A 72,089-nucleotide genomic window follows, 5' to 3' on the forward strand; every position below is an offset into this window, starting at 1 on the left:
ATGTTCAAAACAGGGGACTGATGGATTCTGGGATCTAACTCCTAAAACTTGAAATAGGGTTAATTATCAGGTATCATATTCAGTAGTATGGTCTAGAGAAGGTCTACACCAGAAGTTAATGGTTATCTGTATGAGGAATGTTTATGGTAGAGGCAATTAAACTTTGAATGTACTGAGTGAAGGAAAGACGATCACATCTTGGCAGGCACTGATATGGGTGGAGAGGAAGGGGGCCGAGTTCAGCTCAGGTCACGTTAAGGGAGAAGGAACAGTTTATTGCCCACACCACTCAATTTCCTGCCTAGCAACAGAGATGTAGTGTTTGGAGAGAAGGAAGAGATTCCACCCCAAATTGTTGTACAATCACCACCTCTATTGGAATGTGTCTTGGTCGGTTCAGCTGTTGGACCCTCTGGGATGAATAAACTTGGTTTAAGCTTTCATAGTGTCCGTTGAGTTCTTACTGTGATAATTAGAACCTATCAGTGAGAGAAATCAGTCTTGAATATATTATTTCTATGGTACTTTTAAAAATGTTTTATTGAGGAAAGATTTAGGCAATATGACATTCAACTCAGAAACATGAAATGTAAAATTAGTTGAAGATATAATGATGATTTAGAGATTACTTTGAACAAACAGAATGAATGATGAAATAAACCAGGCGTCATAATAAAATCAGAAGTTAAGCTACAACAGGGATAAACACAATTCATTGGTATAATCAAGTTCACATCTAAAATAAAATGTTACATACATGACCAATATTTTATCTTGGGTTGCACATTACTTCATGGCACTGTTTCCACTGGTATTGGCCTCTGGTCAAATAAATTGTGACAAACTTTTCCACATAACATGATTGTATTATATACCAAATATTTAAAATAATGCATAAATCAATTAACAAGCATACATACCACTCAACCTGTTTGTCCCTCTGTTGTCCTCAGTTATTATGCATTTACATGTTTTAACTTGCATCAGATAAATAAAAAAATTGTGTTGTCCCTTTCCCCTCACACATACAGTAAGAACACTAAAGATGGGTTTGATAAAAACAAAACACACAAAACATTCTGAGGAAAACAAAGTACCAGGCTATAGCAGATTGCAAGAGCACAGATTTCAGTTTGCCACAAACATAAAGCCACAACAACAAAAGAGGATGATAGAGCTAGTTGGTTATATCCCCCAACACCCATAGGGGCATTAGGAGGATAGTAACTCCGCTGCAGTTCCACAGCCGGTGAGACTGCTTGCTGCCCTTTGTCCAGCACTTGAAGCCCAAGCCAGTTCTGTCATCAGGGGAAATGTTCTGTTGCCTCTGGGAGAGGAATGGGAAAATATCTGTTCTGTACATCATATCAAAATGCACAAGAAGACACACAAAGTTTTAGGGTAATCACATGGTGAAAATAGTATCTATTGTTCTTACCCAAGTCCTTGACAAGACTAGGTTCATTAGTTTGGAGAGCTGTGTAGAAGGCTGATTTAATTAGTAGCCCTCCTGAGCGTACAACCTGAAACAGCTTCCTCATTTTTTTCACACTGGTCTTGGCTGCATAGATATTCGAATACGTTTCATCTTGGATCATTTTCTTTCCCAGTAGGTCATCTGCTATAGCCATCACCATTGTGACCCTCTTGATTAGTGCACTCATGTGCTTATCCACAAACTCAGCCTCTGGGATTTCAGGTGAAAGAGACACTTAGTACATTGTTCAGAAGAAAGCAAAAACTCGTATAGTAATGGTTGCGTAAAAAAATGTATTTGAACAAACACAGCCTATATCAAGGATGGCTTTTACCTGCAAGAACATCCTTCACACTTCTCATTTGTTTCTTTATCTTCTCATCATTCCTGTTGTTTCGAAGTGGAACCTGTTGGTGGGAATCACACAGCCTTCCATCAACAAATTGAGACCTGTGTAGTTCTGTTAGTGAATTCTACAACCATTTAAGAGGTGAAACAGAAACAAGATATATCACTAACATCCTTTTATATACACTCTGGAGAAAATGCCAAAGAATTGTGAAAAGTGCAAAAATAACCATCAACCTCATTTTAATCTCACAGTGTCATTTGATTTGAAACTTTTCTTCAATTAATGTACAGGTAACTGCCAAAATGATGGAAACACAAAGTATATTAAAAGCAGGAGCATCCACACAGGCGTGGTTCCTGAGTTAATGAAGCAATGAACATCCCATCATGCTTAGGGTCATGTATAAAATGCTGGGCAGGCCATTATTTTGGCCATTATTTTTGGTTACCATAGCTATGTGTAAGGACAGACGCCAGGGACAAGAAGCAGGTACAGGGAGGGAACATTTAATGAATAACGTACATGAAACAGAACAGGAACAGAATACGGAGGGCATCTGGACAGGGGAAACTACAGCAATGCTGATAAAGGGAACACACCAGGAAGCAGACAGAAATAGGGAAGTCAATCAACAAATGAAAGGAGTCTAGGTGAGTCCAATGATGCGCTGCTGCGCGTGATGGTGACTGGTGATGAAGCGCAGGTGCGCGTAACGATGGTGACAGGTGTGCGTAATGAAGGCAGTCTGGCACCCTCGAACGCCAGAGAGGGAGAGTGGGAGCAGGCGTGACAGCTAGGATGACGATGCACCCATACATAGCGCACTAGTGGTCACTGAATGGTTTGATGAGCATGAAAACGATGTAAACCTAATGCCACGGCCGTTTCAGTCACCAGATCTCAACACAATTGAACACTTATGGGAAATTCTGGAGCAGCGCCTGAGTCACCGTTTTCTACCACCATCAACAAATTGGAATTACTTGTGTGAAAATGGTGTCGGATTCCACCAATAGAATTCCAGACACTTGTAGAATCTATGCCAAGCTGTTCTGGCTCGTGGTCGCCCAACGCCCTACTAAGACACTTTATGTTGGTGTTAACGTTATTCTGGCAGTTACCTGCTCAGATGTCGTTTCCTTCCCCGAGCTGTGTTCTGGAACACTACAATGATAAAAAAAAAGTTATATAAGTCATTTCACTCAGAATAAATACAAAATATAAGACCAGCACAAACAATAGCATTTGTTGATATGTGTCTGTAAGCTAATTGTGAAGGCAAATCATTCAGACTCTTTATAGAGGACATAGAGGACAACCCAGACAAACAAAAAAAGACATAATCAGAATGGTATGAATGCCACTGTCTAGTCACTTCACATCATCACTGAAAAACCAAAACATTATAGTTTACTTGGACCTTTGACAGCTTAGGGCAAAATGCAGTCTGTATTTCGGAAGATCCGTGTTATAGCGCGATTTAAAAGTAAAGACAATTTCACAAAACTAGCTTTAAAACTGCAACATTTTCTTTCATCCTCATGGCAAACTTTGTAGAATAGCAGGGAATTAGTTCAGGGATTCTTCAAAGTCGGGACAATACGTTTTGGTGGGGCCTCCCGAGTGGCGTCACTACAGACTCAGGTTCAATCCCGGGCTGTATCACAACCGTCCGTGATCGGGAGTCCAATAGGGCAGCGCACAATTGGCCCATCGTAGTCCGGGTTTGGCTGGGGGACTTTACTTGGCTCATCTCACTCTTGTGGTGGACCGGGCGCCTGCAGGCTGACCTCGGTCGTCAGTTGAACAGTGTTTCCTCCGACACATTGGTGTGGCTGGCTTCCAAGTAAAGCGGACGGGTGTTAAGAAGCACGGTTTCGCGGGTCATGTTTTAGAGGACGCATGACTCGACCTTCGCCTTCTGAGCATTTGGGGAGTTGCAGCGATGAGACAAGATCAAAACTGGGGGTTACAAATTACAATAAAAAATAATTTAAAAAAATCTCGTTTTGGGCCATTTTATAAAGACAATATTTGTTTTGGGAATTTTTTTAATACTTTAAATATGATTCATTTCTGTATCATCTCAATGCCTGCAAATTCCCTTTACCAGAGCAAAGTATTCCCATTTCAAACTCCAAAAAAAGTTTTTTTATTTAAAAAAAAAACTGTCAATAATGGACATTAGCTCAAAATGATTGTCATTTTGTGCAATAGCACTCTATGACTAAATAATATTTATCTCAAAACTTTGAATCCTAAATGATGTGTCCGTCAAATTTGTCTAAAATCCTAAATTAATCTGGAATGAGCAGGGTAAACTATACAATAAGGACCCCTTATTCATGTCCTCATTTCATGTAGTACAACAATACCATTCATGGTCCGTAAAGTTCTCTACTTTTGATAGATTTAAACAAACAATATTGGAATCACCACGGTCAAATCCATAAACTGTCAACTCCATATTCCTGATAAATTCATATTCTATTTTAATCTTGGTTTGAAAATTTTACATTTACTACGATTTTACAGTCATAAAGCAACATAGGAAAAACAACGTGTAAATTGTTGCTATGTTTACCACATGAATGAAAAAGAAAAAAGCAATTTTTTCCAAATCCGTGAAACATCATCTCCATCAGATTTTTGCCTAACGTTAACACCGTCAGAGTGCTGAAAGATCTGATAGAATGGTACATTTCAAACGAATCCTTTTCCATATTTCACAATTGTTTGTATTGAACTTTTATTTTTAGAGGAAAAAAATATGTTTTGGGTACATGTTGTGAACTCTGTCAGTGATTGCTAACCCCCTTCAGATCAGACTTTTTGTAGATTTTGAAAACATATTGTAATCACTGTTCAGCAACATTTAAGCTATTTAAGTATTTGCTGTTCTAAACCTAAGGGTTAATGTTTGCTTTATAAATGCTGTTTTATGTTCTCAATCTAGAAAAACAAATTAGCCCTGGAGCTACAAAACCAAACAAAAAGAAGTTTGGAGATTTGTATTACATATTTTAATAATTTAATGTTGGAATTTAAACAATCAACAGCCTTTAAACACTTGTTGGATGATAATTGGGGCGGCAGGGTAGCCTAGTGGTTACAGTGTTGGACTAGTAACCGAAAGGTTGCAAGTTCAAACCCCCGAGCTGAAGAGGTACAAATCTGTCGTTCTGCCCCTGAACAGGCAGTTAACACACTGTTCCTAGGCTGTCATTGAAAATAAGAATTTGTTCTTAACTAACTTGCCTGGTTAAATAAAGGTAAAAATGAAATGCCATTTATGGTGTCTAACATGGAGGCCGCACAGCCCTCCATGTGCTCGCCAGAGGTAGCCCGACTGCCATTAGGTACCGAGATGAGATCCTCAGACCCCTTGTGAGACCATATGCTGGTGCGGTTGGCCCTAATACAAGACAACGCTAGACCTCATGTCTAGAGTGTGTCAGCAGTTCTTGCAAGAGGAAGGCATTGATGCTATGGACTGGCCCGCCCGTTCAACAGACCTGTATCCAATTGAGCACATCTTGGACATCATGTCTCGCTCCATCTACCAACGCCACGTTGCACCACAGACTGTCCAGGAGTTGGCGGATGCTTTAGTCCAGGTCTGGGAGGAGATCCCTCAGGAGACCATCCGCCACCTCATCAGGAGCATGCCCAGGAGTTGTAGGGAGGTCATACAGGCACGTGGAGACCACACACACTACTGAGCCTCATTTTGACTTGTTTTAAGGATATTACATCAAAGTTGGATCAGCCTGTAGTTTGGTTTTCCACTTTAATTTTGAGTGTGACTACAAATCAAGACCTCCATGGGTTGAAAAATTTGATTTCCATTGATCATTTTTGTGTGATTTTGTTGTCAGCACATTCAACTATGTAAAGAAAAAAGTATTTAATAAGAATATTTCATTCATTCAGATCTTTGAACTAGTGAACTTGTTTCACAAGTGAGATGTGTTATTTTAGTGTTCCCTTTATTTTTTTGAGCAGTGTATTTTGTACATTCTTAAAAAGAAAGAACGCACTGGTGAGCTCATGAACACCAAAAGTCCCGGAAGACCACGGAAAACAACTATGGTGGATGAAGAAAAACCCCTTCACAACAATTGGCCAGTTCAAGAACACCCTCCAGAAGGTAGGCGTATCTGTGTCAAAGTCAACATTCAAGACAATTTACCTTAGTAAATACAGACGGGTTATCACAAGATGTAAACCTTTGGTAAACCTCAAAAACAGGAAGACCAGATTAGAGTTTGCCAAACATCTAAAAATGCCTGTACAGTTATGGAACAACATCCTATGGACAGAAGAGACAAAGATCAACTTGTATCAGAATGATGGGAAGAGAAAAGCATGGAGAAGGGAAGGAACTGCTCATAATCCGAAGCATACCACCTCATCTATGAAGCATGGTGGAGGTAGTGTTATGGCGTGGGCATGTATTGCTACCAATGGAACTGGTTCCCTTGTATTTATTGATGATCTGACTGCTGACAAAAGCAGCAGGATGAATTCTGAAGGGTTTAGGTCTATATTATCTGCTCAGAATTAGTCAAATGCTTAAACTCATTGGAGGGCGCTTCACAATGCAGATGGACAATGGCCCGAAGCATACTGCGAAAGCAACCCAATACTTTTTAAGGCAAAGTAATGCAGTGTTCTGCAATGGCCAAGTCAATCACCTGACCGGAATCCAATTGAGCATACATTTCACTTGCTGAAGACAAAATGCCCCAAGAACAAGCAGGAACTGAAGACAGCTGCAGTAAAGGCCTGGCAGAGCATCACCAGGGAAGAAACCCAGCATCTGGTGATGTCTATGGGTTCCAGACTTCAGGCAGTCATTGACTGCAAAGGATTTGCAACCAAGTATTAATACTCACAATTGAATTTATGATTATGTTAGTTTGTCCAATTACTTTTGAGCTCCTAAAATTGTGGTGACCACATATAAAAAGTGCTGTAATTCCTACACCGTTCACCCGATTTGGATGTAAATACCCTCAAAGCTGAAAGTCTGCACTTTCAGCTCATCTTGATTGTTTCTTTTCAAATTCATTGTGGTGGCAAACATTTTTCTTTTTATCTTTCTTATCTCTCAGATATAGGACAGACACTTCAAAACAAACTATCTGAATGATTTGATGCCATTCCTTTCTCTCCGTTTCAGCCATCATCATGAGCCGTCCTCCCAGCAGCCTCCACTGGTATGAATATGTTATTACATGTAAGTCCAAATTCAAGGTTTCATACTTACAGGGATCCTAACATTCCAAATCAATTAGCTAAATGATCCTTGGTATGACCTTCTTAAAACTATTCCATATGTTAGCTTAGTAAAAACCCAGCCCCGGACCCTTAGATCTTAGGGGTTTTTAACTTCTTTGGGATAGGGGGCGGTATTTTGACGTCCAGATGAAAAGCGTGCCCAAAGTAAACTGCCTGCTACTCAGGCCCAGAAGCTAGGATATGCATATAATTGGTAGATTTTGATAGAAAACACTGTAAGGTTTCTAAAACTGTTAAAATAATGTCTGAGTATAACAGAACTGAAATGGCAGGCAAAACCCCGAGGACAAACCCCCCCCAAAAAATGTTTGTCCCACTGATTTCAATGGCTGGCACTTTTATAATAGGGCGAAATCGTGCCCGATTGAGTACCTAGGGCTTCCACTAGATGTCAACAGTCTTTAGAAAGAGTTTCAGGCTTTTTTTTGAAAAATTAGGGAGAAGAAGTTGTTTTTCTAAGGGCTCCCATTTTGGCTGTAGTGTTTCCATGCCGAGATAAACAAAAAGAACGCGCTATCTCCAGTAAAGACAATAACGATTCTCCATCTTAAATGTAATTGTTTATTTGGGTATTAGGGTACCTAAGGCTTGATTATAAACGTTGATTGATTTGTTTGGATAAGTTTATTGGTAACGTTTGGGATTCATTTTGCATACATTTTGACCGATGGAAACCGAGTTGATTATTGACTTTTTTTTTATGGAAATAAAAAATTAATTTACAGAAGGACCATTTGTAATGTAACTGAGACCATTTGGAGTGCCAACAGAAGAAGCTCTTCAAAGGTAAGGCATGAATTATATCTTTATTTCTGACTTTTGTGTCGCCACCTGCCTGATTGATTGCTATGAATTTGTGTGCTGGGCGCTGTCCTCAGATAATCGGATGGTTTCCTTTCGCCATAAAGCCTTTTTTAAATCTGACACCGCGGCTGGATTAACAAGAAGTTAAGCTTTATTTTGACATATTGCATGTGTATTTTCAAGATTGTTAAATATTTACAATTCTGTAGTTTGAATTTGGCTCCCTGCACTTTCACTGGATGTTTTAAGAGAAGTTTTAAAGCGCGGCTCATCAGTGCTACGGATTGAACCTACTTTCAAATGTATGGTTTTATGTGGAGCAGTGAGTCTTTACCATTTCTCATCTTCAACATCTGTGATAGGTTTACCCGTCATTTTTTCATGGGCGCTCTTCACTATCTCATAGTGCTCAGATATATCTGTAACAAAGACAATACATTACTTTTGGGGGATTTGTGTTGTTTTAGTTTTTCTAACCTTACCCTAACACTTACTTTAACCACTCACTAACATGATTTCCCTTCCTTTACTACTACTGGTATGGCATTGACATTTGGCATTGTAATTTACATGTTCAGCTGGAAATTGTACATGTATAACGTGGAATATTGCAGTATATATGTATTTGAACCATACAGACAGCATCCAATCCAAAATGTGATGGAAACAAGTGTATTTGATTTACCTGGGAGAGGTAGCTCATTGTGGAGTGACTGCTTCATAGCTTCCTTTAGTTTAGACCTTATTTCCTGCACAATGTATTCCTAATGGAAGTAAAAAGGAGATGTAATGAACATTTTCAGTTTTTTTAAAGAAGATCAGAATTCCAAGGACCTTTTTTATTTTATAATTTTGACAGTACTGTGGTCCTGCCACAAACATCTTTTATATTCTTATGACATTGTGTGTACATTTTCATTAAACATGTAATTTAACCGCTGATCACATACACCTACACACTTGCTAAACCAAACCATGTAACAAATTCCATTAGTAGTGTGTTTTCATTCAAATAATTGTGTTTTCTCTGAGACAATCCCTATTTTGGCATGTTCTACGTCATGTTTGTCTGACATCTAGGAAGATTTTAAGGGAGGGTTCACCCAAATGACAAAATGACATATTGATCTCCTTACCTTGTAAGCAGTCTATGGACAAGGTATGACAGCAATCCATGCATTTGTTTAAATTACCACTCGCCACTGTTTCAATGCTAAAGTATTTTGCATTTGTGGCACGATGTTAGTCAATTGTACCAATATTAGCGTTTTCGGTCTTCCTGTCCAAATCATCCTAAAGTAACTAACAATTGATTGTGTAACTTAATGAAGTTACTTATAGATGATTCAGACTTCAAGTGTGCAAATTTACATTCGTCCCTCAGTTTTAAAGGGAAACTGTATGCAAAAACTATAGAAAACGGCCTATGTGAAACATTTATTACAGTGCCAAAATTGATTAAAAAGTGTACGTAGGATATAAAGTCAGTACATTCCAATACAGAGTTTTGTGAGATTTGTGTAACTGAGGTCATCACAATTTTCACGACTTCTGCCGATGTCGGCTCCTCTCTTTGTTCGGGCGGCGATGGACGTCACCGGCTTTCTAGCCATCGCCGCTCCATTTTTCATATGTCCATTTGTCTTGTCTTGTTCCATACACACCTGGTTTTCATTTCCCCAATCAATCTACTTAAAATAAAAGTGTGCCTGTTTACATTACCCTGCTCTTATGCACCTGACTTCTCCTCTAGTACACCCCTTGACAGAATTACACAACTCTATGGAGTCAGCAGGAGCATGTACCCCGGTTAGAGGAGTCGAGGAGCGCGTCCAGGAACATTCGGCCATGTTACAACATCTTGGTGCCATGATGGATCGCGTTGTCCAGACCAGGGATGATGGCAGGGATGCCACCATTTCCTTTGACCAACTGGTGGATTTGTCCATCCGGTTGGATAACCTGCTGGTCACCTGTGGATGTCCAGAGGGGGCTCTGTCAGTTCCATCTTCCAGCACCCCTGCTCCGGTGCCCATGGAGTTAGGAGGGGCTGCTCATAGGGAGACTGGAGGAGGAGCCATCACGTGCACCATCTGTGGCCGCAGAGGACACACTGCCGGTCGGTGCCGTATTGGTTCCTCTGGGAGTCAAGGCAACAGGGTGACTCTGGCGTCACCCCAGGTGAGTTTGCACCGCACTCATCCAGAGTCCTCTGTTGATCAACTGTTTGTGCCTGTTTGTTTCCCTGAGGTTTTCCCACATTACCAGCATAAGGCGCCCGTCGATTCAGGCGCAGCTGGGAATTTTATCGACAGAGCATTAGCCATTAGGTTAGGGATCCCCATTTTTCCTATTGTTAGACCCTTCCCGGGACATGCTCTAGATAGTCGACCATTAGGGTCCGGGCTAATCAGGGAGGCCACCATCTCCTTGGCCATGGTTATGCAGAGGGATCATGAGGAGAGAATCAGTCTCTTCCTCATTGACTCTCCTGAGTTTCCTGTGGTACTAGGTCTTCCCTGGTTGACTCTGCATAACCCCACTATTTTCTGGCAACAGAGGGCTCTCACGGAGACGGTGGCTATGGATACATATGTCTCTGAATCCCTGCGTCAGGTACATTCGGCCCTCTACTTCACCCGCCTCCTTGAGTTCATTTTTTGTGAAGAAGAAGGATGGAGGTTTACACCCGTGCATTGACTGTAGAGTTCTCAATCAAATCACGGTGAGGTACAGTTACCCGCTACCTCTTATCGCCACGAAGATTGAGTCAATGCACGGGGTGCGCTTCTTCACAAAACTGGATCTCAGGAATGCGTATAACCTGGTGCATATCTGGGAGGGAGACAAGTGGAAGACAGCGTTCAGTACCACCATAGGGCGTTATGAGTACCTCGTCATGCCGTACGGGTTGATGAATGCTCCATCAGTTTTCCAATCCTTTGTAGACAAGATTTTCTGGGACCTGCATGGGCAGGGTGTAGTGGTGTATATCGATGACATTCTGATATACTCCGCTACACGCACCGAGCATGTGTCCTTGGTGCGCAAGGTACTTGGACGACTATTGGAGCATGACCTGTATGTCAAGGCTGAGAAATGCCTGTTCTTTCAGCAGGTCGTCTCCTAGGGTATCGCATTTCCACATCGGGGTGGAGAGTGACCACATTGCAGCCATGCGTAATTGGCCGACTCCCACCACGGTAAAGGATGTGCAGCGATTTTTAGGGTTTTCCAATTACTACTGGAGATTTATCTGGGGTTTTGGCCAGGTTGCTGCGCCCATTACCTCACTGCTGAAGGGGGGTCCTGTAAGGTTGCAGTGGTTGGCTGAGGCGGACAGGGTTTTTGTGCTCCCGTGCTGGCCCATCCGGATCCCTCTTTGGCATTTATAGTGAAGGTGGACACGTCCGAGGCTGTGCTCTCACAGCGCTCGGACACGCCATTGAAACTCCACCACTGTGCTTTCTTCTCTAAGAAGCTCAGCCCAGTGAAGCACAACTATGATGTGGGGGACCGGGAGGTGTTGGCTGTGGTTAAAGCATTGAAGGCGTGGAGACATTGGCTTGAGGGGGATAAACAACCTTTTCTCATCTGGACTGACCACCGCAACCTGGAGTACATCCGGGCAGCGAGAAGACTGAATCCTCGTCAGGCAAGGTGGGCCATGTTCCTTACCCGTTTTTTGTTTACCCTATCCTACAGACCAGGTTACCAGACTCCCATACTCCTGGCCTCCTGCCTGGTAGCGCCGGTCGTGTGGGAGCTGGATGCGGACATTGAGCAGGCGTTGTGTACAGAGCCCGCTCCCCTCCAGTGTCCTGTTGGGCACATGTACGCTCCGTCTGCTGTCCATGACCAGTTGATCTGGTCACACACTTCTCCCTCCTCTGATCATCCGGGGATCAGTCGGACGGTGCTCTGTCTGACTGGGAAGTACTGGTGGCCCACTTTGGCTATGGACGTGAGGGTTTATGTCTCATCCTGCTCGATGTGTGCCCAGTGTAAGGCTCCGAGACACCTGCCCAGAGGTAAGTTACATCCCTTACCCGTTCCACAACGACCGTGGTCACATCTGTCAGTGGATTTCCTAACAGATCTTCCTCTTTCACAGGGAAACACTACAATCCTTGTCATTGTGGATCGTTCTTCTAAGTCTTGTCATCTCATCCTCTGCCTGGTCTTCCTACGGCCCTACAGACTGCGGAAGCCCTATTTACTCACGTCTTCCGGCACTACGGGGTGCCTGAGGATATAGTGTCAGATCGGGGTCCCCAGTTCATGTCGAGAGTTTGGAAGGCGTTCATGGAACGTCTGGGGGTCTCGATCTCAGGTTTTCACCCCGAGAGTAACGGGAGGGTAGAGAGAGTCAACCAGGATGTGGGCAGGTTTCTGCGGTCCTATTGCCAGGACCGGCCAGGGGAGTGGGCAACGTTCGTGCCCTGGGCCGAGATGGAACAGAACTCGCTTCGCCACTCCTCCACTAACCTCTCCCCCTTTCAGTACGTATTGGGGTACCAGCCAGTTCTGGCACCCTGGCATCAGGGTCAGACCGAGACTCCTGCGGTGGACGACAGGTTTAGGCGCACGGAGGAGACATGGGAGGCTGCCCGTGTCCAACTCTAGCGCGCCGTGGGTCGCCAGAAAACCAGCAAGGACCGTCACAGCAGTGAGACCCCGGTGTTCGCACCAGGGGACCGGGTCTGGCTCTCGACCCATAACCTGCCCCTCCGCCTGCCCTGCCGGAAGCTGGGTCCGCGGTTTGTGGGGCCATTTAAAGTCCTGAGGAGGGTGAACGAGGTATGTTACAGATTACAGCTTCCCTCTGATTATCGTATTAACTCCTCGTTCCATGTGTCTCTCCTCAGGCCGGTGGTGTCTGGTCTGCTCCAGGAATCTGAGGTGCGGGAGGTCCCTCCTCCCCCTTTGGACATCGAGGGGGGCCCCGGCGTACATCGTTTGTTCCATCCTGGATTCGAGGCTTCGTGTGGGGGGCCTTCAGTACCTCATGGAGGGGTACGGGCCGGAGGAGATGTGCTGGGTTTCGGTTGCAGATGTTCTGGATCCTGAACTACCGTGTGAGTTTCACCATCACCAGATCGCCCTGTGCCTCATCCTCCGGTTCGTCCTCGAGGCCGGTGTCGGCGCGCAGCTGGAGCCGCGCGTCAAGGGGGGGTACTGTCACGACTTCCACCGAAATTGGCTCCTCTCCTTGTTCGGGCGGCGTTCGGCGATCGACGTCACCGGCTTTCTAGCCATTGCCGCTCCATTTTTCATATGCCCATTTGTCTTGTCTTGTTCATTACACGCCTGGTTTTCATTTCCCCAATCAATCTACGTGTATTTAACCCTCTGTTTCCCATCATGTATTTGTGTGTAATTGTTTCATGTTATTGTGGTGTTTTATTACGCGCTTTACTTTTGTTATGTTCCGTGTTTTGAGCGTGTTTGATTTATGTAGTGCTCTCGTGTTTTTAGAACGAAAATAAAAGTGTGCCTGTTTATATTACTTTACCCCTTGACAACAATTTACATTAGGGTTGGATTTGGATTACAATAATGCCAACCTGATACTCTAACACAGGATTGTAATGCCTAGGGATAATTATCTCTACAAAGAAACAGCTGCGTTGATTCACTCTATCCAATCATAGCAGCAAACCGTGAGAGAGACCTGCCCATTATGCAGCTCCTCGGACTTGTTAACATAAGACAAGACATCGCCAATGTTATGTTGAAAGAACTCTTGGCCCCTAAGTCCTTTATGGAGAGGCCACTTGCTGATGTGTTTGATAGTGATCACTCCAGTCTGCCGCTGTTTTGGACAAAATTAGAATTGAAACGATGCACACTTGCATACCAACTGCCACTTTTCAATATTTTACAATTCTAAACCCATTCGCGAGCACCTTGTGTCCCCCGCGGCTTGTTCTGTAACATGATTCGCTATGAAACTCTTACGTGAACTGAACTCTGTTACATTACCTGTTTTCAAAAGTCAAAACAAATTATAAATGCAGGTGAGCTGGTTCTACTCTTTTTGGGAATTATCTGGTGTTTTGTGGTAAACTGAGTGTGTCAAGCATAAGACCTATGGTGCCCATATTAATACTTCAATAATTGAATTGGAACAGTGACATAAAGTATCCTACACTGAGCTTGGTTAGGAGCGTCAGCATCTTCCCCTTAGCATCGTGGAACATGGTGCTCTTTGATGACTCAATGTGACTCTCGAGAATGTCCTGCATTCTCTTTAGGGATCCTTTCCCATGTACATTTGAAGCCTCTAAAAATCAGAGAAAAAAAGTTTACAAAGTAAGTTATATAAAGTTATGGTTATGAGGTCACTGGGTCACTGCTATCCAATGATTGTTAAAGGCATAGTTCAGCCAATTGACACACAGTATTTAGTGGTTTTTCCTTTGACAGCAGTCTATGGACCTTGTATCTGCAATCCACACTTTTGGTTTTGTTAAACTATCAACGGCCAACAAACTATTTAAGCATTTTTTAGACGTAAAACCAATGTCAACCATTTAGCATGTTTAAAATATCAAATCACAATTTGCTGGCAGTGGCTAGTTGAAAAGAACTAAAGTGTGGATTGCATTCACTCCTTGTGCACAGATTATTTTCAGGGTTAAGGAAAAAAATATCTACAATTTGTGGAACTATTGTTTTATGACTGCTATTGACATGCATATTAAAGGGTAATTATAGTGACAGAATGATACTGACAGTTAGACTGACCTGTATAGGAGGGGAGCATGGAGGTCATGATTGACTTGATGAGCGAAGAGTAAATTTCCTTCTTCCTCTGGATGATCTCATGTTTAAGATCTGCCTTCAATTTGTGTTCCTTTTTGACACCAGAAAAAAAATACTATTATGAATATTAGTCTTCTTAACATTACACTTTACTTGACCGCATTTATTGTAAGGTCATAAATAATTACACTGGTGGCAAGCAGAGCAGGGGGGGGGGGGGGGGAACATGAATGATTCGTGGGGCCCTATCCTGGTAGGGGCCCCTAAATGTTTAGAGAATTATTTGCTTATCATTTTAAAAATGTTAGACAAAAAAAATAGGTGCTGAAAATTAAAAGGTATAACCATAATCAGATCAGGCATCTCTTCTACCCAACCATCCCATTTGTAAGCCCCCCATAATGCACATGGTTTGGTCCATTCTCTAGGAGGAGAAAAAAAATACAGCTGATCTGACAATTGCTCTGGCATGTAGAAAAAATTCAGGGAAAAGTTACTCACTACGATTTTTCCCAGAAAACAAATGAGAAGGATTTGAGTGGTAAGTCAGTGCAGACCACATGCCGAACTGAGCAGCCGAGCTAGCCAATATAGCTAGCTAGATAGCTTGCTAGCTACATGTAGCTGCCTACCGTGGACTCAGTCGGCTTGGTCAGAGCAGTAATTATTAACATGATGATGATGAGCTACCACTACCAGCTATGGCTAGCTAATTAGCTATTATTTAGATATTATAACTGTATTCCCCAATATTTGCGTGATATTTGTTAGCTAGCTAGACTAAAATTAAAACCTAACTTGTAGCCTACCTATCCATACTGTAGATGCTACTAGTACTACTGCTGTAGACACAGATCCCAACGTGTCTACGACATGAAATTGAAACGTCAGACCTTGGAGGTGAGGCAGTTGTTTTGTAGCAGCAGCATAACTAGACCATTTTTTAATTGTACAGTTAGGCACATGATAACTTTGACACACTAAAATATGTATTATATTTGATATGTATACTATTAAAAAATATATATTTCAGTAGTAGATTTTTTGTACGGTAACCTTTGTAGGAGCGAACATTAAACCTAAAATTCCCTTTGTTTACTCACTTCCTAGTGCCTAGAGAGCCCCAGGTAGGCAGAATCTCAGCAGAAAGCTGTCAGACAGACTCTGATGCAGAGGAGAGCAGGGAGGAGGAAGAAGAGTTAAGGAGTAGCAGCAGTGCCAGTGAAGGAGTGACAGAAGAGATTGAACAAGCAGGTAATAAGGGAAAGGAAGAGTATGGACAGATTCAAAGTGAGGAAGATGAGGTTTTAGAAGATCCAGCACTGTGGTCAGAGAAAGTACGAGACCATGAAAGGGAAGCTATTGTTCGCAGACTAGCCAACAGGTGTGGTGAGGAGACAGAACTGTATAAAATCATGCCCCCAGACTCAGAAGGCAAGCCATTCCCCAACTATTTACAGTACAGTAAGTCAGCAAACGGAAGAGAAAAGGTGCAGAGAGACTGGCTTCTTTATAGTAAGAGTGTAAAGGCATTATATTGCATTCCATGTGTTCTTTTTTCTCACCCAGTTTTCTGATTAGTAAGGATGGCTATAATATATCATCAGTGAAATGGCAGAGAAAGTATGACAAACTGCCAGAGCATGAGGATGGTGTGTCTCACAAGAACTGTTACTGGAAATGGAAAAATCTGCAGCATACCGTTACAACAGATACAGGTATAGACAGTCAGCTGCAGAAACAAATCCAGTCAGAAATGTATAAAAACAGAGACTTCTAGAAAGGATTGTGGATGTGACACTGTACTTCGCATCTAGGAATCTGCCATTCTGGGGGAAATCACTCAATCTTGATGATGTACATAATGGACAGGGAAAGTAAAGGGAGTTCAAGCACACATACTGCAAAAAGAATCCACGGGCCACATACTCACCTTGTTCCTCCCATACTCTTAATCTTGTGGGTGTACATGCAGCTCAGTCGTACCCAAAAATATCAACCTTGTTTTGAGTAAATGGTCTTTCCAATCTGTTCAGTGCCAGCCCAGAGCGATGGGCTATTCTCAAGGAGAAGACTGGCTGCTGTCTTAACCGCCTTTCAGACAAGTCATGGAGTGCGCGTAATGCTGTGGTCCGACCAGTGGCAACTCATTTACCGTCTATCATCAAGGCCCTAGACATGCTTCTTGCTACCGGTAGCCTGACAAACAAAGCCAAATATGAGGCAAAAGGTCTGAAAAGCTACTTCATGTCTTTCAAGGCAATCTTCCTGCTCACTTTCTGGGTAAAATCTTTGCAGTGTATTGAGAATAGAAGCCTAATTCTTCAGTCAGGAAATATTTCTCTGGACACTGGAGCAGCTCACATTAAGACACTACAGGAAGAAATACAGGCTCTGTGTAAACAATGGGACGCTCTTCTGGCAGAAGCCTCCATGGTGGCAAATGAAATGGTTGTAACTACTCAGTTTCACAGTGAACAGAGGAGCCGCCAGAAAAAAATAAAACGTTTCCCAGATGAGACTGAAGATGACATAGCAAATGAACAGTAAAATGAGTCCTATATCGAAATAACCTGAAAGGCCACTCAGAAAGGAATAAGCCACTGCTCGAAAACCGCCATTGAAAAAGCCAGACTACAGTTTGCAACTGCACATGGGGACAAATATTGTACTTTTTGGAGAAATGTCCTCTGGTCTGATGAAACAAAAATAGAACTGTTTGGCCATGATGACCATCGTTATGTTTGGAGGAAAAAGGGGGAGGCTTGCAAGCCGAAGAACCCCATCCCAACCGTAAAGCACGGGGGTGGCAGCATCATGTTGTGGGGGTGCTTTGCTGCAGGAGGGACTGGTGCACTTCACAAAATAGATAGCACCATGAGGAATGATAATTATTTGGATATTTTGAAGCAACATCTCTAGACATCAGTCAGAAGTTAAAGCTTGGTCGCAAATGGGTCTTGCAAATTGACAATGATCCCAAGCATTCTTCCAAAGTTGTGGCAAAATGGCTTAAGAACAAAGTCAAGGTATTGGAGTGGCCATCACAAATACCTGACCTCAATCTTATAGAAAATGTGTGGGCAGAACTGAAAAAGCGTGTGCGAGCAAGGAGCCCTACAAACCTGACTCAGTTACACCAGCTCTGTCAGGAGGAATGGGCCAAAATTCACCCAACTTATTGTGGGAAGCCTGTGGAAGGCTACCCGAAATGTTTGACCCAAGTTAAACAATTTAAAGGCAATGCTACCAAATACTAATTGAGTGTATGTACATTTCTGACCCACTGGGAATGTGATGAAAGAAATTAAAGGATAAAGGTGGAAACTAGAATCTGTACAATTGTAGTATAGAGCAGCAGAAGCTTATATTTAGTACATTTAATATCACATATTGTTCAGTATGTTATTTTAATCTGAAACATTCTGATTTCTATGTTAGGGGCCCAATATTATTTTTTTCTTCAATTGGCCCCAAAATTCTGTCAACGCCCCTGGTGAATGAATATTAGACAACTTAACATTACACTTTACTAGACCGCCATAATCGGAAGGTAGAGCATAGCACAGTACCATCTATGATACAGCTTCACAGATAACATCCAACCAAATGTAAATAATACAGTTGTATTTCCACAAACCTCAGTTTTGAGGAATGCCAGCCGAGGAAACATGGTTTCTTCATCATGGCTCTCTAAGAGGATGCTGAAACTATCAATCTTTGCAGATATAGATTTCTGAGATTTCCTAGAAGACATGATGATAACCATGTTACTCAAGTGGTGGATCTTTGTCCCAATAAATGTGTCTGGAAGGCACGTAGAAAATCACTTACTTGAATGTTTTTGAAAACATATTTTTAATGGCATCGCACAGAGAGCTGCTCAGTGAAGCGTTCATGTTCGTTTTTACTCCATTTGTTGACCTGCAGAACCCCTGGCCGTTGCATACAGCTCTCAGGGTCTGGTGGTACCCCCCTCCTCCTTTTCCTTTCTGAAAAAACATAAAACATTATCATGATTTTGTCAGATTGGAGTTTTCCTTATTTCATCTTGTTCTAAGAGCAGCTCTTTCCTCCATGGAAAAAACAAATGTGATTGGCTAAGGTTTGGCAAGAAATGCATTCCAAGTAATTCCAAATAAGTTTAGAGAGTTAGGGGTTGGATACGAACCAGGGACCTTAAGTCAGCTTTCATCCAACCAATCACATTTGTTCAAATCCCCAAAAAATTGGCACTTGCTTCGTAAACAACAGGTGTAGACTAAAAGTGAAATGTTTTCAATACAGAGAGAGATCAAATAAATAATAGAAACATAATAACACAAGGAATAAATACACAACAATTAATGATAACTTTGCTATATACGCAGGGTACCAGAACAAAGTCAATGTGCAGGGGTACAAGGCAATTGAGGTATATATGTACATATAGGTTGGGATAAAGTGACTAGGCAACAGGATAGATAATAAACAGTAACAGCAGCGTATGTTATGAGTCAAAAGAGTTAGAGCAAAAAGGGTCAGTGCAGATAGTCCGGCTAGCTATTGGTTAACTATTTAGCAGACTAACAGTCTAGCACACTATTGACCTTGAGAAAGAGCTGTGTTTATAACAGGGTTTAATAAATTACACTCAGAACAAGATTGAATCAACTGGGCTCAGAACAAGATTGAATAAACAGTGCTCAGATCAGTGGAGACTCCATCATTGAGCACCACACTTTTAGGTAAAAAAGGTTTTTGGAGGCTTGCCTCTTTTGTTTGTTATTTTGGCATTAATACGTGTCACATCTCAGTTTGCAAACAATGTAAAAACATTCAATTGAGTTAATAAAGCCGCATACAAACATGGTCTCTTTTTGCCTTCTGCCTAAATGACTACAGACCCGTAGCACTCACGTTCGTAGCTATGAAGTGCTTTGAAAGGCTGGTAATGGCTCACATCAACACCATTATCCCAGAAACCCTAGACCCACTCCAATTTGCATACCGCTCAAACAGATCCACAGATGATGCAATCTCTATTGCACTCCACACTGCCCTTTCCCACCTGGACAAAAGGAACACCTATGTGATCCTCAACACTGGAGCTCCCCAGGGGTGCGTGCTCAGTCCCCTCCTGTACTCCCTGTTCACCCACGACTGCATGGCCAGGCACGACTCCAACACCATCATTAAGTTTGCTGACGACATAACAGTGGTAGGCCTGATCACCGACAACAACGAGACAGCCTATAGGGAGGAGGTCAGAGACCTGGCCAGGCGGTAAGATATATTTTTTGTGTAGTAGCTTTGCTGGCATGCATCACACTTTTTTTCTTTGTTTGCCCCACCAAGATTGACATGCTAAAATTGCCACTGGCTCAGATTAAGTTTGAAGAAGTAAAACTCCATTGAACCCTGCTAGAACCTTATGGCCCAGCATAAGGTACCATTGACTTACTGGTGCTATCACTTCCTCCTTGGCTCTTGTCACACATGTCTTCTCTGACTCTAGCACTCCGGCTGAAAGGCACTTGTCAAACTCCATGTGAATGTCTGACATGAACTGGTCAATGTTCTGGAGCTCATCTTCCAGCCTTTGTTCTAGAAGATTGTGCAATTTTTCTTTTTCGGTCTCCATCTTAAACACAACAGAGAACAACCAATCCGTAAACGTATTGAGATGGATCAAGGGTACATTCATTTAAAAAAAAGGCTAATGCATTAAAGGCAATACCGATTTGGTGATCTCATGGTTTACCACGTGGACCAGGGAGAGGATCCCATACGCTCCATTCACATAGTCTCTCATCACTTTTTCTGACCGTTGGTCGTTCAAGCTTTTCAGCAGAGCTCTCAGCTCAGGTATCTCTGAAAATGAGATGCATTTTGTCATTTTTCTGTTAATGTACAATAATCTTTAGGTCAACAATCATTGTTTGAGCAAAGCAAGTTGTTGTTAGATTCATATTCAGGTTGAGTATATGACTTTGGAACAATTTATAATAACAGCCCCAACTCCAATAGATTAGGTGCAAAGAGATGGTATTTGTAAATTGTGCTGGGCACTTGTTCTACTTTCGGTCTTGTTTAACTTTTTTTTACCTTTACCAATACCCTGACACTTACCCTAATACACATTCATTATACAATACCTAACCTTTCAAGGTTCTTGTGTCCTAGAAGTCATTTGCATAAGTTTGCCAAAAAAACATTGCATGTAAATGTTTTTTTTAAAAGTTGTATTTCAATGTTTTGCTAAAATGTATGTGAAGTTTTAAAAAATATATATATTTTCAGTTTTTTTTTGCTGTTTGCAACAAACAATCTGTTTGCACGTATTCCTACTGGAGGTTTTGTTGCACAATAACGCAAGTGATCATACCTGTCTCTTCTTGTCTCAGAATGCAGTTGTTATCCTTCTGGAATTCTTGAGAACTAACTGTAAACACCTGCATTTCATCAATAGCCTGAATGTATGTGACAAAAGATGACAAAAGAAAAACAATACATCAATATAATTATCAATCACTCATCAGTCAATCATTGCTGAAGCAGCTAAACTGGTTGTTTTGGAGTTACTTCAGGGACATTTCCAAGTTTTTTAATAATACAAAATTCCATTTACCTATCCAATGAACTTCCGGTCTAAGAACGCTAATGCCATTTTAATGGATGTTATATTCTTCTAATTCAAGGGAACACCTTTGTCTTCTGACAGATAATGTCATTCTAACACAAGTTTCCATGAACTATCAGTTCATTAGCATTTTTCTCATTTCATGTCTAAATCATCTTAAAGTAACTTTATTGAGCTACACAAGCAATTTGAGACGCTTTGGGATGCTTTGGACATAGAACGCAAAACAATGCATTGATTTTTGGACACAAAAGCTAAAAAGTTTGCATGTGGAGACAGTAGCTAGGTAAACAAAATAAAAGCATGGATTGCTGTCTTACCTCGTCCATACACTGCAGGGAAAGAAACTCTTTATAGTTTCTTATTTGGTTAAGAAAATAGAGAATAAAACATCTTACTTCATACGGGTTGCTGTAATTCTCTTGAATTTCCATCTTGGCTTGTTGATTTCGGTGCAATATGCATGCACGTTTCTGCTCCTCTGAATAGTTAGAAGAGTCCTAATTGCATGTGAAATAAGAGGAGACCATGGGAGATATCCATACAGTGACATATTCAATTCTCTATAAACCAACTATTTGTTTATAGTTCTGTAAACAAAGTATTTGTTATATTTTGTGTATCTGTACCTCTATGTGAAGGTCTTCATCGTCCATTTCACTGAAATTGGAATTTGTTCTTTATTAGTGATGTATAAGCAGTGAAAATATATATCTATATCTGGGTAGGTAATTGTAAACTAATATTTGTTCAGTAATCGCAATATATTAAACTGTTAAAGCAGTAACAGAATTTGAGTTTAAAATGTCTCACCCCATATAATTGTCTGGGTTGATGTCGTCCGTCTTAGTACAGATGAAGGTGATGTTCTGACACTGTCCACCAGGACCAATATTACTGATGCTGTTGTCCAGTATATTCCATGCATCACTGTCAGCCGCGGCCCGGTCAATGTCAGCCACGACCCACACAGAGGAGCACTTAGTAATGTACTATAAAAAAAAACATGGTGTTCAGAAATTTTATTTAGAATGTTAAAACAAAAATTGTAACAGGTGAGGTAAAATAAAACATTGGACATAGTGTAAAATATTTGAAGCCATAATCAACATTTCACTCATCATTCAAGCTGATTCTTTTTTTGGTGTAAATGAGGAGTTGAATGGCAGTGGTTCTAATGCTGGAATTCAATCTAATCCGCTGTAGTAATGCTTATTACAGTGCCGTTATTTGGAGAGAAAAAATGTCTGCAACTCACACACACACACTACTTTGAAGTAGGTTTTTATTGCCCTAATGAAAATGTAGTTAATACACTACATTTTACCTACTGAATACCTACTGTATTCATGTTATCTGATGAAATTGCTGTACAATGAAATTGCTGTACAATGCACATTGATGTCATAAATTAACACTGCAGAGCTCTTCGTCTCCTACACCGTGCCTTGATTGTATTAATGTTGATGATATCTGGAAATGTGCATGTACATCCTGGCCCATCTACTGTTGCTAGTCCCAATTCTGCCTTGTGCTCTGATATCTGCTTCACTGATATCTGCTCCCGTAAAAGCCTGGGGTTTCTGCACATTAACACTAGAAGCTTATTACCTTAAAGTGTGGGATCACAGCTCCAATCCAGATGTGTTGGTCATTACTGAGACGTGGTTAAGGAAGAGTGTTTTGAATACTGATGTTAACCTTTCTGGTTATAACCTCTTTCGGCAAGACAGATCTTCCAAAGGTGGGGGAGTGTCAATCTTTACCAAGGATCACCTTCAGTGCTCGGTTGTCTCCACCAAGTCTGTCCCCAAACAATTTGATTTGCTGGTTTTAGGTATTGAACTTTCAAATAGCTCTTTATTGAGTGTTGCTGTGTGCTATCATCCTCCATCAGCACTGGCCTGTACCCTACCTGCCCTAAAGCTCTCTCCTGGCCCCGTACACCAATTCTGAATGTGTCCTGCTAGTTGACCTAAACTGGGACATGCTTAAACCACCTGACCAAGTCCTAAAACAATGGGACTCCCTAAATCTTTCTCAGATTATCACCAATCCCACAAGGTATGACTCCAAGGCTACTCTCCTCGATGTTATCCTCACAAATAATCCTGATGGGTATAAGTCTGGTGTTTTCTGTAATGACCTTAGTGATCACTGTTTTACAGCCTGTGTTCGTAATGGCTGTTCAGTGAAACGACCTGTCCTGATTTGTCATAGACGCTCGCTAAAAAACTTTGAGCAAGCCTTCCTTCATAAACTGGCCTCTGTAAAATGGTATAGAATCAGGTTGATCCCCTGTGTTGAAGACGCTTGGACATCCTTTTTTTATATTTTCAGTGGTATTGTTAACAAACATGCACCCATAAAGAAAATTAGAATAAAAAACAGGTTCAGCCCCTGGTTCGACCGTGATCTTGCAGAGTTACTAAACCTCAACAATTGCATTTGGCGAAAGGCTCAGCACACGCACACGCTGACTGGCTCTCATTCAGGCAAATTAGAAATAAGTGCACTTGGGCTATCCGGAAGGCCAAGGTTAGTTACTTTAAGAAGCAGTTCTCTCTCTGTGGGTCTAACCCCAAGAAGTTCTGGAAACCGGTTAAAGACCTGGAGAATAAACCCTCCTCCTCACAGCTGCCCATGTCCCTTAATGTTGATGATGTGGTTGTTACTGACAAGAAGCACATGGCTGTGCTCTTTAATCACAAATTAATTAAGTCAGGATTCCTATTTGACTCAGCCATGCCTCCTTGCCGTCCAACATTTCCTCATCTCCCACCCCTTCTAATACGACTATCCCTGATGCTTCTCCCTCTTTTTACCCTGCCAAGCTACAAAGTTTCTCCCTGCAGGCAGTCACTGAGTCTGAGGTGCTAGAGGAGCTCCTGAAACTTGACACCAAAAAAACATCTGGGTCAGATGGTTTAGACCCTTTCTTCTTCAAGGTTGTTGCCCCTATCATTGCCAAGCCTATCTCTGACGTTTTTAACCTTTCTGGGTAAGTTCCCATTGCTTGGAAGGCAGCCATGGTTCGTCCTTTATTTATAACTGTTATAGGCCTATTTCTATTTCACCCTGTTTATGAAAAGTGTTGGAAAATTTTGTCAATAATCAACTGACTGTCTTTCTTGATGTCTATAGTATTCTCTCTGGTATGCAATCTGGTTTCCGCTCAGGTTATGCATGTGTCACTGCAACCTTAAAGGTCCTCAATGATGTCACCATTGCCCTTGATTCTAAGCAATGTTGTGCTGCTCTTTTTATTGACTTGGACAAAGCTTTTGATACAGTGGACAATTCCATTCTTGTGGGCCGGCTAAGGAGTATTGGTGTCTCTGAGGGGTCTTTGGCCTGGTTTGGCCACTCTCTCAGAGTGCAGTGTATAATGTCAGAAAATCTGCTGTCTCAGCCACAGCCTGTCACCAAGGGAGTACCCCAAGGCTCAATCCTAGGTCCAACGCTCTTCTCAATTTACATCAACAACATAGCTCAGGCAGTAGGAACCTCTGTCATCCATTTATATGCAGATTATACAGTGTTATACTCAGCTGGCCCCTCCCCGGATTTTGTGTTAAATGCTCTACATCAAAGCTTTCTTAGTGTCCAACAAACTTTCTCTACCCTTAACCTTGTTCTGTACACCTCCAAAACAACGGTAATGTGGTTCAGCAAGAAGAATGCCCTTCTCCCCACAGGTGTGATTACTACCTCTGAGGGGTTAGAGTTTGAGGTAATCACCTCATACAAGTACTTGGGGGTATGGCTAGACAGTACACTGTCCTTCTCTCAGCACATATCAAAGCTGCAGGCTAAAGGTAAATCTAGACTCGGTTTCCTACATCGTAAGCGCTCCTCTTTCACCCCAGCTGCCAAACTAACCCTGATTCAGATGACCATCCTACCCATGCTAGATTATGGAGACATAATTAGATTATAGATTAGCAGGTAAGGGTGCTCTCGAGTGACTAGATGTTCTTTACCATTCGGCCATCAGATTTGCCACCAATGCTCCTTATACAGTGCCTTGCGAAAGTATTCGGCCCCCTTGAACTTTGCGACCTTTTGCCACATTTCAGGCTTCAAACATAAAGATATAAAACTGTATTTTTTGTGAAGAATCAACAACAAGTGGAGCACAATCATGAAGTGGAACGACATTTATTGGATATTTCAAACTTTTTTAACAAATCAAAAACTGAAAAATTGGGCGTGAAAATTATTCAGCCCCTTTACTTTCAGTGCAGCAAACTCTCTCCAGAAGTTCAGTGAGGATCTCTGAATGATCCAATGTTGACCTAAATGACTAATGATGATAAATACAATCCACCTGTGTGTAATCAAGTCTCCGTATAAATGCACCTGCACTGTGATAGTCTCAGAGGTCCGTTAAAAGCGCAGAGAGCATCATGAAGAACAAGGAACACACCAGGCAGGTCCGAGATACTGTTGTGAAGAAGTTTAAAGCCGGATTTGGATACAAAAAGATTTCCCAAGCTTTAAACATCCCAAGGAGCACTGTGCAAGCGATAATATTGAAATGGAAGGAGTATCAGACCACTGCAAATCTACCAAGACCTGGCCGTCCCTCTAAACTTTCAGCTCATACAAGGAGAAGACTGATCAGAGATGCAGCCAAGAGGCCCATGATCACTCTGGATGAACTGCAGAGATCTACAGCTGAGGTGGGAGACTCTGTCCATAGGACAACAATCAGTCGTATATTGCACAAATCTGGCCTTTATGGAAGAGTGGCAAGAAGAGAGCCATTTCTTAAAGATATCCATAAAAAGTGTTGTTTAAAGTTTGCCACAAGCCACCTGGGAGACACACCAAACATGTGGAAGATTGTGCTCTGGTCAGATGAAACCAAAATTTAACTTTTTGGCAACAATGCAAAACGTTATGTTTGGCGTAAAAGCAACACAGCTGAACACACCATCCCCACTGTCAAACATGATGGTGGCAGCATCATGGTTTGGGCCTGCTTTTCTTCAGCAGGGACAGGGAAGATGGTTAAAATTGATGGGGATGGAGCCAAATACAGGACCATTCTGGAAGAAAACCTGATGGAGTCTGCAAAAGACCTGAGACTGGGACGAAGATTTGTCTTCCAACAAGACAATGATCCAAAATATAAAGCAAAATCTACAATGGAATGGTTAAAAAATAAACATATCCAGGTGTTAGAATGGCCAAGTCAAAGTCCAGACCTGAATCCAATCGAGAATCTGTGGAAAGAACTGAAAACTGCTGTTCACAAATGCTCTCCATCCAACCTCACTGAGCTCGAGCTGTTTTGCAAGGAGGAATGGGGAAAAAATTCAGTCTCTCGATGTGCAAAACTGATAGAGACATACCCCAAGCGACTTACAGCTGTAATCGCAGCAAAAGGTGGCGCTACAAAGTATTAACTTAAGGGGGCTGAATAATTTTGCACGCCCAATTTTTCAGTTTTTGATTTGTTAAAAAAGTTTGAAATATCCAATAAATGTCGTTCCACTTCATGATTGTGTCCCGCTTGTTGTTGATTCTTCACAAAAAAATACAGTTTTATGTCTTTATGTTTGAAGCCTGAAATGTGGCAAAAGGTCGCAAAGTTCAAGGGGGCCGAATACTTTCGCAAGGCACTGTAGCACACATCACTACACTCTATACTCCTCTGTCATCTGGTCATCTCTATATACCCATCGCAAGACCCACTGGTTGATGCATATTTATAAAACCCTCTTAGGCCTCACTCCCCCCTATCTGAGATATCTACTGCAGCCCTCATCCTCCACATACAACACCCGTTCTGCCATTCACATTCTGTTAAAGGTCCCTGAAGCACACACATCCCTGGGTCACTCATATTTTCAGTTCGCTGCAGCTAGCGACTGGAACGAGCTGCAACAAACACTCAAACTGGACAGTTTTATCTCAAAGACTCAGTCATGGACAGTCTTACTGACAGTTGTGGCTGCTTTGCGTGATGTATTGTGGTCTCTACCTTCTTGCCCTTTGTGCTGTTGTCTGTGACCAATAATGCTTGAACCATGTTTTGTGCTGCTACCATGTTGTGTTGCTACCATGTTGTTTTCATGTTGTGTTGCTACAATCCTGTGTTGTCGTCTTAAGTCTCTCTTTATGTAGTGTTGTGTTGTCTCTCTTGTCGAGATGTGTGTTTTGTCCTATATTTCTGTGTTATCTTTTTTTTTAAATCCCAGCCCCGTCCCCGCAGGTCTTTTGCCTTTTGGTATAAAAGTACTTAACTGACTTACCTAGTTAAATTAAGGTTAAAAAATATAAAAATTAACAATACACATGTCTTAAATGCATAATTTAGCTTGAATGCAAAAAGTACTAAAATGTATTCTTAAAATAAATAGTTTCTTCTTTTTGCTTTTTGGGGTTCTGCATGAGCAAAAAAGAACTCCATACCTACTGTAAACTCTGGTGGTGGATCTTTGATGTTAAGGTGCTACTTTACTTCAACTGTTCCTGGGGCCCTTGTTAAGGTCAAGGGCATCAGGAACTTCACCTGTTCCTGGGGCCCTTGTTAAGGTCAAGGGCATCAGGAACTTCACCTGTTCCTGGGGCCCTTGTTAAGGTCAAGGGCATCAGGAACTTTACCTGTTCCTGGGGCCCTTGTTAAGGTCAAGGGCATCATGAACTTTACCCGGTACCAGGACAGTTTGCCTCTGCCAGGAGGTTAAAACTTAGATGCAAGTGGATCCCAGCAAGACAATGACCCCAAGCACAAATCAAAATCCACAATGAAATTGTTAATAAAACATTTTTTTGGTGAAAATTAATATTAGTTTTAAATCAACTTTTTGAAGGTACATTTCTTTGCTTTTATTTTGAAAAACATGCCCTGACAATATACAATATAGAATGGACTTTTTGGTAAGGAAGGCTTAACCAAAACCATCCTCTGATTAAACCAAATAAATACCACACACTACAGCGTACCTTCAGGTTCAATTAAATTGAGACTGTAAATGCATTCAGAAATGATCACAAAAGTAAAAGATTACCGATTCCCACATCTCATCTCTGGCCTTGTTGCAGTCTCCAGTTCCTGGAAGATCCACCAGCACAATGTGTTCCAGAAGATCCTTGGAGTTTGGCATCTTGATGGTCACATACTTCACAAGTGGCCAGTAGTGTATCTGAGATGATTTAGATTGTTTCCCATGTATCTTTCTTTTGCTTCGTATGTAGCAGGCGATCTCTGTAGAGAACTTTGTGGCCTGTCAAATGATTTAATATTATTCTCAGGTCACACTCGACCCTTTTACAACTTTCTGGTATATTTAAAATAATTGATGGCTATTATGCATTTCATGTTGTTTGTCATGATGTCCGTGAAGTTCAGGGTTTTCAAATGGGAACATATTGGACCTCAGACAGCAAAAAAAAACTGTATAAAAGAGGCTTAAAATGACTTACTGTGTCAAATGACAGGATTTTCCTAGTTGATGAGAGAAACTCTGGGATGTCGCTGAATGTCTCTGACTCCAGTGACTTCAGTTCATCAAAGCTTTTCCCGACTGCATCTTCTCCGTACAATGCCTGGATTTTACTGTTCGCCATATTCACCATCCTTTTATCTTTCTCCTCACCATCCATTTCTTTAATTTTCAAAAGTGATTCCAGCTCCTTCTCCCATTCCTAAAAAAAGTCAAACATTATTATTTTACTGAATATATTATATATTTATATGATGGATCAAATGTTTCATATTATAATAAATAAATGCTAAATACTTTGTTGAGGGAAATGTACTTGATTCAACTGTGATATGTTGTTGTCTCACCTAACTATCTTAAGATTAATGCACTAATTGTAAGTCGCTCTGTATAATAAAATCAGCTAAATCAGGTTTCCCAAACTCGGTCCTGGGTCCAACCCTGCATGCACGTTTCGTTTTTTGCCGTAGCACTACACAGCTGAATCAAATAACCAGCACATCCTCAAGCAATCATTAATTGAATCAGCTATGTAGTGCTATGGAAACAAACAAAACGTGCATCCAGGCCGGGGGGGGGGGGGGGGGGGGGGGGCTCTGAGCTAAATAACAAACATGTTAATGTGATCATATCAGCATGGTGTCAGGACAAAACATGGTGTCTAAGTGACTTCAACTGGTCTTCAAAATTTCACAAATTATATCTTGAGGTTTATCAACATTGCTAAAATCACCTCTTTAGAAATGAAGTCAATCTCTGCCACGTAGTTGGAGTCAGTCATATTGGCCTCCACCTGGATGATGACTGATGTGCATGCACCAACAGTCCCGGAGGGCAGCAAGGTATTCACCCCCAAAATGGCATTCATCAGTGAGCTCTTACCAGCTCCTGACCTCCCAAATACACCAACAACAACTTTGTCGTCAATAACAGCCTCCAAAGCTGAGATTTTTTCCCTGTTAACAGTGAACCACAGAAAAGCAATGTCACACTAAAAATGCAATTCATTGACTTGAGGTCTATCTATACATAAACAGTAGAAAGCACAGAGGTATACTGCATAGTGGAATAGAGGAGTTAGCAAGCTAACTTTGGTCAACTCTGAATTCAAATTGGGATAACCGTTGACACTGTGGCTCACCTTTTAGCCAGGTATGTTTCTATGACAATGAATCCTAAAGTTCTTACAGTACCTGCTCTGGGGCAGGCTAACTCCAATGTATGCTAAATAAAGGTTCTGAGGATAGAGTTAAATTTTTCACCGGAACAGTCCTGACTTAAATTTGCTTGAAAATCAGAGACATGATTTGAATACTGTTGTCCATCAATGATTCCCAACTGAATTTACTGAGCTTGAGGAATTTTCTATATTTTTTCCTTTCACTTTGAACATAAGAGTAGGTTGTGTAGATCGGTAGGAAAACAAATCACATGTAATCACCTTTTAGATTTCATTTTAAGGTAGCAAAATGCGAAAACTTTGAGGTGTGTAGACTTACACTAGGCACTGTATGTATTTTCTTGAAGAATGAATGGCAATATAATTCATTTAAATGGCAAAAATTGATGTACCAACCTTTTGAAGAATACAAGTACACTTACCTTAAATAACCAATGAAATCCGTGTTTGCATATGGAGGTGACACCTTGTCTAGCCCGCTAAGGACTTTTCCAATGCCCTCTTTGGCCACTTTGATGACATCCATCTCTACACACACACACACACACACACACACACACACACACACACACACACACACACACACACACACACACACACACACACACACACACACACACACACACACACACACACACACACACACACACGAGGTGGACAAACAATGAGTTTACAATGTAATAATTGTATTACGCTGTGGTATAATTTTTAACATCAGGTTTACTGTTTATTTCTTAAAGTAGCTATTATAACGTATATATCTTACCGAGGGTAGGTGTTGCTGCAGTTCCCTTTGCTATGGCACAAAGGCGTTTATTACCTTCCCTGCCCTGATCATTTGAAGTAGAGGGGTCATCAGACCCTCTTTTGTGGCCTGAGAGAGAATCACAATCACTCAATGTTCAAGCAGATCCATTATCTGTCCAAGAAGTCAGTATTTCCTTCATGGTAGGCTGTATACCATTTATGTAAATATAATATACATTGGACAACAAGAAGTTATTATAGACATATTAATCCTCAACTGAAGTAATGTGCGTCTTAGACTTTCATGTACCTTGGGTAGGCATGATTTGACACCGTCCGGGGCTTAGACTGAAAAATAAAAAATAAATTCACTGATTATGGTGATGAAAACAGAGATAATAAATTCTAATCCCACAGAAAACGTATTATCACAGGAAACAGTCATTATCTGATTTCAGTGGAGGGTCCTTAGAGGAGGACCATCCTACTCAGTGATTTTCAGAAAAAATGTAATGTTAAAAGAGTTATCCTTTTTAGATAGAACTATACTAAATATATTCACGTCATCAAGTACCAGATTATAACACGCTGTTTTGCAGTGAAGGTCTACAGTAGTATCAATGACACACTCTAGAATAGCACAATAGTGTAGCCAGAGGAAAGCTATTCCCCACCCTCCTCTGGCTACATTAACTTCAATACAAAACCTAGGATGCTCGTAGGCCTTACCCGCTTCCATAGACCACAAGGTAATTATGACCACTTCCAGAGGACGTCCTCCAACCATTCAAAGCTTTAGCAATATGAACTGACATGTTGTCCATCCAATCATAGGATTAGGATCAGAAAACAAACCTAGTGTGGTGTATTGGGGTATTGCCACATATTTTGATAAAATATTGAATTTGGCCTTCTCTACTATAGCCCGTAGAAACGTATTGAATAACTCATTCATAAACGGGGAAAAAAACAAGCGAAAAATAAATCATCAATCATCTGTGTTTTTTAAGTGTCTGTCCTATATATAGGAGATATAAGAAAACTCGGGGAATATACAGTACCAGTCAATAGTTTGGACATGCCGACTCATTCAAGGGCTTTTCTTTATTTTGTACTATTTTCTACATTGTAGAATACTAGTGAAGAAAATCAAAACTATGAAATAACACATATGGAGTGTTAAACAAATCAAAATATATTTTATATTTTAAATTCTTCAAGTAGCCACCCTTTGCTTTGATGACAACTTTACACACTCTTGGCATTCTCTCAACCAGCTTCGTGAGGAATGCTTTTCCAACAGTCTTGAAGGAATTTCCACATATGCTGAGCAGTTGTTGGCTGCTTTTCCTTCACTCTGTGGTCCAACTCATCCCAAACCATCTCAATTAGGTTGAGGTTGGGTAATTGTGGAGGCCAGGTCATCTGATTCAGCACTCCATCACTCTCCTTCTTGGTCAAATAGACCTTACACAGCCTGGAAGTGTGTTTTGGGTCATTGTCCTGTTGAAAAACAAATGATAGTCCCACAAAGCTCAAACCAGATGGGATGGCGTATCACTGCAGAATGCTGTGGTAGACATGCTGGTTAAGTGTGCATTGAATTCAAAATAAATCAGAGACGGTGTGGGAGTGCTTTGCTGGTGACACTATCACACCTCCTCCTCCATGCTTCACAGTGGGAACCAAACATGCAGAGATTATCCGTTCATCTACTCTGCGTCTCACAAAGACACGGCAGTTGGAACCAAAAATCTCAAATTTGCATTCATCAGACCAAAGGACAGATTTCCACTGCTCGTGTTTCTTGGCCCAAGCAAGTCTCTTCTTATTATTGGTGTCCTTTAGTAGTGGTTTCTTTGAAGCAATTCGACCATGCAGGCCTGATTCACGTAGTCTCCTCTGAACAGCTGATGTTGAGATGTGTCTGTTACTTGAACTCTGTGAAGGATTTGTTTGGGCTGCAATCTGAACTTATCCTCTGCAGCAGAGGTAACACTGGGTCTTCCTTTCCTGTGGCGGTACTCATGAAAGCCAGTTTCATCATAGCATTTGATGGTTTTTGCGACTGCACTTGAGGAAACTTGAAAAATTCTTGAAATGTTCCATATTGACTGCTCTTCATGTCTTGAAATAACGATGAACTGTCGTTTCTCTTTGCTTATTTGAGATGTTCTTGCCATAATATGGACTTTGTATTTTACCAAATAGGGCTATATTTTGTATACCACCCCTTCCTTGTCACAACACAACCGACTGGCTCAAATACATTAAGGAAAGAAATTCCACTAATTAACTTAACAAGGAACACCTGTTAATTAAAATGTATTCCATTTTGACGGCCTAGACAGAATGGCTATATAAGGAATGGAACATATAGGACCAAGGCCCTGCTACCATTATAACCTATACAGCTGTCAGATGTGGGCGTTAACAAGCAAGAACTGAGATGTAAAGATAATGGTGGAGAAAGGTCAAGAGGAGTTATTTTAGTATAGAGTAAAGACAGAATACTTTAAAGGCAGGGCTTGCTATGATTGTGATAAAGTCTAATTGAATCTACAAGTTCCGGTATCTGTGCAATTATTTGACTCAATGTTTTTCCACAACAGATGTTACTTAGATTGATGCACCAGTGGATCAATAGACTCTGAGGGGTTTAATTAGCTTCTTGATATGCCACACATGTCAGGTGGATGGATTATCTTGGCAAAGGAGAAACGCTCACTAACAGGGGTGTAATAAAAAAATACGCTTGGGAGCACTTTACCGTAATTTCCGGACTATAAGCCGCTACTTTTTTCCCACGCTTTGAACCTCTCGGTTTATACAATGACCCGGCTAATTTATGGATTTTTCCCGCTTTCACAAGATTCATGCCGCCAAAAAACTGAGCACCGTCACCTAATGTTACGTAAATCGAGCACGCTCAAACTTCCCATCATTCTGATTACAGTAGTCATTTTGTCACCCTCATCATGGCAAAGACACGGAGAAATGCATATGATGCAGCTTTCAAGTTGAAGGCGATCGATCTGGCTGTTGGAAAAGGAAATAGAGCTGCTGCATGGGAGCTTGGCCTTAATGAGTCGATGATAAGACGTTGGAAACAGCAGCGTGAGGAACTGACTCAGTGCAAAAAGACAACAAACCTTTCAGAGGGAAGAAAAGCAGATGGCCCGAACTAGAAAATGAGCTTGAAGACTGGGTCAACACACAGAGAGCAGACTGCCGAGGTGTTTCAACTGTGCAGATCCGACTGAAAGACAAAACAATCGCCACCGCAATGAAGTTTGAGGATTTTAGAGGTGGACCATCGTGGTGTCTAAGATTTATGAGACGTAAAGGCCTGTCCATCAGGGTACGGACGAGTCTGTGTCAGCAGCTCCCTCCCGACTACGAGGAAAAAGTATCAAACTTCCGCAAATTCACTGATGTAAAGATAGCGGAGCATCCATTGTAACAAGCCGTGTTTTGTTTAAAAGCCTATTTATTTTTGTTACAAGCCGTGTTTCGTTTAAAGGCTGTGTAAAGTTCATTTGTTTCAATGTACCAGTAGGCACCGGCGGGTTATAGACATGTGCGGCTTATTTATGTACAAAATACATATATTTTTTTAATTCAGTGGGTGTGGTTTATATTCAGGTGCGCTTAATTGTCCAGAAATCACGGTACTTGAGACCAAGTGTCATAACACGTCACGACACAGTCATAACCATGCCATAGTTTGTCATAACAACTGACATAACTTGTCAAAACCTGTTAAAATATGGACATACCACTGTCATTCCACATATATTTAGACCTGTTGTGACATATATTGTTATTTTATGGTTTGATATGACTCCTACATAAGAGTGTCAAAACCCACAAAACCTACCACACATGGCAAATCATTCCATTACACCATAGCCTACGTGTCAACAGTATGTTTATGTTCTATACTTTTTATTTTATTTACCATATTAAAACATAATTGTAATTGCTCACACATTGATGTCAAACAAGTAAAGTATAGTGTATTTTCTACCAGTTTTTTCATAAAAGTTATTTTCTACCAGTTTTTTTAAATATGATGAAAAAAAACATGACTGTAAAGAATTCATTACAACAATCAACAAAGCATTTAAGAAACAAACTTTCAAACAAAAGGAAACTTCTTGGCAGGGAACATTTTTAATTTGAGTGAATGTGGGTTTTGACACTCTTAGGCAGGTGTCATAACCAGCCATAAAAAAATGCAATATATTTCACCACAGGTGTAAATATATGGGCCATGACAGTGCTATGACCATATCATGGCAGGTTATGTCAGCTTGTAGCGGTATTTATTAGAGAGGGGTAAAGATATAGATTTTGTTCGGGCGCCAGGCAGGTATTAACCATGCCGGAAGGAAAAGAGTAGAATAGAAAGTACCACTACCAGACCCACACACATCAGCAGAAGAGACTGCCTAGAGTGTAGCCTGTTTACCAGATAGCCAGTGGAGAGAAAAGAGAATACATACACACCCTATAAAACCCACATCACAGCACAGGGGTAACCCCACCAAGAATGCCTCATACAATAATAATGGCAGAGCAATTTAACAGCAACTTCATACAAGAAAGACCCCAGTCATCAACAGGATTTGTAGTAATATGTACAGAGTTTTTTAAAATTTTTTAGTTAAGTTAAGAACAAATTCAGTCAGTTAAGTCAGTTAAGAACAAATTCTTATTTTCAATGACGGCCTTAACTGGGTTAACTGCCTGTTCAGGGGCAGAACGACCAATGTGTATCTTGTCAGCTCAGGATTTGAACTTGCAACCTTTTCAGTTACTAGTCCAACGATCTAACCACTAGGCTACCCCGCAGCCCCAAGGTGGGTGGGTGTTCATAAGCACAACAAGGGCCTTAACAATGTCCACAATCTTCTTGGCCACATGTCATTAGTTCACCCCACCTCAATACAGTTCAAATAAAAATACACAACTTGCAAGCAACCTCCCTTTTAACTCAAATGTCCACCCAAATGCTTCTGTCAGGGCAATAATAGTCCAGCTCTAATGAACCTCAAGGAGAAGTGCATTTGAAAAATAGAAAGTCTGTTGCAGGGTAAAGCACTGGAACGATAGAGGGAAGAGAAAGAGAGAAAGAGAACAAGAGAGATCTTAGCTGTGGTTTCAGGCGTGGTGGTGTACTGTCTGACCGTCCGATGGTTTGTTGGTTTGTATGTCAAAGTACAGATGAAAGTATAACACATTGAACATGGAAATAAAAATAGATTATATTCTTACATTGAAAAAAGGTGCTCAAGAAATGATGCCTATCTTCGTCAATCCTTCATGGCGTTCTGCTGTTTTGCCTGCTAAACTGACTAAGACTCTCTATCTCTTTCTCTTTTTCTCTCTCTCACTCGCTCTGTCACTTTCTCACTCACTCTCACACACAGGCACAGACATGTGGGTTGACCACTTTTTACTTTCACTCTCGATTCTGCAAAATCAAGTGTGTCCTTCCCTGAAGCAAAGGCTGGGGGATAATGAAACAACTTTTTGCAGTATTTTGCATTACCTTTTGCATTATTATTTTTAGTTTAGTTTATTAATTTGACCATTTAAAAAAAAACAAGCACACATAAAACTTGAAAAAGCCGTACATGCACATGAATAAAATCATCAAGGATAACACACAATGAAGTCTGGGACTTATTTCCACTGTGGTCCTCTTGAGACAAGATGGCTAGACAAGATCCAACACAGTATGGCAGTGAAATAATAAAACAGAAACATAGAAGAAGAACATCTATCTCATCATTCCAGTTACATCATAGGGGTTATTCATATGTTTAGCCCTGAATCAACCTAGAAGGTCTATTTGTCATGTATGATGAGACATAAGTGGGACGCTGTCGTTTTTTGACGATTTTTTGAAAAACGTCCAAAATGACCAGGGGCGCCCCCTTTTGGATGGGGTGCTCCCTACCCAACTGTGGACCCCTTGCACCCCCATAGGCATTTTAAAAAAAAAATTTTTTTGAAAATGTGCTCTTGGTAACCCGTTTCAATCACCAGGCGCACGGCTGTCCATTTGCAAAATGCTTCAATGGGCATTTACCATCACGAATTTGACATGTGTCAGTTTATATTAGTTTGTATTAGTTTGTGTCAGTAGGGTAGAGAGAGGAAAAGGGGGGAGGGCGTATTTATGACTGTCATAAACCTACCCCCAGGCCAGCGTCATGACAATACACACACATGCATACTGACTCCACACACACACATACACACACACACAAACACACACACACACACACACTCTTCACATACATTGCTGCTACTCTTTTTATTTTATATCCTGATTGCCTAGTCACTTTTCTAAACAGGTAAATAATTCACCTCATGGAACAGCAGGGACTGTGAAGAGTCAAACAAACGTACAGACACATGCATACGCACACATTGTGATATTGTTGTAAAGTGGTATTAGACATTTTGAATTGTGGATATGTAGTGGTGTAATAATGACCTCCTTCCTATAGGCTGTCTCATCGTTGTCAGGGATCAGGCCTACCACTGTTGTGTCATCGGCAAACTTAATGATGGTGTTGAAGTCGTGCCTGATAGTGCAGTCATGAGTGGACGGGGAGTACAGGAGGGGACTGAGTACGCACCCTTGAAGGGCCCCCGTGTTGAGGATCAGCGAGACAGATGTGTTGTTACCTACAATTACAATCTGGGTGCGGCCCGTCAGGAAGTCCAGGATCCAGTTGCAGCGGAAGGTGTTTAGTCCCAGTGTCCTTAGCTTATTGATGAGCTTTGAGGGCACTATGGTGTTGAACCCGGAGCTGTAGTCAATGAATACCATTCTCACATAGGTGTTCCTTTTGTCCAGGTGCGAAAGGGCAGTGTGGAGTGCAATAGAGATTGCATCATCTGTGGATCTGTTAGTGCAGTATGCAAATTGGAGTGGGTTTAAGGTTTCTGGGATAATGGTGTTGATGTGAGCTATGACCAGCTTTTCAAAGCACTTCATGGCTACAGATGTGAGTGCTATTGGTCAGTAATCATTTAGGCAGGTTATTTTAGTATTCTTGGGCACAGGGACTATGCTGGTCTGCTTAAAACATGTTGGTATTACAGACTTGGACATGAAGATGTTGAAAATGTCAGTGAAGACACTTGCCAGTTGGTCAGCGCATGCTCGCAGTACACATCCTGGTAATCCATCTGGTAATCTCTGCAGCCTTGTGAATGTTGATCTGTTTAAATATCTTTCCCACATCGGCTGCGGAGAGCGTGATCACACAGTCTTCCAAAAAACCTGGTGCTCTCATGCATATTTCAGTGTTATTTGCCTTCTAATGTTTTATTGAACCTTTATTTAACTAGGCAAGTCAGTAAAGAACATGTTCTTACTTACAATGACAGCCTAGGAACAGTGAGTTAACTGCCTTGTTCAGGGGCAGAATGACAGATTTTTACATTGTCTGCTTGGGGATTCGATCTAGCAACGTTTCGGTTACTGGCCCAATGCTCTAACCACTACCTGCTCTAACCGCTACCTGCCGCCCCAGATTACAGGCAACCGAGGCCTTAGCGAGCATAGAAGTAGTTTAGCTTGTCTGGTAGGCTTGTGTCACTGGGCAGCTCTTGGCTGTGCTTCCCTTTGTAGTCTGTAATGATTTGCAAGCCCTGCCACATCCGACAAGCGTCGGAGCCAGTGTAGTTCGATTCGATCTTAGTCCTTTATTGATGCTTTGCCTGTTTGATGGTTTGTCGGAGGGCATAGTGGGATTTCATATAAGCTTCCGGGGGATTTCATATAAGCTTTCTAGCCTTTAGCTCAGTGCGGCTGTTGCCTGTAATCCATGGCTTCTGGTTGGGGTATGTACGTCTCGTCACTGTGGGGACGACGTAATCGATGCACTTATTGATGAAGCCAATGACTGATGTGGTGTACTCCTCAATGCCATCGGAGGAATCACGGAATATATTCCAGTCTGTGCTAGCAAAACAGTCCTGTAGCTTAGCATCTGCTTCATCTGATCACTTTTTTATTGACAGAGTCAATAATGCTTCCTGCTTAATATTTTTCTTGTAAGCAGGAATCAGGAGGATAGAGTTCTGGTCAGATTTGCCAAATGGAGGGCAAGGGAGAGCTTTGTACTTGTCTCTGTGTGTGGAGTATAGGTGGTGTGAAAAAATGCTTCCCCCTGGTTGCGTGTTTAACATGCTGATAGAAATGAGGTAAAACTGATTAAAGTTTCCCTGCATTTAAGTTCACGGCCACTAGGAGCGCCGCCTCTGGATGAGTGTAATTCCTGTTAGTTTATTGCGGAATACAGCTCATTGAGGTTTTAGTGCCAGTGTCGGTCTGTGGTGGTATGTAGATAGCTATGAAGAATACAGATGGAAACTCTCTAGGTAGTGTGGTCTACAGTTTATCATGAGATACTCTACCTCAGGGGAGCAAAACCTTGAGACTTCCTTAGACATCTTGCAAGAGCTATTGTTTACATATATGCATAGGCCCCCGCCCTGTGTCTTACCAGAGGCCACTGTTCTGTCCTGCTGATGGAGTGTATAACCCGCCAGCTGTATATTCTTAATGTTGTCGGTCAGCCACAAGTTGGTGGAACATAAGATATTACAGTTTTTAATGTCTCGTTAGTAGGATATACAGTGCCTGGCGAAAGTATTCGGCCCCCTTGAACTTTGCGACCTTTTGCCACATTTCAGGCTTCAAACATAAAGATATAAAACTGTATTTTTTTTGTGAAGAATCAACAACAAGTGGGACACAATCATGAAGTGGAACGACATTTATTGGATATTTCAAACTTTTTTAACAAATCAAAAACTGAAAAATTGGCCGTGCAAAATTATTCAGCCCCTTTACTTTCAGTGCAGCAAACTCTCTCCAGAAGTTCAGTGAGGATCTCTGAATGATCCAATGTTGACCTAAATGACTAATGATGATAAATACAATCCACCTGTGTGTAATCAAGTCTCCGTATAAATGCACCTGCACTGTGATAGTCTCAGAGGTCCGTTAAAAGCGCAGAGAGCATCATGAAGAACAAGGAACACACCAGGCAGGTCCGAGATACTGTTGTGAAGAAGTTTAAAGCCGGATTTGGATACAAAAAGATTTCCCAAGCTTTAAACATCCCAAAGAGCACTGTGCAAGCGATAATATTGAAATGGAAGGAGTATCAGACCACTGCAAATCTACCAAGACCTGGCCGTCCCTCGAAACTTTCAGCTCATACAAGGAGAAGACTGATCAGAGATGCAGCCAAGAGGCCCATGATCACTCTGGATGAACTGCAGAGATCTACAGCTGAGGTGGGAGACTCTGTCCATAGGACAACAATCAGTCGTATATTGCACAAATCTGGCCTTTATGGAAGAGTGGCAAGAAGAAAGCCATTTCTTAAAGATATCCATAAAAAGTGTTGTTTAAAGTTTGCCACAAGCCACCTGGGAGACACACCAAACATGTGGAAGAAGGTGCTCTGGTCAGATGAAACCAAAATTGAACTTTTTGGCAACAATGCAAAACGTTATGTTTGGCGTAAAAGCAACACAGCTCATCACCCTGAACACACCATCCCCACTGTCAAACATGGTGGTGGCAGCATCATGGTTTGGGCCTGCTTTTCTTCAGCAGGGACAGGGAAGATGGTTAAAATTGATGGGAAGATGGATGGAGCCAAATACAGGACCATTCTGGAAGAAAACCTGATGGAGTCTGCAAAAGACCTGAGACTGGGACGGAGATTTGTCTTCCAACAAGACAATGATCCAAAACATAAAGCAAAATCTACAATGGAATGGTTCAAAAATAAACATATCCAGGTGTTAGAATGGCCAAGTCAAAGTCCAGACCTGAATCCAATCGAGAATCTGTTGAAAGAACTGAAAACTGCTGTTCACAAATGCTCTCCATCCAACCTCACTGAGCTCGAGCTGTTTTGCAAGGAGGAATGGGAAAAAATGTCAGTCTCTCGATGTGCAAAACTGATAGAGACATACCCCAAGCGACTTACAGCTGTAATCGCAGCAAAAGGTGGCACTACAAAGTATTAATTTAAGGGGGCTGAATAATTTTGCACGCCCAATTTTTCAGTTTTTGATTTGTTAAAAAAGTTTGAAATATCCAATAAATGTCGTTCCACTTCATGATTGTGTCCCACTTGTTGTTGATTCTTCACAAAAAAATACAGTTTTATATCTTTATGTTTGAAGCCTGAAATGTGGCAAAAGGTCGCAAAGTTCAAGGGGGCCGAATACTTTCGCAAGGCACTGTACGTGCTTTCAGTTTGTCCCATTTATTTTCCAGCGATTGAACGTTAGCTAGCAGGATGGAAGGCAAGGACAGATTAGCCACTCGTCGCCTGATCCTCACAAGGCACCCAGATCTCTTTCCACAAAATGTCTTTCTCCTTCTCAAGCGTATCACGGGGATCTGGGCATGGTTAGGTGTCTGTAGTATATTCCTCGCGTCCGACTCATTGAAGAAGAACTCCTCGTCCAATTTGAGTTGAGTAATCACAGTTATTTTCTGTCATAAGAGATGGTAGCGGCAACATTATGTACAAAACAAGTTACGAACAATGCAAAAAAACGAACAAATTAGCATGGTTTAAGAGCCGATAAGACTGCCTCCCCTCCGGCGCCATCATCCAGCACTATACCACTGTATATATTAAATAGAACGTTTCTTCATTCTGTAGTTAAACAGATAAGATGAAAGGAAAAAAACATAAATTCATAGCCATGCAAATTCCATTGAGAAACATTGGCAGTTGAATGGCCTTACTGAAGAGCTCAGTCACTTTCAATGTGGCACTGTTATAGGATGACACCGTTCCAACAAGTCAGTTCGTAATTTAAGTGCTGTTATAGTGGAAACGTCTAGGAGCAACAACGGTTCAGCCGGGAAGTGGTAGGCCACACAAGCTCACAGCACTGGACCGCCGAGTGCTGAAGTGCGTAACGTGTAAAAGTAATCTGTCCTCGGTTGCAACACTCACTACACAGTTCCAATCTGCTGCTGGAAGCAACGTCACCACAAGAACTGTTCGTTGGGAGCTTCATGAAATGGGTTTCCATGGCAGAACAGCCGCACACAAGCCTAAGATCACCTTTGCGCAATGCCAAGCGTCGGCTGGGGTGGTGTAAAGCTCACACCATTGGACTCTGGAGCAGTGGAAACGCTCTCTGGAGTGATGAATCACACTTCACCATTTGGCAGTCCGACGGGCGATTCTAGGTTTGGTGGATGTTAGGAGAACCCTACCTGCCCCAATGCATAGTGCCAACTGTGAAGTTTGGTGGAGGAGGAATAATGGTCTGGGGCTGTTTTTCATGGTTCGGGCATGCCCCTTAGTTCCAGTGAAGGGAAATCTTAATGCTACAGCATACAATGACATTCTAGATGATTCTGTGTTTCCAACTTTGTGGCAAAAGTTTGGGGAAGGCCCTTTCCTGTTTCAGTATGACAATGCCCCTGTGCACAAAGTGGGGTTCAGAAATGGTTTGTCAAGATCGGTGTGGAAGAACTTGACTGGCCTGCACAAAGCTCTGACCTCAACCCCATCGAACACCTTTGGGATGAATTGGAACGCCGACTGAGAGCCAGGTCTAATCGCCCAACATCAGTCCCTGACATCATTAATGCTCTTGTGGCTGAATGGAAGCAAGTCCCACCAACAATGTTCCAACAAAGCCTTCCCAGAAGAGTGGTGGCTGTTATCGGAGCAAAGGGGGACGAACTCCATATTAATGCCTATTATTTTGGAATGAGATGTTCGATGAGCAGGTGTCCACATACTTTTGGTCATGTAGTGTATGTATGTATACAGTATAACATGCTGATCCAAACATTTATCCTAGTGTTTATCATTATCCAGTTCCTTCTACCCATAACCTTTACATTACTAATATTAAACATGAAGTCATTGTACTGTTGGGTTAGTTAAAGGTGCATATCAAATAGGCAATGACAGAGAAGAGAAAATACATTGAGACAAAAAACCAAAACATTCTTTATGATTATCTAATTAGCCTGCAAATCCCAGATTGACTGTGCTCTTAGATATACTTTGTCTTGATCAGGCAGTTGTTGTTGCTGCATTGGTGCTGCTGGGCAAATTCTCGTGGCACTTCTTCATCTCTTCATATTCCTCAGAGACATCTGCAAAGAAGCATTTTATTTTTATTTTATTTCACCTTTATTTAACCAGGTAGGCTAGTTGAGAACAAGTCTCAGTCTCCTTTGCAACTGCGACCTGGCCAAGATAAAGCAAAGCAGTTAGACACATACAACAACACAGATTTACACATGGAATAAACAGACATACAATCAATAATACAGTAGAAAAATCTATATACAGCATGTGCAAATGAGGTAAGATAAGAGAGGTACGGCAATAAATAGACCATGGTAGCAAAGTAATTACAATATAGCAATTAAACACTGGAATGGTATATGTGCAGAAGACGAATGTGCAAGTAGAGATACTGGGGTGCTTTTTTAAAAATACAGTATGGGGATGAGGTAGTTGGATGGGCTGTTTACAGATGGGCTATGTACAGGTGCAGTGATCTGAGAGCTGCTCTGACAGCTGGTGCTTAAAGCTAGTGAGGGAGATATGAGTCTCCAGCTTCAGTGATTTTTGCAGTTCGTTCCAGTCATTGGCAGCAGAGAACTTGAAGGAAAGGCGGCCATAGGAGGAATTGGCTTTGGGGGTGATCAGTGAGATATACCTGCTGGAGCGCGTGCTACAGATGGGTGCTGCTATGGTGACCAGTGAGCTGAGATAAGGCGGGGCTTTACATAGTAGAGACTTGTAGATGACCTGAAGCCAGTGGGTTTGGCGAAGAGTATGAAGCGAGGACCAGCCAACGAGAGTGTACAGGTTGCAGTGGTGGGTAGTATATGGGGCTTTGGTGACAAAATGGATGGCACTGTGATAGACTGCATCCAATTTGTTGAGTAGAGTGTTGGAGGCTATTTTATAAATTACATTGTCGAAGTTGAGGATAGGTAGGAATGTCAGTTTTACGAGGGTATGTTTGGCAGCATGAGTGAAGGATGCTTTGTTGCGAAATAAGAAGCCGATTCTAGATTTAATTTTGGATTGGAGATGCTTAATGTGAGTCTGGAAGAAGAGTTTACAGTCTAACCAGACATCTAGGTAATTGTAGTTGTCCACATATTCTAAGTCAGAACCGTCCAGGGTAGTGATGTTGGACGGGCGGGCAGGTGCTGGCAGTGATCGGTTGAAGAGCATGCATTTAGTTTTACTTGCATTTAAGAGCAGTTGGAGGCCACGGAATGAGAGTTGTATAGCATTGAAGCTCGTCGGGAGGTTAGTTAACACAGTATCCAAAGAAGGGCCAGAAGTATACAGAATGGTGTCGTCTGCGTAAAGGTGGATCAGAGAATCACCAGCAGCAAGAGCGACAACATTGATGTATACAGAGAAGAGTGTCGGCCCAAGAATTGAACCCTGTGTGTGTGTTGAAACTTTCAGTATACATTCAGTTCCTGTTGATACTATGTTTCAGTCTTACTTCTGCTAGCACATGGTAGATATAGGAGGAAGAAGGATTGGGAAACTAACTGCAAATAACAATAAGCTGAACTCCACCTAGCAGAGACATCTTTGTAATAGCAACTATTAATTATGAGCTTATATGGTATTAAAGTTAAGGGACATCACCCTGGGCGGGGTGATCCTCAGTAGGGGATAAAAAGGGAAAACACCATCTTTTGTACTGAGTGTCTAGCTTGCAAATTACTGTAAGTGTAAACTCCAGGTTGCAATCCTTATTAAACAAGCTAACCTCTGATCAAAGAAGTGTCCTGTGGTCAAACTAAGGGCCCTGGGACTAAACACCTCCCTCTGCAACTGGATCCTAAACTTCCTGACGGGCCAACCACAGGTGGTAAGGGTAGGTAACAACACTCCCGCCACGCTGATCCTCAACACGGGGGCCCTTTAGGAGTGCTTGCTCAGTCCCCTCCTGTACTCCCTGTTCACTCATGACTGCATGGCCAGGCATCAAGTTTGCTGATGACACAACAGCAGTAGGCCTGATCACCTACAAAGACGAGACAGCCTATAGGGACGAGGTCAGAGACCTGGCCGTGTGGTGCCAGGACAACAACTTCTCCCTCAACATGATCACGACAAAGGAGATGCTTGTGGACTACAGGAAAATTGAGGACCGAGCACACCCCCATTCTCATCGATGGGGCTGTAGTGGAGCAGGTTGAGAGCTTCAAGTTCCTTGGTGTCCACATCAACAACAAACTATCATGGTCCAAACACACCAAGACAGTCTTGAAGAGGGCACGAGAAAACCTATTCCTCTTCAGGAGACTTAAAAGATTTGGCATGGGTCCTCAGATCCTCAAAAAGTTCTACAGCTGCACCATCAAGAGCTGGTTGCATCACTGCTTGGTACGGCAACTGCTCTGCCTCCAACCGCAAGGCTCTACAGAGGGTAGTGGCACTACAGAGGCACTACAGAGGGTAGTGCGTACAGCCCAGTACATCACCGGGTCCAAGCTTCCTGGACCTCTATACCAGGCAGTGTCAGAAGAAGGCCCTAAAAATGGTCAAAGACTCCAGCTACACTAGTCATAGACTGTTCTCTCTGTTACCGCACAGCAAGCAGTACCGGAGCGTCAAGTCTAGTTCCAAAATACTTCTTAATAGCTTCTACCCCCAAGCCATAAGACTCCTGAACAGCTAATCAAATGGCTACCCAGACTATTTGCATTGTCCCCCCCCCCCCTATTTTACACTGCTGCTACTCTCTGTTTATCTATGCGTAGTCACTTTAACTCTACCGACATGTACAGATTACTTGTAGTTTTTCATGTTGTTTGTCTGTCATTTTTGTAATGACTTGGTGCTGCCTATCTTGGCCAAGACGCTCTTGAAAAAGAGATTTTAAATCTCAATGAGCCCTTCCTGGTTAAATAAAGGTTATATAAAATAAATAAAATAAAACATTTCACTGTAAGGTCGACCTGTTGTATTCGGCACAAATTACAAATAAAGTTTGATTTGATTTAGTATATTCCTCACCGTGAAAACAGTTGATGGGACTGGAAAACTGGTCATTTAGCTAATAATCATTGGTAGTGATTGGCGAAACCATTCTACTTAAATACTTCATGGCCAAATCAAGTAAAATCCACTGAAATCAACTCAATATTCAGTTTGACCTTACTTAAAGGTGATTTGGCCATTTTAAAAAGGTTGTTTATATTTAGAACAGATTTGTAATATCTGTAAAACATCACTTACTCATTCTGCTACTAATTCAAGCTAACTTAATTCATGCTGCCACTGATTTGAAAGAAAAAAGAAGTTACAAATCTCTTACATTACTTTTCCTTATCTCATTTGCAGTAATGTTAGCATTCAATTATCACCTTACAAGATCTGAATCAAAACCCATTTACCCCCAATTAATATCATTTATTTTAATGCTGCTACTTATTTAAAGCCATTTCAGGCATTTCTAAGCAGTTTCAGAAACCTATTTCATGAGGAAATTGAAATGACCAATTAATTGTCTTTCCTGTAAATGAGCCCACATTGATCAACTAAGAGTTTACCGTGAAATGTTGGTAAACAAAAATATGCTGATACTTACCACTTACCACATGAACGCAAAATTCTACAAATGTATTCTGTGCTACTTACTCACCTCTCTACAGCAAACAAACATACTGAACAATGTATGTGGTGTTGGGTAAAGGAGTACAGCAGGATGGGTGTGGCTGTTCTTTGACTTGTTCTGACTGGTTTTCATATTCAAGCTACAAAAAAACACCTCAGTGTGGTAGTTAACCCTAATTTCCCCTCTATAAAATAGAATGACCTTGCTCAGTATATTACTGTGATTGAACAATAGTGCTTAAACTAATTTAAACTAATTCAAAATCCTGTCATATAATAACTTTGGCTTTATTCAACTACACAATTTCTTGGCTGTAACATGATCATGTAAAAAATGTAATGTTTCTGTATCTGTAAATCTGTATCTGTAATTAGTGTATCTATTCTAAATACACGGGTAATAAGAAGTTCTGACGGGCAGATGTGGAAATTAGTGCAGAAACTTTGGAGGCCACTTTCTCAAGTTTAAGTATGCAGTTAGTTATGTATTAACATTCAGAGGGATAAATTCCACAGACAAATGTTGAAATACAGGAGAAGATAAACATGGAACTGGACATGAAGTTATGAGGATGTAGAAGTGAACATAGTTTTTACAAACACAATATAATAACACACTTTTCATAACTTAACAAGAAGAAGAGAAACTTTGGGATCAACATTTTCAATACAGTGTTTATTTCCAGTCTTGTGAAATGTTGAGCATGGACAACATTTCCCTTAACAAACATACAGTACCTACTGTAAGAAATATAATAACAAAGAAACAAGTGGTTTCAAGTAAAGAGTCACATCCTAATGTATGTACTAATCAGTCACACCTCACCTTTAAACTCTGTCAAAGCAAAATACAGTAGACCAAAACACTGTTTTTACAATCATGTTGGAATAATGGAGCACCTACTGTGTGGGGAGCATCAGTTGAGGCTAATTCTCTGTCACAACTGAATTCAACATTATTTGGTTGGATTTATTTGTTCATAAAAAGTGTGAATTTATCTAAAGAATCTAAGGTCCAGGCACTGAGGTGGGTTTTAATATTAAATGTCGTTATTAACTGGGCGTAGAGCATATTAAAAAACATAAAAGTGAAAATCACAGTGGATAGAAAATGAATCTAACTGGAATTAATCGACCTCCTCATTCTGAGACCACACCTAAGCACAGTTGTCTATTTAAATACTTGTCTTTTCACAGACTTAAACCCTTTTGAAGGCTTTATGCAGAAACACAGGTGTTTTTGAATGATTCCCCATTCAAGAGCATTGGTGGAAGTTTTGGGGATATTGGTTTCTCAATGGGTCAGTGTAGTTTCACATTTCAATCTGCTCTCTCCACAAAGGTTACATGCAAACATATTCAGAAAATGACATTATCTAAATTTGCATTTACTTACTTTGCATTTAGAGAGAGCCTATTCTGGCTCTAACCAGAATAGGTATCATCATACAGGCAGAAAAACTTGTTCAGGTGTGTTGGACCGGAAAGTTAGTGAATTCTTAAACTGTCTATGGTCGATTGACGCACCGGTGCGTAAACCTAATGAACATTTTTTAAATCCCATTAAAATCCATCAGTTTAAGCTGGAGATATGTCTCAATCCACCACTTCCACATCTGCGGTGAAAGGTGTCAGAGCTAGAGAGATGTTTGTCAGACCATGAGACATCCCATCTGCGGTGAAAGGTGTCAGAGCTAGAGAGATGTTTGTCAGACCATGAGACATCCCAAAAATCTGTTTTCCTGAAAACTTCTGTAGTGTCAGAACATTTTAGCCTACAGAGTATTATGACCACTCTATGGAAAGGGGAGACTCTCACAATACGTTTTGCTCCATGACCCTCACAAGTGTCACAGGACTCATCTATAGGTAACCGGTACCGGGTTAAAATCATGAATGGAAGAATGAAGGTACTTTTGTGCCCAGAAAAGGGGCAAATTATGTGTAAAATAAATATATATATATATATATATGTATATATATATATACAGTTCCTTGCGAAAGTATTCGGCCCCCTTGAACTTTGCGACCTTTTGCCACATTTCAGGCTTCAAAACATAAAGATATAAAACTGTATTTTTTTGTGAGGAATCAACAACAAGTGGGACACAATCATGAAGTGGAACGACATTTATTGGATATTTCAAACTTTTTTAACAAATCAAAAACTGAAAAATTGGGCGTGCAAAATTATTCAGCCCCCTTAAGTTAATACTTTGTAGCGCCACCTTTTGCTGCGATTACAGCTGTAAGTCGCTTGGGGTATGTCTCTATCAGTTTTGCACATCGAGAGACTGACATTTTTTCCCATTCCTCCTTGCAAAACAGCTCGAGCTCAGTGAGGTTGGATGGAGAGCATTTGTGAACAGCAGTTTTCAGTTCTTTCAACAGATTCTCGATTGGATTCAGGTCTGGACTTTGACTTGGCCATTCTAACACCTGGATATGTTTATTTTTGAACCATTCCATTGTAGATTTTGCTTTATGTTTTGGATCATTGTCTTGTTGGAAGACAAATCTCCGTCCCAGTCTCAGGTCTTTTGCAGACTCCATCAGGTTTTCTTCCAGAATGGTCCTGTATTTGGCTCCATCCATCTTCCCATCAATTTTAACCATCTTCCCTGTCCCTGCTGAAAAAAAGCAGGCCCAAACCATGATGCTGCCACCACCATGTTTGACAGTGGGGATGGTGTGTTCAGCTGTGTTGCTTTTACGCCAAACATAACGTTTTGCATTGTTGCCAAAAAGTTCAATTTTGGTTTCATCTGACCAGAGCACCTTTTTCCACATGTTTGGTGTGTCTCCCAGGTGGCTTGTGGCAAACTTTAAACAACACTTTTTATGGATATCTTTAAGAAATGGCTTTCTTCTTGCCACTCTTCCATAAAGGCCAGATTTGTGCAATATACGACTGATTGTTGTCCTATGGACAGAGTCTCCCACCTCAGCTGTAGATCTCTGCAGTTCATCCAGAGTGATCATGGGCCTCTTGGCTGCATCTCTGATCAGTCTTCTCCTTGTATAAGCTGAAAGTTTAGAGGGACGGCCAGGTCTTGGTAGATTTGCAGTGGTCTGATACTCCTTCCATTTCAATATTATCGCTTGCACAGTGCTCCTTGGGATGTTTAAAGCTTGGGAAACCTTTTTGTATCGAAATCCGGGTTTAAACTTCTTCACAACAGTATCTCGGACCTGCCTGGTGTGTTCCTTGTTCTTCATGATGCTCTCTGCGCTTTTAACGGACCTCTGAGACTATCACAGTGCAGGTGCATTTATACGGAGACTTGATTACACACAGGTGGATTGTATTTATCCTCATTAGTCATTTAGGTCAACATTGGATCATTCAGAGATCCTCACTGAACTTCTGGAGAGAGTTTGCTGCACTGAAAGTAAAGGGGCTGAATAATTTTGCAAGCCCAATTTTTCAGTTTTTGATTTGTTAAAAAAGTTTGAAATATCCAATAAATGTTGTTCCACTTCATGATTGTGTCCCACTTGTTGTTGATTCTTCACAAAAAAATACAGTTTTATATCTTTATGTTTGAAGCCTGAAATGTGGCAAAAGGTCGCAAAGTACAAGGGGGCCGAATACTTTCGCAAGGCACTGTATATATATGCACACACTACCGTTCAACAGTTTGGGGTCACTAAGAAATGTCCTTGTTTTTGTTCATTAAAATAACATCAAATTGATCAGAAATGCAGTGTAGACATTGTTAATGTTGTAAATGACCATTGTTGCTGGAAACGGCTGATTTTCTTGGAATATCTGCATAGGCGTACTGAGGCCCATTATCAGCAACCATCACTCCTGTGTTCCAATGGCACGTTGTGTTAGCTAATCCAAGTTTATCATTTTAAAATGCTAATTGATCATTAGAAAACCCTTTTGCCACAAGTACATTAGAGTGTCTAGTTTGATAAACAGACACCTCACAAGTCCTCAACTGGCAGCTTCATTAAATAGTACCCGTAAAACACCAGTCTCAACATCAACAGTGAAGGGTGTCAGAGGAAAAATTGCAAGATTATGTTATAATGCTTTTATTACATCAAATGGTTGTTTTATTCAACAGAATAGAGGGTTCTGTTAACTACTGTGTGTTCTACTGAGGATGGGCCTCTGGGAGATAACACTGACAGGAGATTTACCATGTCTTTTGGGTGATAAAACCTAAAGAACATTCCAGAGCATGAGTTAATGTTTCTGTTCTATACCGTACCAGGGAGAGAGGGTTCCAGTTTGGAGTCGGAGGGCCAGATACTGGTCATTTCATAGTAAAGAAATGAACCACCACATTTGGCGACGAGGATGTGATGTGAGTCTTCACTTGGTGACCGCTCCTGACGACATAGGGAAATCGTGCACGAGGGATCCCTCAAACGTGGGATCTCAGGGAGACCACTGCATCATTGATGGTACCCAAGAGCACAGTGGCCTCCATCATTCTTCAATGGAAAAAGTTTGGAACCACCAACACGCTTTCTAGAGCTGGCCGCCCGGCCAAAATGAGCAATCGGGGGAGAAGAGCCTTGGTCAGGGAGAACCCGATGGTCACTCTATAAGAGCTCCAGAGTTCATCTGTGGAGATGGGAGAAACTCCCAGAAGGGCAACCATCTCTGCAGCACTCCACCGATCAGGCCTTTATGGTAGAGTGGCCAGACTGAAGCCACTCTTCAGTAAAAGGCACATGACAGCCAGCTTCGAGTTTGCCAAAAGGCACCTAAAGGACTCTCAGACCATAAGAAACAAAATTCTCTGGTCTGATGAAACCAAGATTGAACTCTTTGGTCTCAATGCCAAGCGTCACATCTGGAGGAAACCAGGCACCATTCCTAGGGTGAAACATGGTGGTGACAGCATCATGCTGTGGGGATGTTTTTCAGCAGCAGGGACTGGGAGACTAGTCAGGATCGAGGGAAAGATTAACGGAGCAAAGTACAGAGAGATCCTTGATGAAAACCTTCTCCAGTGCGCTCAGGACCTCAGACTGGGGGTGAAGGTTCACCTTCCAACAGGACAACGACACTAAGCACACAGCCAAGACAACGCAGGATTGGTTTCGGGGTAAGTAGCTGAATGTCCCTGAGTGGCCCAGCCAAAGCCCGGATTTGAACCCGATCGAACATCTCTGGAGAGACCTGAAAATAGCTGTGCAGCTACGCTCCCCATCCAACCTGACAGAGAGGATCTGCAGAGAATAATGGAAGAAACTCCTCAAATACAGGTGTGCCAAGCTTGTAGCGTCATACCCAAGAAGACTCGAGGCTGAAATCGCTGCCAAGATACTTCAACAAAGTACTGAGTAAAGGGTCTGAATACTTATGTAAATGTGATATTTAATTATTTAATTTATTTAAGCCTGTTTTTGCTTTGTCATTAGGGGGTATTGTGTGTAGATTGATGAGGGATCAAAAACAGTTTCATCCATTTTAGAATAAGGCTGTAACGTAACAAAATGTGGAAAAAGTCAAGGGGTACGAATACTTTACAAATGCATTGTATGTATTATATGTAGAATGTGCAGTATTAATGGCAGATGAAGTCATACAATGGTTATAGAAACAATATGATGACTGTGTTTTAGGGTCATCAGAGCATACAGGAAAAGATTCTCTGAAAAGGATGAAAAATTTGCTATATCATCACATGAGGAATACAACATTTTCCAGAAGGCCAAGGAAGATATGCTGGGTGGTTTAATAAACCTGAAGGCTTGACACATTCAGGGTCAGATAGCATATGATAGCAAAATGTGTAGTATATCAGGAAATTTGCTTTAAAACTGCAACATTTTCTCCCAGCCTCATGGCAAAATGTGTAGAATTGCAGGAAATTTGCTTTAAAACGGCAACATTTTCTCTTAGCCTCATGACAACGTGTAAAATAGCATTATAAAACTACACATTTTTCTCTCTGCACCACGGCAAAATGTGTTGAAATGCAGTAAGTTAGCTGATACAAGCCCTGGACACATTATACAGTATAGTTAGAATAATATTGTAAATTAAATTTATTGGACATGGTTGGACATCCTCAAACTGTACACATTCATGCATGAAAAAAGCACAGTCGATTAAAGGACAATTGGTCACTGAAAAAGAAACGTAGTCGTTGGAGGATAGGGTGGCAGGCTTTGGCTCAGGCATTTACATTATTGTTACCTGAAAATGTCACAATGTATCATTGTCATCAAGACTGTTAAAATGTTAACAGTTAACTCACAACAGCACATTGACTCCTAGAGGAAAATATGGTCTCTGCTGTGAGCTGGTGGCAAATTCAAGCATACAGCCAAAAGTAAGCATGGCCATCACATTCTACCATACATTCCTATATGCACTGTGTGTACAAAACATTAAGGACACCTGCTCTTTTCATGACATTGACTGACCAGATGAATCCGGGTGAAAGCTTTGATCTTTTATTGATGCCACTTGGTAAATCCACTTCAATCAGTATAGATGAAGGGGAGGAGACAGGTTAAAGAAGGATTTTTAAGCCTTGAGACAATTCAGATATGGATTGTGTATGTGTGCCATTCAGAGGGTGAATGGGCCATTGAATGTGCCTTTGAACAGGGTATGGTACACTAGTTGGCTTGTGTCAAGAACTGCAACACTGCTGGGTTTTTCAAGCTCAACAGTTTACCGTGTGTATCAAGAATGATCCACCACCCAAAATACATCCAGCCATGATTACAAAACTGTGGGGAGTGGGGTTGTGACTCAATATTAGGAAGGTGTCCTTAATGTTTTGTACACTCAGTGTAAGTATTCCTTTGTGATGTGCTACTACTGGTTTGTGGTGTTGGGTTTGATGTGTGGTTTTTATGTGCATGTACCTGACACCAGGAAGTTCCCACAGGAAAAAACGTTCTACATGCTACATGTCCAGCTACAGTAATTCTATCTCTCTGTTACTGTCTACATTTGGCTAATATTATTTTTCATCTTGTGTTTCAGAGTGGGCAGTTAGACTATGACTACAGCCCAAACTTCCACCCCACATTTCAGGTGTTTTTAGACTGCCTGTCGGGTGTAGAGAACATCAGACTGAGTCTTTTAGACAGAGGAAGAAACGACCAAAGAGTGTGGGAGTGTCTAATTCCAACAGGTTAGATCAAATGCCAGTTTGTTATGAACCTGTACACCCCTCACCACCTACCTATTTAAACTGTATACAGCACACTGTACACCCCTCACCCCCTACTTATTTAAACTGTATACAACACACTGTACACCCCTCACCCCCTACTTATTTAAACTGTATACAACACACTGTACACCCCTCACCCCCTACTTATTTATACTGTATACAACACACTGTACACCCCTCACCCCCTACTTATTTAAACTGTATACAACACACTTTACACCCCTCACCCCCTTCTTATTTAAACTGTATACAACACACTGTACACCCCTCACCCCCTACTTATTTAAACTGTATACAACACACTGTACACCCCTCACCCCCTACTTATTTAAACTGTATACAACACACTGTACACCCCTCACCCCCTACGTATTTAAACGGTATACAACACACTGTACACCCCTCACCCCCTACGTATTTAAACTGTATTCAACACACTGTACACCCCTCACCCCCTACTTATTTAAACTGTATTAAACACACTGTACACCCCTCACCCCTACTTATTTAAACTGTATACAACACACTGTACACCCCTCACCCCCTACTTATTTAAACTGTATTAAACACACTGTACACCCCTCACCCCCTACGTATTTAAACTGTATACAACACACTGTACACCCCTCACCCCCTTCTTATTTAAACTGTATACAACACACTCTACACCCCTCACCCCCTACTTATTTAAACTGTATACAACACACTGTACACCCCTCACCCCCTACTTATTTAAACTGTATACAACACACTGTACACCCCTCACCCCCTACTTATTTAAACTGTATACAGCACACTGTACACCCCTCAACCCCTACTTATTTAAACTGTATTAAACACACTGTACACCCCTCACCCCCTACTTATTTAAACTGTATTAAACACACTGTACACCCCTCACCACCTACTTATTTAAACTGTATACAACACACTGTACACCCCTCACCCCCTACTTATTTATACTGTATTAAACACACTGTACACCCCTCACCACCTACTTATTTAAACTGTATACAACACACTGTACACCCCTCACCCCCTACTTATTTAAACTGTATACAACACACTGTACACCCCTCACCACCTACACATTTCAACTGTATTCAACACACAGGTTAAAATAAATGTGATTTGATTTTCTTCTCCACAACTTCAGATTTTGAACCACCTCAAGTCAGTCCGATCAACCCTCATCCTGGTAGGGTTTTGTTTCTCATTGTCTATGGCTACATGTCTGATATGGAATGTGTTTGAGTCTTGTCTTGCACAAAATGATGTACATCATCAAGTGATCAGTCTTGTTAAGAGAGACACATTCAGGTCATCAAATATGTTTTGTTGTATTTAGTGGCTTGTTTTGTAGAACACATTTGTTCTTATGGGTTTTAGTTAATTATGGCTCTAATAATATAACCATTTTCTGACATGAATCTCAGGTGCTGAGGCTGTACTGAAGCAGCTCTCGGGGCAAGCGTTTGTGGATAAGCATATGGCTGATCTCATTCAGAGGGTCAAGATGGTGCTGCATGTAGCAGATGACCTGCTTGTGGAGGAGATGATCCCAGATTAATTTTACTCAAGACTCCTTATGGCTGGGACCAGTCAGGAACAAATGAGACTATTGTCGGATGCTTTACAAGCAGGAGGAACAAGAGTGAAATCTGCCTTCTACAAAGCTCACCTTAACCATGAACCTCGTCTTGTCCAGGACCTGGGTAAGATCGAACTCCTCTGATCCCCTGTAGCTCAGTTGGTAGAACATGGTGCTTGCAATGCCAGGATAATGGGTTCACTTCCCTTGACCACCCATATGTAAAAATATATGCAGAAATATATGTAGTCCCTTTGGATAAAAGCATCTGATGAATGTCATATCATTTATTATTATTGCTCTCCCACTATGAGTAGCTGAAACATGGAGGGACATTAGTACGGCCCCTGTAACTTGCAAAGTTTCCCAAAACAACCATCATATTTCAAATAGACGGCCCTCACTTAGGGCTTGTACAGACATGAACTATTCGTCTGTCCATCAGATATTCAACTCATTTCATCGTGTTGTCGATATTGCAGCATTGTGTGCATTGCATTCCCCCCATTATTTTGTTGCATAAATAATCACTGCCCTCTTACAGACATCATACAGTATATTTAAAGATCAGTTTCCAGATAATTCCTGCTATAATATTGTAAGGTATTTTTGCAGAGTCCAGTGCAGTTTTGTGGACAGAGCGTGTATTCATATGTGTGTATTCTCATAGTGTGTATTCTCATAGTGTGTATTCTCATAGTGTGTATCCAGTGTGTATTCTCATAGTGTGTATTCTCATAGTGTGTATTCTCATAGTGTGTATTCTCATAGTGTGTATCCAGTGTGTATTCTCATAGTGTGTATTCTCATAGTGTGTATTCTCATAGTGTGTGTATTCTCATAGTGTGTATTCAGTGTGTATTCTCATAGTGTGTATTCTTATGTATTTTGATGGGAAGTATGTACATTTACAGTAACATTTCTAATTCCATTCTTCTACCAATGGCAGCAGCAGCTTCCCACTAATGAATGTGATGACCTGGGTTGGTCCTCGACCGCTGGACAAAGGGCAGCAAGCGGTCCCTCTTCCAGAGCAGGATGTCAGAATACTACAGTCACTAGGCTCCTAATCTGAATTGGAGTGTTGGGAGATAAGACCGACAGCAAGTGGTCCCTCTTCCAGAGCAGGATGTCAGAATACTACAGTCACTAGGCTCCTAATCTGCATCGGAGTGTTGGGAGATAAGACCGACAGCAAGTGGTCCCTCTTCCAGAGCAGGATGTCAGAATACTACAGTCACTAGGCTCCTAATCTGCATCGGAGTGTTGGGAGATAAGACCGACAGCAAGTCTATGATGATTTAAAGTTAAAGATGTTATGGTCTTGTGTTTGTGCTAACATTCCACTACTTGACACTTCTTGTCATGCCAAACAGTCTGGCATGACAAAATCAATCAAAATCAAAAATAAATGTATTCATCACGCGCACAGAATACACTGTGTGTAAATTAATGAGTGTGGGTGTGCGTGCGTCTGTGTGGGTGGGAATGTGTGGAGTGCTGTGTGTAGACAGCCAGTGATTGCAGGTAGACAGTCATTGATAAGCTGTTCAGCAGTTTTAATGCTTCAGAGCTCAACCCCAGTGATGAACTGTGCAGACTTCACCACCACCCAGTCTTGTGGTGGAGGGCGGTGCAGCTGCCGTACCAGGCGGTGATACAGCCAGTCAGTATGCAGCTCAATGGTACATCTGTAGAAACTGGTGGCAAGTCTTTTCAGCCACCTGAGAAAGGACAGGCGCTGGCATGCCTTCTTGATAAATGCACCAAGGAGTGGCAAGGAGTGGAATGTGACCACAAACACACCAGATTCCTTCAGGCTAGTAGTGTGTTGCAGTGTTTACAGTAATTTGTAACAATGTTAATTTTTAAATGTCTTTTGTCTTCGTAATTACATTCTTTCTCTGTAATAGGGTGGTGCATTTCCTCATTTCTCTCATTTACTTCTATTAATGTAGTGATTATAAATTACTATTTTAATGTTGACATTTAACACCATTCAGTTTGTACAAATGTGTTGAACCAGAAGGGTGCAGAGTCATGTTATTAATAGTCAGATTGTATGTTTCTGACGGGCTACTCTGTTCTCTGGTGGTACTGTATTCCACACAGGTCCAGCCACCACAGAGATAGAAGGAAAATACTTATCATAGAGGGCCAACTTTAACCTTGTGATGGTCCAGTTGTTGCTGTTTACCACAGTTTCCATTCTATTTCTCTGAAATGTTGCCTTACTCTACATATGGAATAGCAAGCCTCTATGGAAACGGTGTAGTCAGAACAATAAATGCAGTTTTGAGTGTTGTCATATATTTTTCTGTTTCATTAATTGGTCTGAATTTTCATATCTTATCAAAAGTCCTTTATTACACAGATGTTTACTAAGTTTTTTCTGCTTTTGAATGGAGGCATATTATTTGAGCTACTACAGTTTGTTAATAAGGTGTTGGTTTATTTTTCATTAATTCAAAGGATTGATGAGGTTTTGTTTATGCTTATTGATTAATCCTTTTATACATGCTTTTATCCAGAAATAACAGCTGGATGTGTTTCTTTCCAATTGACCATTTAACTAAAATGTGTCAATGTGATGTTGTTATAACCTAATAGTTACATTTCGTCATTTTGTAATTGGTTGATTATTGTTATGTCCATTGTGGGGGAAAGAGGATGTTTGAAAATCTTGTCCTGTTATGGGTTCATTTCTCAATAAATAATGACTATAAATAGTTATGGTGTGGCGATTCCCTTCACATGAAACAACATGGTGTGGTGTTTAGGGTGAGGGGCGTTAATGATTGTCCTAACAAAATAACTACTATATGATCAATACCAATGTTCAACATGTTTAGAATTAATTTCCAAATTCCAAATATCATGGGTCTTATTACAGTAAATACATCATGCTAAATGTATATTATCAGCGTGTAACACTGCCATACTACACCACCCCAGGTTTAAACAGGAGCATAAGGAGCTCTGCCTAACATTATACACAGGCTCTAACAATCCAGGTTGAGCTGACAAATGTGGAAATGAGCAGACCATCACCAGGTAACAAACAGTACAGTATCTATTTTCACTGTTCTTTAGAGTTAGAAAAAGACAAGGCCCACTCAAAATGTAGATTAATGAACTAGATGGACAAACATCACCCAACGTTCATCATCAACAGGACAGTATATACTTACAACTAGAAAGGGGCAGGAGAAAGACAGGGGGAAACTGGGCATCAAACTATAAATTATTCTTCAAAACTGGGTCAAACTTAGATGTCAAATCAAAAACAACAGCTCTGTTTCCTCTCATCTGCTCTTTCCTCTGGGCGGCCACACCCAGGTCTCATCACACCTGATATTGATGAACCTCATCAGCCAATGAGAATAGTTCAGAATTTAGACAGCCGTCACCGGGTTGCGCAACAACAAGCATGGAAAAATGTGCCAAGGGCTTTGTCAACCATGATACAAACGCACAAAACAAAGCACTTTTTGTATTTAATAAACACACATTTCAAAGAGAAACCAGCAACACCACATAACTACAAAATCAACCTACAGGAGGCCATATGCATAATGTTGCTGTAACCTACAGCTTTTAAAAACAGGTTTATATGAATTCAAGTCATGGTTTTCACATGGTTGACCTTGGGGTTAGTGTTGGCTGAGCTGGTTCAGGAAAGGTCGTCCAGACAGTGTACCTGAAGCTGATAGGTTACTTTGGTTGCCATTTCATGTTTTCTCACATCGACCAATAGATAATCAGCTATAGCTCGAACATGCAGTGTCACAGAGCACGCCTCTGTCATGGAGCACGCCTCTGTCATGGAGCACGCCTCTGTCATGGAGCACGTCTCTGTCATGGAGCACGCCTCTGTCATGGAGCACGTCTCTGTCATAGAGCACGTCTCTGTCATGGAGCACGTCTCTGTCATGGAGCACGTCTCTGTCATGGAGCACGCCTCTGTCATGGAGCACGCCTCTGTCATGGAGCACGCCTCTGTCATGGAGCACGCCTCTGTCATGGACCACGCCTCTGTCATGGAGCACGCCTCTGTCATGGAGCACGCCTCTGTCATGGAGCACGCCTCTGTCATGGAGCACGCCTCTGTCATGGAGCACGTCTCTGTCATGGTGCACGTCTCTGTCATGGAGCACGCCTCTGTCATAGACCACGTCTCTGTCATGGAGCACTCCTCTGCCATGGAGCACGTCTCTGTCATGGAGCATGCCTCTGTCATGGAGCACATCTCTGTCATGGAGCACATCTCTGTCATGGAGCACGTCTCTGTCATGGAGCACGTCTCTGTCATGGAGCACGTCTCTGTCATGGAGGATGTCTCTGTCATGGAGCACGTCTCTGTCATGGAGCACGTCTCTGTCATGGAGCACATCTCTGTCATGGAGAACATCTCTGTCATGGAGCACGTCTCTGTCATGGAGCACGTCTCTGTCATGGAGCACGTCTCTGTCATGGAGCACGTCTCTGTCATGGAGGACGTCTCTGTCATGGAGCACATCTCTGTCATGGAGCACGTCTCTGTCATGGAGCACGTCTCTGTCATAGAGCACGTCTCTGTCATAGAGCACGTCTCTGTCATAGAGCACGTCTCTGTCATGGAGCACGTCTCTGTCATGGAGCACGCCTCTGTCATGGAGCACGTCTCTGTCATAGACCACGTCTCTGTCATGGAGCACGTCTCTGTCATGGAGCACGTCTCTGTCATGGAGGACGTCTCTGTCATGGAGCACGCCTCTGTCATGGAGCACGTCTCTGTCATGGAGCACGTCTCTGTCATGGAGCACGTCTCTGTCATGGAGCATGCCTCTGTCATGGAGCACGTCTCTGTCATGGAGCACGCCTCTGTCATGGAGCACGTCTCTGTCATGGAGCACGTCTCCAGTGAAAAATACATTTAGAAGACAGCAGTACATTCATCTGTCAACAAGCTTTACATTTACACATTGAAGTTTGTCAGAAAAATACAGATGTATTAAATTGCACAAACCACACTGAAATGTTACGGTGCAGAGAACATTTAGATTGTTAAATGGTCAGCACCATGAACCAGAGGGAGAGAGTCCTCCAAGCCCTTTGACTGAGCAAAGACAACAGTTAGGCATCACCCTGTGTGTGTGTGTGTGTTCCCCTCTCTCCACTGGGATTCTCTGCCTCTAACCCTATTACAGGGGCTGAGTCACTGGCTTACTGGTGCTCTTCCATGCCTTCCATAGGAGGGGTGCGTCACTTGAGTGGGTTGAGTCACTTACATGATCTTCCTTTCCAGTCCTGCGCCCCCTCGGGCTCGTGCTGTGGAGGAGATCTTTGTGGGCTATACTCAGCCTTGTCTCAGGGTAGTACGTTGGTAGTCTGATGATATCCCTCTAGTGGTGTGGGGCTGTGCTTTGGCAAAGTGGTTGGGGTTATATCCTACCTGGTTGGCCCTGTCCGGGGGTAACGTCGTACGGGCCACAGTGTCTCCCCTCATGTCTCAGCCACCAGTATTTATGCTGCAATAGTTTATTTGTCGGGGGGCTAGGTTCAATCTGTTATATCTGGAGTATTTCTCCTGTCTTATTCGGTGTCCTGTGTGAATTTAAGCATGCGCCCTCTAATTATCTCTCTCTCTCCCTCTCCTCCCGGAGGACCTGAGACCTGGGACCATGCCTCAGGACTACCTGGCCTAATGACTCCTTGCTGTCCCTAGTCCACCTGGTCATGCTGCTGCTCCAGTTTCAACTGTTCTGCCTGCACCTATGGAACCCTGACCTGTTCACCGGACATGCTACCTTGTCCCGGACCTGATATTTACTCCGGAGGTGCTGACCTGTTGCACCTTCTACAACGACTGTGATTATTATTATTTGACCCTGCTGGTCATCTATCAACGTTTGACCATCTTGGCCATGACTGTTATGATCTCCACCCGGCACAGCCAGAAGAGGACATAAGTGAACTTGAGGAGGTTCTTAAAATCTATCATATCTGACAATTGTAAGTCACTCTGGATAAGATTGTCTGTTAAATTACTAAAATAGAAATGTAAATCTGATCTGGTTTATGGAACATGATCTTTGTACGGTGACTTAATATCTTTCCTTTGAATGAGGAGATTATCCCAGGTCTGGTCAGTCAGATCAGTTCAGGGCAGGTGTATCATGTTGAACTGTCTTTTGAATGAGGAGATTATCCCAGGTCTGGTCAGTCAGATCAGTTCAGGGCAGGTGTATCATGTTGAACTGTCTTTTGAATGAGGAGATTATCCCAGGTCTGGTCAGTCAGATCAGTTCAGGGCAGGTGTATCATGTTGAACTGTCTTTTGAATGAGGAGATTATCCCAGGTCTGGTCAGTCAGATCAGTTCAGGGCAGGTGTATCCTGTCCGGCAGCGGCGCCGGACAGGCGGGAGGCTCCGGCAGAGGCGCCGGACAGGCGGGAGGCTCCGGCAGAGGCGCCGGACAGGCGGGAGGCTCCGGCAGAGGCGCCGGACAGGCGGGAGGCTCCGGCAGAGGCGCCGGACAGGCGGGAGGCTCCGGCAGAGGCGCCGGACAGGCGGGAGACTCCGGCAGAGGCGCCGGACAGGCGGGAGACTCCGGCAGAGGCGCCGGACAGGCGGGAGACTCCGGCAGAGGCGCCGGACAGGCGAGGGACTCCGGCAGAGGCGCCGGACAGGCGGGAGACTCCGGCAGAGGCGCCGGACAGGCGGGAGACTCCGGCAGCAGCGCCGGACAGACAGGACCACCTGCAGGGAGGAGACAGAGAGACAGCCTGGTGCGTGGGGCTGCCACAGGAACCACCAGGCTGGGGAGACCTTCAGGAGGCTTGGGGTTAAGAGGAGGCACCTGAAAGACCGGGCTGTGGGGGAGCACTGGAGCTCTGGTGCGCAACCTTGGCACCACTTCCCCAGGCTGGACAACCACTCTAGCCCGGACCCTCCAGAGTGCAGGCACAGGTTGAACCGGGCTGTGGGTAAGCACGGGAGATCTAGTGCTTACTACACGCACCTCTCCCTTCGGCTCCATTCCCACATCGCCCGGCACGAGCGGAGCTCGGGCAGAGGACGCACTGCACCCTCCCAGCGCCCCGGAGACACAGCACGCAGAGCCGGCGCAGGATACCCTGGACCAAAACTGCGTACCGGCGACCAGACCCGCTGAGCAGGCACCATACGCCCTGGCTCGATGCCCGCACTCGTATGACACTCTCGGGGGGCTGTCCTATAGCGCACCGGGCTATGGACACGTACTGGCGACACCGTGCGCTTAACCGCATAACACGGTGCCTGCCCAGTATCCCGCTGCTTATAATAAGCACGAGGAGTGAGCGCAGGTCTGCTACCTGGCTTAGCTCCACCCCTCGTGTGCCCCCCCCCCAAAAAAATTTGGGGCTGTCTCTCGTACCTGTCGCACTGCCTTGCTGCCTCCTCATATCGCCGCCGCTCAGCTTTCGCTGCCTCCAGCTCTGCTTTGGGGCGGCGATATTCCCCAGCCTGTGCCCAGGGTCCCTCTCCGTTCAATATCTCCTCCCATGTCCAGGAGTCCTGTGATACCGGCCGCTGTTGTTGCTGCTGCTGCTGCTGCTGTCGTCGTCGCTGTTTTCTACCACGCCGCTTGGTCCTTGGTTGGTGGGTGATTCTGTCACGGTCGTCCTCCTCTTCGTCTGAAGAGGAGAGGCGAGAAGGATCAGAGGACCAATATGCGGCGTGGTAAGTGTCCATGGTAAAATCTTTAATAAAGAAAGACTGAACACTATACAAAAGAGTAACAAAAACAATAAACCAAATTCGACCGTGAAGCTACAAAATGAGACCTGTGCTGACACAAGCCACTAACATAGACAATCACCCACAAACAAACAGTGCAACCCAGGCTACCTAAGTATGATTCTCAATCAGAGACAACCAATGACACCTGCCTCTGATTGAGAACCATACTAGGCCGAAAACATAGAAATGCCCCAAAACATAGAAAAACCAACATAGACTGCCCACCCAACTCACGCCCTGACCATACTAAATAAATACAAAACAAAGGAAATAAAGGTCAGAACGTGACATACATACATTCAATAGTATCTCATTTAGCCTGTATGTTTGCAATTCAAAGACATTGAGATGTGACATTCCACCCCAACACACAGCCTTTTCAAATCAAATCCCTGTTAAAAAGAATGTATGATGGACTCTGACTTCATGGAAACATCAACCAATAGAACAGTTGGGGTTACAGGAAAACTATAAAGAGCAATATATTTACTGGAATGAGAGGTCTGAGTGTGAGAGAGGGAAAGAGAGAGAGGGGATAGGAGAGAGGGAAGGAGAGAGAGGGAAGGAGAGAGGGAAGGAGAGAGGGAAAGAGAGAGAGGGGATAGGAGAGAGGAAAGGAGAGAGAGGGAATGAGAGAGCGGGAATGAGAGAGAGGGCAGGAGAGAGCAGGAAGGAGAGAGCAGGAAGGAGAGAGCAGGAAGGAGAGAGGGAAGGAGAGAGAGGAAATGAGAGAAGGGGAAGGAGAAAGGAACCGTGACATTGGTATAGTGAGAGCACATTCTACACTGTGGTATCAAATTAAACTTTAGTCTTGAATTTTTCTTTCACACAAGGTTCTATTGCTATGAAGTAGATAGACCAATAAGATTGTATTTGATTTATGAAGTAGGCCTACTTTCGTGCCAGCAGATCTTCTCATTATAATCTGTCTAGACTTGTTCAGCGACATCCATGTTTCTTCTGTTCTGTTCTTTTCATAGGAAGTACATCCACCCATTTCATAACTAGTAGTCCTACCTTCACTCATCCATAAGATACAGTATCTATCCATCACAAGTTGATACTAAGATGCGCTGTAGCCTAGAACAATTTGAAACAAATAAACCCAACCAAATAATGTTGATTTCAGTTGTGACAGAGAACTAGCCTCAACTGGTGCTCCCCACACAGTAGGTGCTCTATTATTCCAACATGATTGTAAAAACAGTGTTTTGGTCTACTGTATTTTGCTTTGACAGAGTTTAAAGGTGAGGTGTGACTGATTAGTACATACATTAGGATGTGACTCTTTACTTTCACCCTTCACCTTGTTTCTTTGTTATTATATTTCTTACAGTAGGTACTGTATGTTTGCAACTCTTGTTTCCATTTCACAAGAATGGAAACAAGCCCTGTACTAAAACTCTTGATCCAAAGGTGCTCTTTAAAAGATATTGTTGAGTCATGAAAAGTTTGTTCTTACATTGTGTGTGTAAAAACTACTTTCACTTCTCCATCCTCCTAACTTCACGTCCAGTGTTTTGTTTCTGGTCTATCTTCTCTTGATTTTCAACGTTTGACACTTTCTATTTATCTGTGTACTTAATCCTTCTGAAAACTAAATAAAGTTACATTTGAGAACGTGGCTTATAAAGTTTCTTCACAAATTTCCACATCTGCCTGTCATTACATCTTAGTAACCATGTATTTAGAATATATACACTAATTACATATGATCATGGATGTAGAATAGATACACTAATTACATATGATCATGGATGTAGATTAGCAAATATATATTTGTTATTTTTGACTACTGTCATTTTCTTTTGCTATGCAAGTAGAAAACTACAAAATAACTTGGAAATTTGGCAACACTTGTTATTCTTATATTTAACAACACTCAATAAAAGATGCCAGCCAGAAAGCTATTTTATTAAAAAATCAGTAAAAGAAAGATGAATTATGCCACTAAAACCATTAGCTTGAAACATTAAACATTTTTCATGAACATGTTACAGCCAAAGCATTATTTAGTTGAATGAAGCAAAAGTTATTGTGTGACAGGATTTTTTGAGTTGAATTTGTTTTAAGCACTATTGCGCAATCATGGTAATATACTGAGCAAGATAATTCTATTTTATAGAGGGGAAATTAGGGTTAAGAATGGCTACCACACTGAGGTGTTTTCGTACCTCGCATAATTTTGCATGCAAATGAATATGAAAACCAGTCACAACAGCAGCTTGGCATTTATTGAGATGACTCATGTACTGAAGGCAGCTCTGCAGAGTGGTCACTAGCTGGCACAGCCACAAAGTCATAAAATCTGATTTGAAACCTAACCGTAACCCTACCTTAGCCACACTGCTAACCCTAGTGCTTAACCTTAAAATAAGACCAAAAAGCTCATTTTCATTTTCATAAATTTTTACAATTATCATCAATCTTGACTTTGCAGTTGGTCCTTCTAGCAGAAACCGCTCAGTCATGCCTCCATGGCAAAACTCATGCCAATGAATGTAAACCTGCATCACAACATGACAAAGAACAGCCACACCTACAGTATACCCATACTGCTGTACTTCTTTCAACACCACATAGTCTTGTTTTTCAGTGTGTTTTCTTGCTAGAGAGCCGTGTCAGTAGCACAGAATATATATTTGCTGAACATTGCCTTTATGTGGTAAGTATCAGCATGTTTTTGTTTAAACTTTTCACACATTTCACGATCAACTCTCAGTAGATCAGTGTGGGCTCATTTAAAGGAAAGACATAACTTTGCAGTCATTTCAATTTCCTCATGCAATAGGTTTTTGAAAGAAACTGCTTAGAAATGCTTGAAATTGCTTAGGACTGCTTTCAGAGTATGGAAAAAAATCTCTAGTTTTGAAGAGATTTGCAACTTTATGTGAGAATATAAATATAATTGTGTTTTATATAAGTAGCAAGGGGGTTAAACTTGGGCTAAATGTATTCATATTTCGATTAATATCTTAAAAGGTGATAAGGAAATGCTAAAATTCCTACACAATGAGAAGATTTTGTAATGTAAGAGATTTGCAACTTTGGGTTCATTCATAAATTCACTCTAGAGTGTCAGAGTGCGCTCAGAGTGTGCTCTGGGCGTTTGTACATTTAGAACGTTGTCAGATTGGAGTAGCGTTGGAGCTTTGAGTCTTGGAATAGGGTTGATCCGAGCATTCTGACCTCACAATGGCAGTCAAGCACACAAGCTAACTGGCTAAGGTTGGCTAGCTTGTTAGCTACTTACAGACACAGTAAACAAGAGAAAAACTCTCTAAACCTTTTACTCACCCTTGGTAGAGCCCTGGTAGAGCTGCTTGTGTGTTGTCATGTTATCAAGAGAGTTCATGACTGTAACTGTGTTACTGGCAAACATTGGATTCAATGTTTTATACAGATGTTTACTTACACCTGCCAGAACAACCGAGTTTAGGGCGTTTTGTAAATTCCTCAATTATTCTGCGCTCTGAAATTGGAGAAGACTGCCAAGGTGAATTTACGAACGCACCCTTTATGTAATGTGAATATATATAAAACATTATAACTCAAAGTGGCAGCATGAATTAAGTTAACTTGAATTTAGCTTGGGTAATATCAGGTAAAATTATAATTCAATGTTAAAGTTATTGCAAATGAGATATGGAAAAGTAATGAATGTTTTACAGACCGTTCTACTATAGAAGCAACTTCCACTCTACTGGTGTGTTGGTTAAACATACAATGGTGTTTTTTTCATGGCCAAATCACATTTATCTCCTTGGAAGATATGAACAAACAGACAATCATAATTTCAGTAAAAATATAAAATTCCTAGTTTATTCTACCAAACCAACTGTACAAACCACTGTATAATTCACCAATACATTTCTTGGTAGTCCAACAAATACTGCAATCAGGTTGTAAATCACAGCTGGCCTGGTGCATTGTTTACTGCCTCCACCCATTAGGAATAATTACTGTTTCAGTTTCAATGACTCAATACTTAGGACAAAAACAGACAAATGTAACTAAGGCTGGTAATGTGTTGGCTACAGTAGCTAACTTTCTAGCTGCTGGGAGGATGTCATGTCATTGGGTGTGGGAAACTTTTACCCCCCTTTTCAGTGGCTACAGCTATAGTTGCATGTGTCATTTGTTTAGCTAGGAAGAAATGTGAATCACTTTGCTTGCTAGCTATGGTGAACTTGAACGACTGTTATCCACAGTTAGCATATATCTTAGTTGTCAATCAAATGTATTTGGGATTGATCAAATTGGCGAGCAGGCAGGCAAGTTCCCATTCAGTTGTCAAAATGTGGGTTGGGACAATCATTGGCAGGCAAGCTGCAGAAGGAAGATCAGGCAATTTTGATGGCCAACTACAAGCTGAAAAAGTTTGAGGGTTTATCTACTGTTCCCTTGTTAGATATTTGCTTATCTCACTCTGGCTAGCATTAGTTGATGATCTTGTTATTGTTGCTGATGTGCATAGGCAACTGAGGGAGAGAGAGCCTAACTTTTCATGGTTGTTTGATCAATAGGATTGTAAAGTTCCCAAAACTAATAGAACTCCCATAGTATTTGCAGAAATCCATTCAGGTGTATTTTGTGGCTTGTGGCCAATGCTTTCTAATTATCTACAGTTGCACTGTTGCTATTGCATGTAAACACAGAGTCCAGTTCAAAGTTCAGTGTCTATAAATTGTCAAAATGCACAGCTGCTTTCCCACTATTTTGCTATAGAATTTTTACAAATGTCTCACTCCACGTCATTCCCAAACATTCTATGAAAGTATGAAAACGTGAAAAGGACAATATCTGTGTGCTTGCTTGTCAGAAAATGTAAAAAAAAGTGTGATGTTCTTCTTGGGGTGTAGATGAACATATTTTAGAGAGGTTTCATGTTGCTAAAACGCTCCCAGTTCCACTTAAAAAAAACGATTCCATATTTTAACTTAGCAGTGCTCTCCAACCAAAGCATGGGTTGCTGTCATACCTTGTCCATAATAAACTGCTTACAGGGTAAGGAAACCAATATGTGATTTAGTAATTTGGGTGAACTATACTTTTAACATTGAGGGAACAGCACCATCAGGGAACATCAGGGTACCATCTAGTGGTTAGAACCTGGTAATATCATGATGTATGATAAGACATAAACCTAACAACTTCAATGACTAACTTCTCTGAACAGGGGGAAAAAACATCCCAACATTTTCTGAGAATACGTAGACAGTGGTTCCCAGGAAATGATTCTCCCGAGGGAGATGATTCCTGTGTATCTCTAGCTGAGACCTTCTGGGCAGAGATATGTGGTGTGGTGTGCCCTTTGCAGGTTGGCCCAAGACCCCTAGAGTTAGCAAGCGCAATAATATTAGCTGGCTAGTTAATCGATTTCGTAACACTGAATTTGTATTTGTCCTGTGAATTTTTATTTGTCAAAATACTTATGACTTCTTCAAATGGGGGGACTAGATACATCTTCTATTAGTTTTTACTTAAAGGGGAAGTTCAGTATTTTACAACTTAAGTTGAGGTGTTTCCTCACACTGAAAGTAGTCTATGGTTCTGGAAAACAATTGTAATTTAGCAAAAAATCATTGGTAGTTATAAAACCAACTGAAATCAACTCGATATTCGGTTTGACGTAACTTAAAGATGATTTGGCCATAGAAAAAGAGCATGTTTCCTCAATTCACCAGTAGAGTGGCGGTTGCTTCTATCGTACAACAGTTTTGTAATGTCTGTAAAACATGTATCACTTCCTTATCTCATTTGCAATAACTTTAGCATTGAATTATCATCGTTCAAATAGTAATCAAAATCTGAATCAAATTCTACCTAGGCTGAACCCTAATTCAAGCTAACTTAATTCATGCCTCCACGTTGAAACAAAAAAAACATGTTCATACTCACATTACATTAAGGTTGAACAATATCAGGATGGGACATAAACCTGACAAAATTAATTACACATTTCTCTGGATATTGGAAAAAAAACACATCACCAAATTCACTGACAATACTGTACATTACATAGGATGAATAAACAATACTCAGAGTCACAGCTACACCATACAACTCACATGAGCCTCTCTGAGCCAATGAACATTACAGAATGGGCAGTTATGAAACTAAGTCATGTAGTAGTGCTTACATCCACTTGATGGCAGTGCAATAATACACACCATTGGAGGAGTTGAAACCAGCCATAAATGTTAGACTTACATATAAGACCTTTTTTTTTAATCGGTAATAAAAATGATGGTGACTAGGATTTTTGCCAGCTCAAGAGGTCATATTAACAACCCATCCTAGTTGTTGTATATTTATATTTCCCTCTTTCTAAGTTTCTAATGGAGATATTCATCTCTGTCAGTGGTGGAAAAATTACTCAATTGTCATAAAAGTAAAGATACCTTAATAGAAAATGACTCAAGTAAAAGTGAAAGACACCCATTAAAATATTACTTGAGTGAAAGTCTAAAAGTATTTGGTTTTAAATATACTTAAGTATCAAAAGGCAAAGTATAAACCATTTCAAATCCCTTACATTAAGCAAACCAGACGGCACAATTTTCTTGTTTTTCTTTATTGGCGGATAGCCAGGGGCACACTAACACTCAGACATAATCTACAAAGAAGCATGTGTGTTTAGTGAGTCCTTCAGATCAGAGGCAGCAGGGATGACCATGGATGTAATCCTGATAAGTGTGTGAATTGGACCGTTTTCCTGTCGAAATGTAACGAATACTTTTGGATGTCAGGGAAAAAGTATGGAGTAAAAAGTACATTATTTTCTTTGGAATGTAGTGTCGTAAAAGTGAAAAATTTAAATAATAAAGTTCAGATACCCCCAAAAATTACTTAAGTAGTATTTTAAAGTATTTTTTACTTTACACCACATGCATCAGGTGCATCTTTTAGAGCAGTGTTTCCTGCTAATTGCATTTTGGCAAATGGTCAAAAATGATGTATTACATTGTCTGCTTCATTACTGTAGCTGCATGTTCAATAATATGAGATGATAGGCTTACTATTCTTACGTTTTTTTAACCTCTTAATGACAAATGTTGGGTCCTTGAACCATGCATAGTATTTTCAATGGCCACATAATTGTACTTTTTGGAATTCGTTTAGTTAGTTTGTCGGCAGCAAAATTGACTGAAATTAGCATTCCTAATGAGAATTAAAAGACAAAACAATATGAAGATCAGAAGTAAAAGAGAAATGAAAAGTTTGTGTTGCAGAGGTAAATAATAAAAGACAAGGGTCTTGAAAGGCGCCTCAACCTTTCAAATAGTTATAGCAAAGTAAATAGTAGAACATTGACATATATTTCAAAAGGAATATGTAGATAAGGAGTGAAAAGACCGATATACTTGCATTCAGAGAAACTTTACTCATCTGAGAACAAATAAGTCTCTGAAAAATGATTGCGGAACATCCTACAATAACAAAATGGTTAGGAATCACAAGAACATGAGCACTTGAGTTTCTCTTGAAAATGAAGCTTAAATACTGAATGGTTTGTGTTTTTGTTGTTTTAATAAATCATCATGTTTTTCTTTATAGTTCCACTTAAACCTTTTGGAATAAAGGGAATGTGATATCGCCTACCACAAATATCTAAATCATCTAAATTGTACCATTTTTCTCTCCCTTCATAGTAAAGTCTCATGGCATCATTTGATTTCGTCAGAGACAAATTAACTGAGTGGAACCTCAGTGACTTGATTCAGAGGTTTGAAGGTGAAGACATGTGTGATGTATTTATTATACATTGTATAATAGATTGTGTATTAATACAATTATTGATTGATTTGATTAAAATAATATATGTATTATTGTACATTGTATTACATTCAACTAAAGATTTCACCTCAATTGTAAACATGTATGTTTAATTGTTAATTTGATACAGTGATTATTATTTTATGATATTGAGATGTCTAACATGTACATTTCCTTCATTTCAGATGAAGAAATTGATGAAGAAAGTTTCCTCTTCCTTAAGGAGAAAGACTTCATCAACTTGATTCCAAAAATAGGACCAAGGTCTACATTTAGAAAAAAACACAAAGCATTTCTCAAGGTACTTTACAAACTAGGTGTACAATAACTACTGTGACACAGATGATGATTATAGATCCATTGGAAGTCTTTTCAGTGATGTTCCTATCAGGGGATTAATTGCCAACGAACTGGTATGTTTTCCAGTCTCTGAAAGACTATAACTCGTGTGGGGAAGTGTCAATTATGGCAACCCCCCTGCACCTCTCTAATTCAGAGGGGTTGGGTTAAATGCGGAAGACACATTTCAGTTGAATGCATTCAGTTGTACAACTGACTAGGTATCCCCCTTTCGTGCTCTGGGCATATCTTCCAGTTTTGAATAGCATAAGTGACTTTCCGTAACAGGTTTGGAGAATTAACGTGGCAGGTTAGGATAATTGGGTTTAGTTTAGGAAAAGGGTTTGCTAAAATGCTAATTTGTCCCGACGCAACTTAAACATTTCTAGCTACAACAAAGCCCTGAGAACAGTCTAAAGTTTCCAGTGAATAATTATTTTTTATTTATTTATTTATTTATTTCACCTTTATTTAACAAGGTAGGCCAGTTGAGAACAAGTTCTCATTTACAACTGTGACCTGGCCAAGATAAAGCAAAGCAGTGCGACATAAACAACAACACAGAGTTACACATGTAATTAACAAGCGTACAGTCAATAACACAATAGGAAAAAAAGAAAGTATAGACTGTGTGCAAATGGCGTGAGGAGGTAAGGCAATAAACAGGCCATGGTAGCAACGTAATTACAATTTAGCAGATTAACACTGGAGTGATAGATGAGCAGATGATGATGTGCAAGTAGTAATACTGGTGTGCAAAAGAGCAGAAAAGTAAATAAAAACAATATGGGGATGAGGTAGGTAGATTGGGTGGGCTATTTACAGATGGACTATGTACAGCTGCAGCGATCGGTTAGCTGCTCAAAGTTAGTGAGGGAAATGTAAGTCTCCAGCTTCAGCGATTTTTGCAATTCGTTCCAGTCACTGGCAGCAGAGAACTGGAAGGAAAGGCGGCCAAAGGAGGTGTTGGTTTTGGGGATGACTCGTGAGAAATACCTGCTGGAGCGGGTACGGGTGGGTGTTGTTATCGTGAGCTGAGATAAGGCG

At 41.5% G+C, this 72,089-nt stretch overlaps 2 protein-coding genes across 2 annotated transcripts in view; one reads left to right on the forward strand and one right to left on the reverse strand.

The window, feature by feature from the left end:
• Positions 1–519: 519 nt before the first annotated feature.
• On the reverse strand, positions 520–36,136 carry LOC139396653 (nuclear GTPase SLIP-GC-like). Its single transcript, XM_071143586.1, has 23 exons — positions 35,992–36,136; positions 31,022–31,059; positions 30,731–30,838; positions 30,387–30,492; positions 29,518–29,740; positions 28,765–28,986; positions 28,350–28,565; positions 22,141–22,319; positions 21,957–21,987; positions 21,726–21,827; positions 21,073–21,157; positions 20,425–20,558; positions 20,149–20,328; positions 18,540–18,697; positions 18,346–18,451; positions 14,688–14,796; positions 14,090–14,223; positions 8,623–8,701; positions 8,272–8,356; positions 2,951–2,993; positions 1,812–1,884; positions 1,439–1,687; positions 520–1,327 (listed from the first exon to the last, which is right to left on the reverse strand). Exons 2-23 carry the CDS (start codon positions 31,032–31,034, stop codon positions 1,305–1,307), a joined length of 2,658 nt encoding a protein of 885 aa, XP_070999687.1. The 5' UTR covers positions 31,035–31,059; positions 35,992–36,136; the 3' UTR covers positions 520–1,304.
• Positions 36,137–65,508: 29,372 nt separating this feature from the next.
• The window catches only part of LOC139396652 (nuclear GTPase SLIP-GC-like), a 15,182-nt gene continuing 8,601 nt past the window's right edge, over positions 65,509–72,089 (forward strand). Inside the window, exons 1-3 of the mRNA XM_071143585.1 lie at positions 65,509–65,589; positions 70,580–70,661; positions 70,889–71,004. Of these exons, the coding sequence (XP_070999686.1) occupies positions 70,589–70,661; positions 70,889–71,004 (189 nt within the window). The 5' untranslated portion in view covers positions 65,509–65,589; positions 70,580–70,588. The remainder of the gene's footprint in view (positions 65,590–70,579; positions 70,662–70,888; positions 71,005–72,089) is intronic.

This window comes from Oncorhynchus clarkii, unplaced genomic scaffold (assembly GCF_045791955.1).
Source record: "Oncorhynchus clarkii lewisi isolate Uvic-CL-2024 unplaced genomic scaffold, UVic_Ocla_1.0 unplaced_contig_583_pilon_pilon, whole genome shotgun sequence".
NCBI classification, from domain to species: Eukaryota; Metazoa; Chordata; class Actinopteri; order Salmoniformes; family Salmonidae; genus Oncorhynchus; species Oncorhynchus clarkii.

What these genes read in the sequence shown, in the direction of transcription:
- LOC139396653 (XM_071143586.1), bottom strand. An exon ending in TCTGAGACAAGAAGAGACAG is followed by an intron (nt 20,559 to 21,072) that starts GTATGATCACTT and finishes TCTCATTTTCAG; the next exon opens with AGATACCTGAGCTGAGAGCT. An exon ending in TGGCATTCCTCAAAACTGAG is followed by an intron (nt 14,797 to 18,345) that starts GTTTGTGGAAAT and finishes GGTGTCAAAAAG; the next exon opens with GAACACAAATTGAAGGCAGA.